The sequence below is a fragment of the Seriola dumerili genome, unplaced genomic scaffold (genome assembly GCF_002260705.1).
Source record: "Seriola dumerili isolate Sdu_G_001 unplaced genomic scaffold, Sdu_1.0 BDQW01000110.1, whole genome shotgun sequence".
NCBI lineage: Eukaryota > Metazoa > Chordata > Actinopteri > Carangiformes > Carangidae > Seriola > Seriola dumerili.
Window position 1 is genome coordinate 5,284,438 of NW_019174365.1, and position 71,868 is coordinate 5,356,305.

A 71,868-nucleotide genomic window follows, 5' to 3' on the forward strand; every position below is an offset into this window, starting at 1 on the left:
TAAACTCTTGGTTCTGGGGCTTTCCAGTCACTGCATATCACATTCCTGTTGTCACATTAGTTTCGTAGGATTGGATGAGTGGGAATTTGTTGCTGATTCAATTAAATCTTACCAGACCCGTGTCAAAATCTATTTCTTAATAATTCCTTATGTGCTATTTGGGGCATTTAGCAAATTAATTATAGTGAATAAAGACAATTCATTATATCCTATATCATCAGTAAATTGCCCATTGCCCAATTACACAAAATTATACTAAATTAACTTTCAAATACATAAATTCATGTGATTGTCAAAAGGTTGAGGTGCCTTTGCTCACATCCTGATACCTTTAATCTCAACTTTAAGCAAATTTCCATTTCATTTTGAGGCAAAGTTGCACCAATTTTAGCCCTGATTGAAAACCAAATACACACAGCAATAAATCTGAGTGATGGACTCCACAGTCCACTTAAAAAGAGTGGGTATACCACAGTTGTATCAGTGTTACTAAACTTACTCTGAATAGTAGGGAGACTGGAAACCCACTGATGTAAACAAGTTTGTCTCTGGTGCTAACCTAATCCAGGATGTAAACAAATGCTTAAGTGGTCAAGTGGGAGCTAGTGCGCAGGGCAACTGACAGGATTGGATCAGGGCCTTTGAGCCAACATTACCACACAGTACACAGGAAAGGCCACTCATCCCAGTGGCATACAGAGTCAACATAATGCTTTTAGACACTGAGGGTCTGAATCATAGGTCCAGTTTCTTCTTTTCCAACTCAAAAAGAATGACAAACATATCTCCCTCTCTGGATAGACAGGCATGGACAATTACAATAAGCACTGAAAAAAATAAAATTAAACAACATTTTGTTGGCCTAACCCAATTTTGAGTGAGTTGCCGTAAGTGTAATTCTTTTTTTCAATTGCAAAACATTCTCTGTACAAACAGAATCAGAATCTCAACAGAAGTTTCTCAGATGCACAAATATGTCACATGTCCCAATCTGTACTTCCTGTTCATTCCCAACTCTTCCACACTAGAGAGTTGAGCTGGCTGTGCCAAAGCAACACTGTTGATATCCAGAAGATCTGCATTTCCTACAACCCAGCACTCATCTCCCTCCATGCTGCATGTTTATTGGTTGAAGCAGAATGAATCACAGAATGGTCACAAAGAGGTGTCATGTGATTGGTTGAGATGATACTCCACAGAGAGCGAACTGTTGTCCAAGATGACAGTATCGTCATTTTTTTTTTTTAGTTTGAACATGATGCATTGTAGTTCCACTGTTCAGACCTCCCATCTCCAGCTGTCCAGTTGCCGTCCTCTATGCCCGCAGGTGGGGAGTGAGGGGTGTGAAAAGCAGGATGGAGTAGAGAACCTGTTTTTGTCCTTACAGTGAGAGAAAGAGAGAGAGAGAGAGAGAGAGAGAGAGAGAGAGAGAGAGAGAGAGAGAGTGAGAGAGTGAGGCAGAGAGAGAAAAAGAGAGTCCATCCATCCATCCATGTTTCTTCCCCCAACCCCCTTCCCACCAAAAACCTGGGGCTGCTGCAAAGCTGATTGGTGAGCAAGACGAGAGGAGGGGCGGGTTCAACTGATCAGGGATCAGTGGCCATCAGTCTATGTATTGATCAGTGATCAGGAGCAGTGAGTGGGTCCAGCCCCTCCTCTCCCCTACACCTACCCCAGTCCCCCCCAACCCCATTTCAGCCCATATCAGAGCAGCAGGACCTGTAGACAGAGGTGGCCCCCCCTGGCCCTCCACTGTCAGAGGATGATGCAGCAGCGGCACAGACGCTGGCCACCTCCATGTACAGAGGGAGGGGGTGTCACTGGGGCAAAGTAGGCGTGGACCTTGATCTCTGGAAGATGGGCCTGTGTAGGGAAGATGTGCGTTATTATAAGGGTACAAACAGGCAAAAAAAAAAAAGAAAACATCACAGTAAAAGGCCCACATATGTCTGGGATTTGCTTCGGTGTCCAGTTAACTGTTCTATTTTTTTCTTGAATGAATATTTCAACATTTTCTGAAATATGAGGCTATGGTCAGCAGCAAGTTAGCTTAGCTTAGCACAAACACTGGAAACAGGAGAAAAGAGCTAGCACTCACTCTGCCTGATGAAAGCTAATCTTAAAATCACAAATTAACATGTTAGATCTTGTTTTCTTGAAGCTGTACAAAAAACAAAGGATACAAATTATAATTTATGCCTTTATGATGAAGATTATTTCTTGTCACAGCACTGATGACACATTTCCAGGAAGATCCTGTTCACAGCAAAGAAAATAGTAATCTCCGTGAGACAGGGGTTATGTGTCCTTTTTATGCATTGATTTTTGTACGGATTAAAGAAACAAGATGTGTTGTGTTTATTAGTGAGCTTTAGAGGTGCAAGTTGTTGGATGGTGTTACCTTCAGACAGACCCAAGCTAGCTGTTTCCCCTTGTTTCCAATCTTTATGCTAAGCTAAGCTAACCGGCAGCTGGCTGAAGACTTACATTTAACGGCAAGTTGTACCCATCTCTTCATCTAAATCTCAGCAAGAAAAAAGGTATATTTCCCAAAATGTCAAACCATTACCTATAATGCATAATGACACAACATGATTTTTAGATACAATATTGTAGGGTAAAACTAAACAGAGAAGAGATGAAAAAGATCCTCGGATGCAATCATTCATAAGAGCACACTTTATTTCCCCATGATTTCCACTGACCCGGATGCGTTTGATGCCAGCCCTGGTGACTTGCTGACAGTCGTAGAGCTCAATGCGCTCCAGACGATGGCAGCTCTTCAGGTGCTCCAAGGTAACATCAGTGATGAGGGGGCAGTTGTCCAGCTCCACCACAGTGAGGCGCTCTTGGCCACAGGTACTGCTGCTCAGAGCTCTGATGCCATCATCTGTGATCAGCTCGCAGTGGGACAGGGACTGTGCGCAACACAGCAGACAGGGATGAAGACACAAAGATAGATGGATTAAAGCTCCATAAGCAATGCAGACAGGCTGAGGCAGAACCTGGCACAAAATCAGAACTGCAGGTGTAGATGTTTACCAGTGCTTGCAGGCGAGGGCAGTGGATAGACAGCTGAACCAGGGTGTTATCTGTCACCTGAGGAGAGGACAAACTTGATTAAAGTACTGTTCTCACATGTGTAGAGACAGCTGAGAGGCTCACTTCTCAGTCTTGGGAGGCATGTGTTGCATGTTCATGTCTACCTACAAAAAACTTTTTTCTTCTGTGTCACCTCTTCTCTGTCTCCCTCTCTGCTTTCTGTCACAAGTGATTTAAATACTAAGGTCATTAGACTGCCTACTCTCCCTCTTGGCAGAAAACAAACGCTACAATACACACAATCATGTCTGTCTTTTTCAAACCATGCAATATCTATCCAAACAGATAAAAGCTACCCTAAATAAATACCATGGAAAGGACAAATTCTCTTACCAAAATACATTCTTCTAAGTCCATTTTTTCAAGCTCATGACAATTCTGTGAAGATAAACAGATTGTTTTAGCTTTTTGTGTGAAAAGCATTTCATTTAACTCAGAGATATCGAGGTGAAATGGGCAGTTGACCCAACAAAGGGTTCTCAGATAAGCAAACAGGAAGAAGAGAGCAAAATGAAACTCACCCTGGCCAGCACAGTGAACCCTGCGTCCGTAACATGGGAGCATCGTGCAGCTTCAAGAATCCTGAAATCACACAGACACATGCAAGACTTGTGAAAACCGCTCGGAGTGGTGTGCAACTGGAAACACTGTAGGATTATTGTGACTCATTGTGTGTTTAATAATGTTTACAACAACAATAAATCATCAGCCTGTCAGTCTGAGGTGAATACTGAAGATCACTGTAGGACACAGTGGGCTGCATTGGGCAGTCACAGACTCTTCTTCAGGTCTAAGAAGTGATCCTGATGAAAAGCCAAAAATGTAGGACCTTTTAGTCATAATTTACATCGATCCCGTTCATTTTCTGAAGCTAAATGCACCTGCAGAACCATAAATGCATACAGTGGATCTAGTCCATTTTTTGGAAATGGTAGCAGCCACACAGCCTAAGACGGATATTTTGTAGATACCAAAGCAAGCTGTTGGTCTCCTCGAGAAGGATGGTGGGACAGGTGTCTTTGTGTATCTTTGTGTATATATGTGTATGTGTGTGTGTGTGTGTGTGTGTGTGTGTGTGTGTGTGTGTGTGTGTTTCTCACTTGAGTCGGGGACAGTTGAGTCCCAGTGCAGTGAGAGAGGCATCCGTGATGTTACTGCAGCCAGACACACAGAGGATCTGTAGCTTGTGGCATCCTCGGCACAGACTGACCAGGCCTTCATCTGTTATTTGCTGGAGGCAACAGAAGACAACACAAAACAAATGAAGAAAACACTGAGGCATAAAGACACAACCCTCATGCTTTTTTAAGAAAAAAATCAGTCTCTCCCTCCTCCAATCCCACAACAAAATGTTTGTCTTACTGTGCAAGACTGCATATTGATGGTGGTGAGTTCTGGGCAGTGTTTCTGAAGGTGTTTCAATGCTCCATCGTCCAGCTGGGTTGAAATTAAAAAAAAAAAAAAGAAAGCACAATACTGTCAAGACATATGTGACTGTGTTGATGTATATTCTATGGCTAAAAACCAGAAATCAGTGACTTGTGATGAATTACTTTTGAACAATTTCACCCTGTTCCCTGTTTTTCCATTAGTTGAATCAATAGTGATATTCACATGTGACTACTGACCAATGTGAGCACCCACTCATGGAGGTTTCATGCTTTTTCTCCAGGCAAGAAAAATAGACTAGACTTTGGTTGGAAAACAACTGAGCACAAAGCCTGAAGAAAAAAAGCAAAATCTGCTACAGCATAAAAAATAAAAAAAATAAAAAAATTTAGTATAAAGCACAGATACCATTGAAGTGAATTTTCAGTAGTGGTAAAGAAGTGTACTATATCTTATGATTTTGGTTTTTATGTTAAGAAATCTGAGACTTTACAGGTATTTGTTTTGAGTTTTCTGTGTTTTTACCATTTCTTTAAAAACATTTTTTTACAGTAAACTGTAGTCAACAGTGTCCTCAGCAGGAGGTAACACCAACAACATCTTGAAGATAAAAAACAGATGTGTTTTAACCAGTCTGCTCCTTTGAAACAATTCAGGTATTTTACAGTGAAACTTTGTATCAAGCACAAAAGGTTAGTTTTAACCATCGCCTTTTTGATCTTTATTTTTTTCTTTTATGCTACATGGGCTACATACGGAGCCACGAATCAAATGTTTAATCACCAATATGAGGTAAAAATGTATTTTAAAATGGAATTTAAAACAACAATGGAAAGAATCTAAATGCCTAGTAAAGTTTTTGAAGAAGGCATAATATTTCCTGCCCTGAGTGTCCGTATGTGTATGAAACACTGTACCTGTGTGCAGCCTCTGAGGAACAGTGCTCGTAAACCAGTGCAGCCTCTAGCCAGAGCCTCAATACCGTCACGTGTGATCTGGTCACACCATGACAGGTTCAACATCTCCAGCATTCTGCAGCCATCACTGAACACAGACAGCCACACAATTCACAATACACACACAGTTAGATACAGAGTTAGATACAGAGAGTGTTATGTGTGACTGTACAGTATGTTCTCAGGATGTAACAGGTGAGGGCTTTGTACTGACAACTGTTTCCACTTTAGTACTGACAGGGGATTTGTTATGTTAGGGTTTAATTAGTCAGGTTAGGGTTTAGTTGGGTACTACCTGAGAGCCTTGAGGGAGTGGTTGCTGATGGACACACAGGAGGTGAGATCTAGGTGTTTGAGTTTGGAGCAAAACTTGCTGAGGCTGAGGCAGGTGCTGTCTGTGATCTTGGTGCAGCCGTTCAGATTCAACACCTCGATGTTTCTGCAGTTCTGAGCAAATGTCCTGGGAAACAGTCGAACAGTGATGAGGGAGAAGGGAGATTACTCAAGAGTAGCTTCATTGAATAAATAAGCTGGGAGTTGCTCGGGAGCCAATTAACAGAGTCATCAGCAGGCCCAAGGGAGGTTGTTGTAACATCTACTGCATGTTTCTGTTTTTTTCATGTCGCTGTTATATGAAAGCCTCCAAAGAACAGCTTGTATTTCTTTAAATCAGTTGTTTATAGAGGTGTTAGAAATCTTCAAGTGAAGCCATGTAAATCTACAGATCAAGAGGTTCCATGTAAAAACAAAATTACATCACCAGTGGTCTTTCTTTGTTTTTGTTTTACTGTGTGTGTGTGTGTGTGTGTGTGTGTGTGTGTGTGTGTGTGTGTGTGTGTGTGTGTGTGTGTGTGTGTGCATAGTAAAGTGAGATGGAATCAACAAAAGAGTTTCTAGCACAGAGTCCCATGGGACTGAACGGGCACAAGCGGCTTTAACTTTAAACATTATCACACAGGGACAAAAAAACTAAGTAATCAAAGCAACAAAAGAATGGCTTTAAGTAAAAGCCAAATCAAAACCACACAATAATTAGTGGTCAGTGTATGTCAGAGAGACAATATAATCTCACTTCATGGAGGCATCTCCCACGCTCAGGCAGCCCCTGAGGCTCAGCTGCCTCAGGAAGCCTCCACAACGCTTCGAAATGTTCTCCACCACCCGCCCCTGAGAGACAGAGGGACACACAGAAAGAGGGAGAGAGAGAGTGATATGACTTGGACCACAGGACAGAGGATCAGCTGTGACGTCACAGTCACCACCAAAGCCTACTGACCCAGCACTAAGCCTTGGGCTGGATAATGCTACTCAACGAGCACACACGTTCACACACCCATGCAGCACATATAGGCAAGCACACACACACACACACACACACACACACACACACACACACACACACACACACTGTCCATTCAACCCCCTCACTCTTCACCCCTCACCTCTATGTCTGTCTGGAAGTTGAACAAGTCGATCTTCTGCCAGTTGCTGCCATCTAGGGCCAGGACATTCCACGCCTGGAAGGTGGCGGACAGGTTGTGGACAGAGATAGACAAGTGGGTCAGACAGAGGTGGAGGAAGGTGAAGCTGTTATCATAATATGTGGGAGAACCTCTACAGAATATCTGTAGGTTTATGTACACAGCAAACACTTTTTGTTTCTTTCTTCATGGAGCAAGTGCAGTAGCTGGTGTTTCCACTTCTTACACTGCTTCCTTCTAGAGCCTCTCAAATGTGAGGATTTTGCAGCTTTTCTTTATTTCGCCATTTTGATTGGACGAAACAAGACACTTGATTACATCACTTTGGGCTCTCTGAGATAATATGGGGATTTTTCACTGTTGCCTGATACTTTATAGTCAGAGCAACTGATTAGAAAATAATCAGAAGACCAATCATAGCAATGGCTGTAAATGTAGGTATAGAGTTTGCCTGCATGAAACTAGGCAGACTGGAAGTACACTACCCCAAAACAAGTAATGATGGAAAAAAAAAAAATCAAAACTGCACTTTGTGCTTTGTCACTGCGACATAATATTATACATTGGAGCTTTTGTAAGAGAAGCAGCCACCACAGCTCTGCATTCACAGTCCACGTGCCAAGCTCTTGTTATTATTCACAGATAGCTCATTCATAAATGGCTTTCAGCTGCAGTGCACTATGGCAAAGCAGCAGTCCACTTCCACATAACCAGCAGATGGCACTATATCATAGACATTTCCAGAGAATTCAACAATGGTAAACGGGTTTTAATTTAACCACCACCACCATTTATACAATAGTTTATAAAAATACATCAATGCATTCTTTTAAAATCATGAGTGTGTTAGTCTATATTGGGTGGCATGGAGGTGCAGAGAGGGAAGTGCTTACCTTGGATACTTGGGCACACCTACAGAGTGTTACCACATCTAGATAGGAGAATATTCTAGGTAGAGAGACAATAAAACAGGATGAGTTTGTCTCAGATGAATGAAGGCCATCAGATAAAGAATTCAGTTTCCAGTTAAACTTTTTATTTGGATATCTTTCCCTTTTGTGTAAGTGAATATATGTTTTTAAGTCTGTAGAAAACAGAACAATCCCCTGTGTTTGGTTGGTAGCAGGAGAGCCCCACAGACAGGCAGTGTTTGAGCTGTGGGCCGGTCATCCACAAAGGGCTGCATGCAGCAGGCTACTGGGTCAGCTCAATCCATTAATCTGCCAATGAGTAATCTCTGGAACTCAGACAGGCAAGGCCACAGACAGCCTGGGATAGATAGATAAACATATATACATATACAGGAGCATACACACATATATGACCCCCAATATCCTCTGAGTTCCTGGTGGTTAAATGGTCTGTTACTGCTCAGAGAAGTGCCTTAAGGGGGCAATCTATACAAAATTTGAGGTATTCAGAGAATTGTCATGGTGCCAAAGCTTTGAGTGCAGCTGGGGTCTGAATGTCCTTTTAACCCTAGGAAACAGGAGCTGGCCATTGTTTCCTTCATATAGACGCAGACAAAAGCCGTGTGTTTTGATGTGTGTTAGGCCGGGGCATGTTGGGACATGTCTGTATAATCTATACCCGAGTCTTGTGTCAGGGAGTACATGGATACAATCGACAAAGCAACGCAAAGACACCCACACACATGCACACACGTGACACACATGCACGCTCACACATCCAACATGTGGACACACACACACACACACACACACACACACACACACACACACACACACACACACACACACACACACACACACACACACACACACACACACACAACACACAGTCCTTGAAATGATTGCAGGCCACCAGAGAAGCTGACCAATCAAGTGGGTGCTCATCGATCTCCATTCTAATAACTGGTTAATGGCTGTGACGCTGATCATTGATTGACTGTCTGTTTTAATCAAACACTCTGACTTTCCATTATGTGCGAGGGAGGCCTTTTACCAACCAGAGAAGAATTCTGCTAATCATACTTACAGGGAAGCAATCAATCAATCTGATTTGATCAGATCAGCTCTGACTTTTTAGATGAAGAGAGGTTGCTGAATACAGACAGACTATAGAGTTTTTCATAAGAATGAGAAGGATAGACAACAGAAAGGGGAGTCAGTGACATAACAGAGCTAAAATCAGAGGTACAACATCATGAAGACTGTATGTTTTTCACTTTACTAAACACAAGGAAGCCCTAATGCTGCCTTTTGAACACAGGCAGAACAGAAAATAAGTTAATAGCCTTTGATTGTTCTGTCAGATCCTACCTGGGTATGCCCTTTTATTCTGACATGGCACATAATAGGATTTTAATGGAGCATAGTCCCATTTGTTGACAAAATGTACACCTGGCCCTTCAAGCATGGCTAGATAAGAGAGAGTGGAGCCTTCACCATGAGTCTGGGACTGGTTGCCATAGTAACTCCAGTCAGACATGAATTTGGGTGATGGCGGGGAGGGTGCTGAGTCAGTGCTTCTGGGTAAGAGGACCCTGAACCACTCTGAACTCTCTCCAAGGCTCGTCTGTCAGACAAGGTTCTTCTATATCACGGCACAGTTTTCACAGTTAATATCCATGCTGCACTGTCCTAGATAACAGCTGTTTACAATGCACCGGCTGAAAGGCAGACGAGCGCAAAAACAAGTCAGGTACTCAGGCTCGCTCACAGTGATACATTAAACATAAACACTAATGCTAATGAGAACACTAATTAGTCAGATTAACAGATTCATTAGCTACTATTCCTATGGCAACATACCTGCCAACACATACCACATGGGTGGTATCCATAAACTTATTGCTGCTTGCAGCTCCTCGACACAGGCCACTATATGTCTGAGTTGTGAGCAGTTTAACCAAAGGGTGGGTTTCTCCTCGAAGCTTCTTTCATTGTTTAATTTTAAAGCTGCAGCAATCAGTCAATTAATCAATAAGAAGTTCAACAGAAAACTGATTAGGAAATATTTTGATAATCAAATAATGATCAATTTAAGTCATATTCCAAGCAAAAGTACCAAACTCTAACAGGACGGTTTGTCTTTTCTTCAGTGTCTTTGGGTGTTGGATTGTTGGTAAAAATCAAACAAGCAATATTAATATTTTATCTTTGCAATGGAAATTTTCTATTTAACATATTACTCTAAAAGTGGTGTAAATTGAGGGCATAACATTTGTGATTCTTGAGGTCTACATACAGATCTTATTAATACTACTGGGACAAAACAATGTCCCTCACTGTGTATCATGGTGACAGGGCATAACCAAATTATAAATATAAAAAAGGCTCGAGTCAACCCACTTTCCATGGTTTATAAACAAGATTTACTGCCATCACAATGAGGCTTCCTCACAGCTGATGTTGTGTAAGTGTCTCAACATGACACATGTGACAGTAGGTCATGTGTTGTAGCCAGGAAGTGCATGTGAGTGCATGTTTTTTCTGTCCACCAGTGAGAGTGTGCTGGTGGTAATGGGTGTACTGGTAGTCTCCGTGGAGACACAGCTGGAGCAGCAGAAGAGCACAGCACTGCGGAATTCCCCACCAGCTAAGACAAGCTATTTATAGCATACATACACAGACATACAGTTTGCATAGACCCAGGGGTGTTTCACACATGCACACACACACACACACACACACACACACACACACACATAAACGCAATACCCAAGTGCAGAAAATAAACAGGCCACATCATGTGTCTGCAGAGAAACATGCAGGTGCATCCCTTTTAACACACATGCACACACACACACACACACACACACAAATCCATATATAAATCAATGTGGAGGACGAACACGAGTGAGTGCACGTGTGATGTCAGATTTATGGGTCATGCTCAGCTGCTGCTGTGAGACAAAATATTGGTCTGTAGGTCACACTGTTAACAGAGCCTCATTTCAGACTAGTGACCAACATACATCATACAACACACACACACACACACACACAGACAACTACAGTACACAACACACTCACACACACACACACGCACACAAAACAAGTGACAAAACAAATATACATACACACACTCCTACACAGTCCTACACACTGTTCAAGGCTGCTTCAGCTAATGAGTAACCCTGACCTAAGCCCTTGTCCCAGGGTATATTGTGTTTGCTTATTTGTGTGTGTGTGTGTGTGTGTGCGTGTGTGTGTGTGTGTGTGTGCGTGTGTGTGTGCGTGTGTGTGTGTGTGTATTATTAATCTTACCTAAGAAGAAGCTCTTTGGGGAGCTTCTTGTTAATGGGGGCTTCATCGCTGTTTGAGAACACCTGCCGAGACACAAGATAAACAATAACATTGAGTCAGTGTGTGTGCATGTGTGTGTGTCAATATGTGTGCGTTTGAGGTGGTCAAGAGCAATGAGACAGAAACAAGACACAAGCTGTTACAATCGCGACACAGATCAAAAGAGAAACTGGACAGCATCATTATCATCTTCAGCAAATCCACCACAAGAAGACTACAGCAAGTAGATCTAAACCAGTCTTATCTTATTTCACCAAATCAAATGTGTTTAATACAAATAGACCCTTGCACTATATTGGTATAATTGATAAATAAGCTATTATTTCCTTAAGCTTTACTAATATACAAGCTAGAGCTACATTTGGCTTTTCACATCCCCTCCTTACAAGCTTATAATTCTGTTAGCCTGGTCAGCCTGTTGGCATGCTTATCTCAATTAGTCTACTCGCTGGATGTCTGGCCATCTGCTGAATGGGACACACACACACACACACACACACACACACACACACACACACACACACACACACACACACACACACACACACACACACACACACTCGCAGGTGATTCAAGTCAGACCTCTCTATGTGAAGAACAGAGGCAGAACATTCTAGATCAGGTGGGCTGTATTCAGTCATGAATTTAAATTACGGCAAACACCCACATTTGCTGTGCCTCTGCAGACACACATCCTCCCGGTGATACACTTGTATCCTCAAAGACTCAGAAACTGTATCTAATGAAGGGGACTCCCTGCTGTTTCACGCGCAAACACAAACAGCGAAATGTGGAAAACACAAAGGGGAGCGAGGAAAAGCTCAGGAGGAGCAAAGGTTGATTCTGTGAATGTCTTGGCTCCAGATACCTCCATGACAGTCGCAAGCTCCTTGAAAGAGAAAGCAATAAAGGAAGATGGGAGAAACAGAGAGGAAGTGGGGAAGCAGAGGGAAGTAAGAGACAAAGAAATGGTGCTACAATCGGCGACTACTGGAAAAATATGTGCAAAAGTCAGTTGTTAAAATCAGAGAGAGAAAGGAGGTGGATGAGAGGGGAGAACGGCGAGGAGGGAGGAAGGAATGAAGGCTATTTAAAAGGAAGTGAGGTCAAAAAAGGACAGTTGGTCCAGTCAGGGTCCAGCAAAAGATTAACTCCACTGGTTTGAATTTTAACATCTATATTTAGGTAACAACACAGCAGACAAAGTGGTCTGAAACGCAGTTCTGAACCTATTGATTAACTATATCCAATAATAGCTCCAGGTTATAGTTAAAACCTTGTCGATCACTGGTCCCCATATGCCCCTGTTTTGAATGACACAATATCACAATCTTCCCATTAGTGTTAGGGGCAACTACCTCTATGGGAGGCTTAATAAAGGTTGAACAAGAGTTTGATACAAATGCTTTGGAATAAAGCCTTAATCATTACCATGTGACTCACTATCAGTTATATTCAGAACAGTGTCAACCGAGTGAACGGAAAGTAAATTGACCTTAACTGTACATTACTGTATGTACTGAATGTTAGGAAGAGAACTGTCAACACACAAGGCCTACAGTATATTAACTCAGTGTCTCTCTAAAGACAGAGGTGGCTTAGGATTTAGGACTAAATTTAGACTTAATTCCAAACCACCTCTGTAACACATCACTCACCTTTGACCTCTCCTTCAACAGACACATGGTTACAAACAATCTAGACAGGCTGGGATAGAACCTTATGGGTTTTATATAAGATAGCACTGAACATAGGCCACAGTCTTTACATGATGTGGTTTAAAGCAACAAACTGAAACATTTATTGCATAGTGGTATCTACTCTGGTACTGTCCAGACTAAGAAAGTTAATCACCAATTTTGATGTTTGAGTAATCATTTAAGTTATTTATCAGGGAAAAACACTAAACATTTGCCCCTATTCTTTATAGGATCTAGGATTATTTTCATTATCGATTAACCTGTTGATTATCTTCTTGATAAATCAACTAATCTGCTACATAAAAGATAATAAACCTGTGAGAAATGTTCAACACAGTTTCTCAAGCCCAAAGTGATGTTTGTTTTGATCAGCCAACTGTCCAAAAAACTAAGATATTCAGTTTACTATAGAACAGGAAACAAAAAGCACCAAACTCTCAGATTTGTGAGGCTGGAACCACAAACTATTTCATTAGTTGCTCATTAAATTTCTGTCGCCAAGCAACTAATTAACTAATCATTGCAGCTCTAATATCATTGTAAACTGAATATTTTGGGGTGTTGGACTGCTGGTCAGACAAAACAAGAAATTTTAACGAAGTAACCTTGAGTTATCAGAACTTATGATGGACGTCTTTCTGTATTATTTATGAACAAAACAATTAATCAACTGATCTAAGAAAATTACCTACAGATTAATCAATAATGATTAAGACCCATTTCCTATAAATTTCATTTGTGCGTCAGTGGAAAGAAAGTCAAAAAGTTGATCAACACAAAAAAGTTAGCATACAGCCTCTCTCTCTCTCTCCGTGTTGTGTAACCCAAGCCCCACGAAAGACGTTGCCAGATGCAGTGGCATGAACACAGTATTTGGTGTGTAATCTCAGCCGTAGATATGGCATCATGACAGCAAGGGTCAAAGCCATCTCTGGTACGCGTGCTCCATTAAAATTATCACCTCAGCATTCTGGTGCCCTCGTTCCCTGTGCCAGCAGAGCAGCATTCCCAAGCAGGGAGTTCCTCTCTGCAGTCATACTCCTATTCCTAGACAGTGTACAACAGGGTGAATATGCAAATCTGGGTTTTGAACTTGTGTGGCTCAGGTCTAGAGTTTCTTTGCCACAATAAAGCAGCTATGAGGAAATTAGATCTGTGTCATCTGCTGTGTTCAGTTTCAGGGCTGCAACTACAAGGGCTTTGCACCAGGTGTTCATTATAAAGCATCATCTCAGGTGTTAGGCTATTAGACAACCCTCCCATGTCCTACTCTATAACCCCCTACTCTTCAGTCCCTCTCTCTCTTACACACCAGCTTGTTTCCCACTGTATGCTGGTTTTCATCTAAGAAGCTTATAGCCCTGTTGAGAAATCCACTGATACGGCAACACACATCAGCACCACAACCGCCTTCTGTTCTCACTCACTCACATGTAGACACACATGTTGGTACATAAGCAGCCGAAACACCTGACGGACAAAGTCAAGTACCATCAAGTCAAAAAGAATCTCAACAATGCATGAATAATGTCAGAGATAAACAATGCTAACAGCTTACTGGACTCACAACCAGTTGGGTGGGAGCTGATTTAAGGCTTGTGGACAATTACAAGGAAAACGTTGACACAGCAAAACATGGTAATTATTATGCAACAGGTATTACAGATCAATCGAACTAAATTGATCTTCAAAACCATCTGTAAAACTGTGTGCAGACGAGTATGGCTGGAAAGTGACTTCACTCAAATACTAAATACTAAATAAGTAGGCATACAGTTTTGAGGTATTTGCTTTGTACTATGCTCTTTTATACTTTAACTACTTCTACTACATTTCAGAAACAAATATTGCACTTTTTACTCCACTGCATTTACTGTACTTGACAGCAGTGGTTGATGGTTACTTTGAAGATTTGGTTTTTATATAAAAACATGATTCCTGTGTAAAATATTACTTACTGTCATAGATTTAACAATGCAACATTATATGAAGTAGAAAAAAATTTAAAATTTAAAGTTTGACCAGCTACAACATAAAATGCTGCATACTCAGTGATCAGTAATAACCTCTAGTAATGTGACACTGACAGGGATCATCCTGCCTGCTTTATGAGTTTACTGTTGATACTTAGCTGCTAATAATTCTGTACTTGTACATGTAAATACAAGTAATATTTTGAATGGAGTTGCTTGACATTAAGTATTTTTTTTAACCTTGAGATATTGCCACTTTTACTTTAGATGAGAATACTTCTTTCATTACTGCAGTTGAGCACTGAGCTCTAATATTCATGAAAGGGTGTGTGTTTACCACTTTCCTGCAAAATCATCATTGAAATGTGGTAAGGTTGTGGGAGGATATAAGATCATTTATAGCACCTGTGTAACATACTATCTTATTACTGATTCTTAAACACAAAACTGTCTGTAGTGTGCCAGGGACTCTCAGAGAGCCACCCAAACCTCCTGTGGCACCTGTCATTCACAGGTATTAGAGGAGGTGTCACCTGCCAAACCCAAGTGATGACTAATTGAATGCTGCTACACTGCTTGTATTAACAACATTACTCTCCATCTGCAGCCCCCTCTCCTGAAAGCCTGTAACCTCAGGCGACAGTGCCAGCCAGCCTCGGCCCTGATATATTGACAATCCTCAGCCACAGCCCTCCTGTCCCGCAGTCCTGAGCTCCATGTTGTCGCTGTCTACTGGTGCGGCAGGACAATAACAGGATTTCGGATTACCCTTGACCAACAAAACGCCTCGGCTCCTGACTGAATGTAAAATTAGGAGCAAAGCACGGTGGACCACACACACACACACGCACACGCACTCACACACACACACACACACATTGCTTATACAAACCCACGACTCCCACGTCTACTAGAAACAAACAGTTTAACCGCTGGTGGTCCACTCCCTCTGTCATACCTCGAACCGGCCCTTGGTGATACCGTTCATGTCTGCGGCGGCACGTCCCTGCTACAAACCGCACAGATACCAGCCGAACCGTTTGACGACTGCCGTTATTGTTTTTGTCGCCGTTTTATTTTTGGTCGGTCGGAGTGTAGGAGCCGAGCTGGAGCTGGGTCCTCACACCCTCCCTCCCCTCCTCCTCCCCCCCAGCCGTCAGCGAGGCTCCTGTCTCCGGGTCAGCGAGGCGGTGGTGAGGGTGGTGGTGTCGGTTCCGGGGCGGCCTGCGGTAACGTTAACGGTCGTTGTCTCGGAGACCAACGGCTCCCCAGCCCGTCTCATCGCAAGGCTACCAAAATAACAATAATAACATGGACGGTCTGTCAAGTGACTTCACTTCCGCCTCTCCCTTCATCGCTCCAGCGCAGGTCAGCTGGCCCCAGGATTCACAAGTTTGCTAAAAACACACGGGAAACGTGAAGTCAACGTCCGCTTTCATCTCCCGCACCATATTTTCTCGCATCAAACACATGTACGGCGACTGGCACGACCGTTTTCTTCAATGTTTTCTGTTTACTTGCGGGGAAGGGGAGGGCCTACGTGACGTCATTGCTGCGGGAAAAGCACGCGTGGTCGATTTGTTTTGATTGTGGGGGGCTTGCAGAGGTTTTGGCGAATTACGACAAAGGATGTTCTTTTTTTGACCGCAATCACCGAGACAGTCACGGGAACAACAGCACCGAGACGTGACCTGACACGAGCCCGCTGGGTCTGATTAAGGGAAGGAAACACACACATCTGAGAACGCCAGCTCCAGGAGCCAAGATTTTCTCTCCAATAGAGATCTCCATCACTGTCACATTCAGCCTTCAACCTGCAGACACACACACCCTGAACAACTTGCACGAGTCATCTCTGCATTATATAAACTGCTTACATATATACAGCGGTGGAGGTCACACTGTAAAAAATACTCCACTACAAGTCCCGCATTCGGAATCTTACTGCAGTAAAAGCACAGAAGTATCAGCAACATGCATTTATAGTCACAAAAGTAACAGTACTACTCTAATGCCAAATGGCCCCTTTCATAGTGTTACATGACCCCTTTCATAACCTATAACCTATTATAGGATTTTCACCGGTATAGCAAATATTTTACACTTTATTATAAAGTATTGGGCAGTTTGATCTACAAAACCTAAGTCTTATAAAGACATTTGTGTCAGCCTGTTTTTGATGTAATCTGTGAAAAAATTATCTATAGGCTACATGACGGTTTGCATCTTGAAAAAAAAAAAGCAGCAGTAGAATTACTTTTTAAAAAGTTGGGGAAAAAAAGTTGGCTGGATGACTTGCATGGAAAACAGGTTGAAGTATTCCTACTACATTGGCACATTTGTTTTCACTTTTTATAATAAAAACAGTAACATCTTTAAGGATTAATTTCCATAATAAAATTACTTGATAAGATGAAGATGTTTTCACCAAACAAGGCCAGAAGTTAATCCTATGTTTTATATAAAAATAGTCTGCAAAATATGTAACTATAGTTGTCAAATAAATGTAGTGGAGTTAAATAAAATGGAATGGAAAAATCGAAATGCTCATGAGCCATAAGTACCTCAAAACTGTACTAGTATAGTATTTGTGTAACTCTACTTAGTTTTCATTCTGCCTCTGGCTATCAAACTGCAAAGTTCAAATAAGGCTGATACTTGATATCACAGAAAATACAGAGTCTGTAGGCAATATTATTATCATTCTGTGGGGGACTTTAACTAAGTACATTTACTTAAGTGTTAACAGTTCTGAGGTATTTGTGAGGTATGAGTACTTCCATTATGTGATAGTTTATACTTCCATGTGACTGCATATCAGAGTGCAATTTTTTTTGTTTAACTACTTTTGTCTTTTAGCTATAGGCCTAGTTACTTTTCGGGTTAATTTTCATTTAACAGTTATGATTAGTTTCTAGACATGATGCATTGCTTAAAGCATTTTATAAATTAATATTTCATTTTCCATTAGGAAATATGAATAAGACAGGTTTTTTTTTCTTATTTCAAGATACAGACCCTAATTTCTTGAACATATTTTAAACAAGTTGATTTAAATTAGAAACAGGTTGATTTTTACTGTGCAATAGATTTGTTTCACAAGTTGTTCAGAACATCATAAGCAGAAATTACTTTAAAAAGTTTTGCTCCTCTCTGGCAATTAACACAAAATTTTACTTTACATACTTTTGGTGATACTGTGATAATACAAGACTTTCCCTTGTAATGTATTATTTTTACATTGTTGCACTGACACTTTTACTTAAGTAAAGGAATCAAATACGTTTACCATCATTATTGCAGGTTTGTAGTCAGGGCTGCAGACAGACTATAGTGTGAGTTATAGATCCATAGTGAAATATCTTCACGCGTGTTCTCATAATCCACAGCTAGAGGGCACTCTATGCTACCACACTAATCTCAGTTCATCCTGTACTCTGACAAGGACAAAATCACTTCAGCACACAGGTTACTTTGGTTACTATGGTGTAACTACGTGGAAATAGGACAGGACCTTAAGGGGCAAAACGTACTGCACTTAAATACAATTTTGAATATGCTTGTATTTTAGTTGAATATTTCCATTAACTGTTATTTTCTACTACAACTCTGAGAGAAATGTTCTAGGCCCTATTTTTATTCCACTACTACATTTATCTTATTAGTTCTTTTGTAAATATGGGTTTTACTTTTCATTCCCTCAGTTCCAATATCTGTTTGAAGTGCCATTTTTGCATTTCATGTTTTAATGTAACTTCCCGTTTTCTCCTGCTATTTGAGACTATTTTTGTCTCAATATCCTATATAGTTATTATTTATTGTTGTATTTAGTACCTTGTGATTCGTTTTTTACAGCTCACTTGTATATAGCAGATGTTCATAATGTATATACAGTAGTATTATAGTATAGTCATCTTATGTACAAAAGACATAATGGATATAGGAAAACATACACTGTTATAGATTTATATAGAAACTGTCCAGCAGCATATAAAATGAGTTTTACCATGACCAGCTACGACATTAAATTTCTGCTTCCACACAAATGCATCAGCAATAACAATGCAGTTATGTAATATATATATGACATGGAACCACTCTCTATAATGACTTTTACTTTTGACAAATACTTTTACTAAATTTTGTTGATGATACGTTTGTACTTTTACTGAAGGAAGATTTTCAATGCAGCACTGTGACTTACACTGGAGTACTTTTACAATAGTTCTTCCACTGGGGGCAGCAGAATAGATATCCATTAGATACAGAAGCATGTTCTCTCAGGTCTTCCCAAGGCTACAACAATGGCTGGATTATCAACCGGGCAAAGCTGGCACCTGCCATGTGTCACAATGTGTGACAATAGCCTTTTGACACAATGGGGAAAGCACAATTGTAAACAATAAACTTAACGATGCTGAATTCAGTTTAGCAGCTTCACTTTAAGGAGCCTGGTATTGTTCATGCTGGATCACTGTCACACTGTCGTGACTTACTGGGCGGTTATAGAACAGAATCATCATCAATGTGATTAGTAACACCTGTGCTTTTCAAAATGTCTTCTGTGAAAAAGGCCTATCAGAAAAAAAAGTATAATTGTCCCACTCTAACAAGTTTAACAAGACTAACAGGAGAGTGAGACGGATGTCATTTAAGGACAGGCTGTACATGCCCACACTTTTCTGAGAAGAGGCCTAATCAGGGAACTAAGTGAAAACACCTGTGAGGGTGAACTACAGGTGTGTGGTGCATATTATATACAGAATAATAATAATGTGCTTCTCAGTGAATATGTCTTTGCCCTTAAAACCTTTCTCACGGCTGACATTTTGATTGTGTAACACAGGTGTATCTAATAACATTATTGGCTGAATTATATTCAGGTGTGCTGAGGCTCCCTGATGCTGTGTATGCTTGCTCACTCGCCGTACACTTAACATGACAGAGAGCCAGCCACCTGTGCCTGCTGTCCTGTGTTTAATCCTAACCATGAACCTAACCATAAGTTACATCATAATTATTTGATTGGTAGAGCTTGTCAGTGGAGCCACAGTTTTTGCACCAAAGAGTCAGGGGTTCCCAAAATTTCAAGGCCTCTAAGAGGATTTTCTTTTAGCCCTGCAACCTCTGATTAAAAGGATTTTGAGGATATTTATAAAGGTTTGTTAAGCTATTGTTAAAAACTGAGGGGTATTAGTGAAGAGAGAAATTTGAGCAGAAATGTCAGACTTCGTTCTGGGATTTATTTGGACTACCCAGTGCACAAGAAAAAAGCATGAAATGTAACCATTCCTTATTTTCTCACAGTGAGTATACACTGGATTACTGTGTAACATGTGGATGGAAGAGACATGACTCAGATTGCCTGTGTGTGCATGCTGACAGGAACACATACACTTCATGATGCTTTTGCTAAAATTTGGTCTTACATCTATGTGCTGCACGTTTTCAATCTTTTCGTCACCCCATCTCACTTCATTGCATGGTAATTAACAATCTCTCATCAAAAGTCAAATTAATTAACTCAGTTCTTTGAATAGCTCCGTGCCCTTCTCATCCTGATTCAGCTGTGGCTGGCAGCTCGGTGTTGAATGTGCCCTGACTATCACAGTGACTATATTAATGTCAAGCAAGGCCATCTCTGTTAAACACATCACGCTTCTACAGAGTCTTTCAAATGAAAAGTTTACCTCAGCCGTTGATACACTATGTTTAAGAAGTCAATAGGGGTTTGAATACAATTAATGTTTGTGGTTCAATCACAGTGTTTAAAGACGTATTTGTATAGACTGGTGTTTTTGCCAAAACCTTTATTTTTTGCCTCCTCTTATTTTGCATCCATCCTGTTTTCTTGTCTATTTGTCATGTTTTTTAATGTTTTCATTTACTTATTAGTTTGATTACAGGTTTCAGTAGTCACTACAGTAGTCTCTTTAATCTCATACTTTGTTAAACTGTGTTTTAATACAAATAAAGATTATTTTTCATGCTTTTAGCACTGTAGCGAAGCTCAAACACATGTACACACATAATATGTCACTGTCCAGTGAAAAATATGTATCCCCAAATTTGGTGATTTTCAAATGAAAGGTTGAAAAAAAGTGTTTTCCTTGCACATGAAAAGTTGATATTTTGGATATACATGGTTTTCACTGGACAGTGAACACACACACACACACACACACACACACACACACACACATCAATCATCCCTCTTAAAACCACATTTTCTCTCCATGTAGCCTTAATTCTTAGCTTTCAACGGTGCTCATGTTTTTTTTGGACCCCACCCCTCATGGAGGTTTAGGTTGCTGTTGCCATGGAGACAAAGCCAGTCTTCGCTCTGTCTCTGGGCTGCACCAGTATGACCGATGATTTCCTCTGAGTCAATCACACACCTGCACTACACCTCATTCTGACAGGACATGTCTCACATGGGAAGCCACTGGTCTCGCACATACTCAGAGTAATCTTGTGGTTGACGTGTGTGTGTGTTTACCTCCCCGGATTGTCTTATGGGTGTGTACTGAAGGTCCTGTGAGATCGCACACCTGTGTGATGTCTGGACGTGTGTCTGTCCCCTAACAGAGCCCCCACCCCTCCCCCAGACACCTGCAGCAAACATAATTCTCACCAGCCTTTCTGAGATGGTGCAGGTGTGAATCACTGTCTCTCTCCTCCTCGCCATCACTCTCCCTTTTCCTCTACAACCCCCACTTCTCCAGAAATAGCCCCCGTGCATGAGTCAGGATTCCACCCCACCTTTAAACTCCTCATCCAAACCCTCTGAACAGGACATCCATAGTGCGAAAGCATGAGAGGTGCATGAGTACAGGGTGAAAACATGTGACAGAGAAACAGAAGAGTGACTGCAACGGAAAAACATCAGTCAGGGATTTAAAGCCAGAATGCAGTAGCAGCCTGTGTGACTCTGCTGAGAGAGAGGGGACGCGGAAAAACATGAAAATGAAAAGGGTGGGATGTGGATAGAGATGAGTAAGTGAGAAATCTCAATGAAGGTGTCACTCCTTAGGGAATTTCTTTATTATTGTTTTTTTTTAATCTCATTCCAAAAATGATTCCTCCATTCAATCATCTGCACACACGCACATTGCTTCTGTCCCTGACTATCTGCAGTTTTCTCTCACAAGAAATCACACCCATCATCTCTCCTAATGCAGGGAGCAGGAAAACAAACCTTTCCCCAAAGTATCTTGCTTTTTTCCGCTGCTTCTTCATCTTCTCCACTTCTTTTCATCTTTGCTTTAAACAGAAAAAGAGGGTAGAAGAAGACCTGTCTCATTTTTGAAAAAAAAAGAAAATGGCCAAGAGCGGAGTGTGACGACAACATTTACTCAAGTACTGTACTTAAGTTTGTGTACCCTGTTTGAGCATTTCCTTTTAATGCCACTTTATGCTTTTATGCAACAATTCAGGGGTGAATATAACACTTTTTACTCCACAATAGTTAGGATTTAATATAGAAAACATATGATGAGCGTATCAGATATGATGCACTGCTACAGACTGGATTATCACAGTAAATAAAATTAAAACTGAAACAATTCTCAAACTCTCGAGCTTCTCGAATGTGAGGACTTGATGCTTTTCCTTGTTTTAATTTACACTAAACAGAATGATTTTGGTGTTTGCAGTGTCGGTTTGGAGAAAACACAGTTTCCATTTGGACTGAAAAATTTCTCTCTATTTTCTGATGCAAATCAAACAAATTATCACTGAACTTAGAAAATGATCAGACAATTAAGCTAATATACAAATAATTATTAGTTACAGGCCTGTATAAAATGATATAAACAGTAAAATGCATCAGTAATAATAATCTAATTATATGATATAATATTGCATTGAGTAATTTTACATAAATTTTGGCAATAATGCTTCCAGTACTTTTAAGTAAAGGATATGAGTACTTCTTCCACCACTCATTCTCAAACTCATCAAGATCCATTTAATAGATGTTCTGGAGCTTCTCAATCATATCACACGGTCTTCTTCATCAAGTAGAGTTGCCCGGTTGTCATGGAATTGTAAACTTCCATCTCTTCCTCATCGTGTTATGGACTTCTTGATCACGTTGGCTTAAGACTTGAGAAAACTTCAGAAGAGTTCTGGAAATGGAAATGTGTTCATCTATAAATCTGTGATTATTGGGCAAACATCATCTGCTGACAAAGATTGTTTGAAAGCTCCAGAACAGCTACTGAATGGATATGTTGATGAGATTACTGTTTCCAAGGTGAAGAATGAACTCTCAGTTTATAAATATTCTATTCTTGTTGCTTGTAGATGAGAAAATGCTGCAAATCTAACACTACCCTCATGCATGTGATGCTTACGGACATGCATCTATGTGCAAATGTGAAAGAGGGAGATTCTGTTGTTTGACAAGTGCATTTATTAAAAAGAAGCACAGGCTATGTGCACACTGTGATAACTTTTATTCTCTATGTGTAACATTTTTTATAGGTTGTAAAGTTGCTTTAGGTTTACTGGTGTGACTCTAGCATGTATGTGGGTTATCTTCACCAGCAGACTGACTGAAACAATGGCTGCACACTCCGAAATGATCTTTATGTGCTGTGGCCAGCCGTCTTTATCTCCTTCACCAAATGGGACACACACACACACACACATACACTCTCACACACACACAGAAAGAGAGAGAGAGAGAGCGAGAGAGAGAGAGAGAGAGAGAGAGAGAGAGCAAAGAGTAGTAGAGGGGACAATTCACCTTAATTAAGATTATTATGCTCAAAGGATCAGCTCAATTTGCCTGTGCTGAACCTGAGGTGCCTTTTTTAGCCACTGATGTTGAATTTTCTATAAATAGCAATAGCAATCCGGTGTCAATGTGTTATTCTTCAACACAAATACGTTCTTACTTTTTTATTCAGGCAAGCTCACAATGAGCAGGTAGAGCTTCTGTGTCTTGCTCAAGGACACTTCAGCAGCAGCTCTTATCCCCCCTCCTCTTCCTCTCTGTAAAGGAGCAGCCCGGCAGTCTATCTGACCGCCTTTTACCCACCCTGAAGATTTTGAGGCCGTGACGTATTTACTAACAGGGACACGCGAGTTTTCTCACCGGTGCTCCATCTGCTTGCGAGGGCGACTATTTGGGGAGATAAACTGCGCCTCGCTCTCGAGCCGCTCTGACCGTTTTCTTTCCGTTAACACCCGCATTTGTCAACAAGCTTACCTTCCCACTGCTCACTCCACCTCTGTCCACCGGGAGGGAAATAGCTGGAGTTTGCTCTCCACCGCCTCTTTTCTTCTCTGACCTGCAAGATTGTGAATACCTTTGGAAGTTTTTGGACACGTTTTCCGACTTAAAAAGTGAAATTTAGGTTACAGCCGAGGGCGCGAAAAAAAGATGCTGGATCGTGGTAACCCAACTGCTCTATCATTGGTCTTTGGATGCCTGGCCTGTCTTGTGGTGACCTCTGTTGTAAATGCAGACGGTAAGTTCACATTTTAAGCTATTGTAACAGAGGAAAACACCAAACACACAAATGTGACAAGAAAACCACAGACTTCATCACAAAGTCATTAAGACAAAGTTAGGGGTGGTGGCTGCGCACTAATGAAAGCGCGCGCTAACTAGTGGCACCTGCGTTGTTATCTCGTGCGTTTGGTAATCATCGCATTAGAATATTTTCCCTCTCGTCCCCATTAGTTTTTTTTTTTTTGCTCTAAAATAAACATTTAATCTGAAAAACACAGCTTTATGTGTCTAATAAAGATCTGCGTGATGGATATAAATACTGTTTGAGTGCGAAGCCATCTTCAAGCTTATGCAGCCTGGTTCGGTGTTTCCCTAGTTTTATCATTTGTAAAAATATAACACTTATTATTTTAAACATAATAGCACCCTTTCTTTAGTGTTACTGAACCCTGGCTAATGATGTGACAACGGGCTGATAATGAAGCTCCTGTGTTAATTGATGACACCTGTTGCCAATTAACCATCACAGGAGGAGGACAAGGCAAATACTTTTCTCCAGACACCGGCATGCAAGTGTAATGTTGTTGTTTAGAGTGATCATTGATACAAAACGTGTTATTTAACCTGCCCTTTAGCAGCTGGCGTCAAATATGATTTTCTGTTATGTTTTGAAATTTGATGGAAACTGGCAATTTATGTCATAATAAGCTGTTAGGACAAACATGTCTTGATTAATTAACGTTTTACACCTGCCTTTGTACTCTAATGAAAATAAATATTATTAGAAATAATGTAATGTGGCAGATACTATGATAGGTATATTTGCAAATTGCTACTCCAAAGTATATCCTCCAAATAAAACTGATTGCCTTCTTTAACATGGAGTTATAGCTATGTGGTTTTTCAGAAGCCATTCCAATTAATGGCCAAAATATTTAAAATTTCAGCGGTGCTCAAAAACTAATAGCATATGGGCTGCAAACATTAAAGCACAAATATAATATACTGTCAGAATATAGTCACTCTAATATCAATAACAGGCTTTTTAGTCTTCCCTGGTCATTTGTGATGTATTTATTCTTTTTCTTCATGTAGGAAGACAAAAAAGACGAGGATATTGTTTGGATTTTATTATAAGCCACACAACATTTTTGTCTAGTTTTACACAGCCATCCATTATCTAGAAGCTCACAGGTCGTTTTTCCTCCACCTACACTTGTCACTGTGATATACAAGAGGTTAATAACAGGTAATATGAAGGATGTTTTACTCCCTGTTCTTTCTCTTCTCAGGTCGAGTGTTTGTGTTGGACCGGAGGAACTCCTCCGACCTGCAGGGCTTCAGAGACGCTGAGCGCGCTTGTGCCTCACAACATGCCCGCTTGGCATCAGCAGAGGAGCTCCGTCATGCTGTGGTGGAGTGCTTCTTCTCCTCATGCACCCGTGGATGGCTCTATGGAGGCACAGTGGGGTAAGAAAAGCATAGAAAAGAGGTATTTGTCCTCATTGTTTTAAGGGACATGTAGGGAGACTGCTGATTTCTAGAGATGTCAAAGGTCATTTGTAGTGTGTGTGCTTCTGTGTGTGTGACGGAGGTTGGACGAATGGATGAAAGAGAAAGGAAGTAAAGGCAGCAGCGGCAGTTAAAGAGAGAGCGGGAAGATAGAAGAAGAGAGTGACACATTTCAAGGGGGAAAGAGAAAAAGCAGAGAGGAAGAGAGGGAGAAAGACTCCTCTGTTCCTTCCTGGAGGAGGAGGGAATTCAGAGCCGGGGTGTCATGTCGACAACTGACTCCATTTACACCTCTCATCTCCACGGTAACATGACACACAGCTTTCAGCACCCGGAGACAGGGACGGACACACGCACAAACACACAGACACAGAGCTGATTTGGGCCTGGAGGAAGTCAGGTACACTGATACAGTCAGGTGTCTGACGGACAACTTGTATCCTTAGCAGTAATTACAGTGGATAGAGAGAAAGTATTACAGTCGTCCTGTGGTTTCAAATATAGGCTGATAACAAGCCTGTACGGTACATGGTTTTCAGTATTACATGGATGGTGGTATGGCTTGTGCTTTTCAAAGTTGAACTGAATTACTATCCTGAATTCCTCAAAGACAACAGAGTACATAAGAACTTATTCCTCAAACATTTTCTTCCATAAAGCTAGCAGTACTAATGCTAACATGACTAATGGCTCCAGATATGTGATACTTACGCAACTCTCAGTCTCTGCAAATTCTTCTTCTGGTGCTCCTACAAGTTCCTTCAGTGCATTAAATGCTTAATAAGATATTGTAAGCTGATGAATTTATGGTAAATGGTTTTTCTAAATGTTTTTCCTAAACCATCACTCAGTGTGGAAATATTCAGTGTTACAAAACTGAACCTGCTTCAAAATGGTGGCTGCCTAAGAATGATGAACGTCTGGTTGGTGGAAAAGCTGACACACTTTTTTCTTTCTGTGCACTCCCCGCTCTCTACGTGTTGAACAGCGGACATCAGCTTTCACACCAGTTTACCATGTTTCACAGTGTATCATCCATCTTTGGCTCTGTCAGTCTGAGTTCATCTCCATCCCTCTTCATACCTCCCCCACCTGAACTTGCTTCATACTCTTCTGTGTTGGTGAAGAAAATTGAGGTTAATGTCACAATTGTCCAGAGGTTCTTCCTTTCCTGCTTGCTCCATGACCAGCTGCTTCTGGGTCTCCTGTTGTAGGTTCTCCTCGAGATCTTGTTCAGTGTCTCATACAGTCCGATCCGTTGAGTCATTTCATATTACCTCCTAGTTTATATGCAAGAAGTCAGAAGTTCCACACCACACTTCTCTGCACTGGCTTTAACTGAATTTCAGGCTATTTGTTAGTAGAAGTGTTAAGAAGTGGTTTATCACATAATGAGAAGTAATCATTTTAATTATTGGCTCATGTGCTGTTGTGTTTTATTGTGTAGAAAAATACCTGTATCAGGTTAAATTGTATGTAACAGGAGTGTCCTAATTGAGGATGTTAGAGACCAAGTTTGGCATTTCTTTTCTTTCTAGAATTTTTTATTTATGATGGTGACAGTGAAAGAGTTGAAAGGGAGAGAGAGATGGAGAGGGATGAACATCCTCTGTCAGACCTGACACTGGGATGTTGTGATTACATGGTCAGTGTCTTACACCCCTAAACCAGGATGTCCCAGTTTTTCTTACATTTCATCCATTCATGACTCTTCTCGATCAGAAATAGAAACATTCAAAAGGCCAGCAATTACCTGAAATTAACAAGTTAGGCTTAGAGTGCATACTGACACTCTAGGTATGTGTAGACATATACGGTGAAATGGACAGTACTGATTTCAATTTCAAATTATTTAAAAAGGCCCAAAACCAGCATCTGATTATATGATATTACTTTGCAAGGTTTCTAATCTACAGGGTTTTTTTGGAGGCTGGGGTGTGAGTAGGGAGCACACAGTCCATTTCTGTGGTTACATTTGTGCCGTGTTGACAGCTTTCCAGAAGGTTATGCTGTGGTGTGAATGCCAGTTGACCTATAGTCTACAGTGTTGCATTGACATAATTTTTGGGTCTGTTGCATAACAAGTTCTTCTCCGATCGACTCTCCTGTCTTAACATCTTCGTCTTACCTGTCAATCATAGATCTGCTGCCGTGGTAACCAAACACAATAATACCAGCAGACTGACTCTACACTCATACAAACACACACATCCTTGGGGTTTTCCTGTAGTTATGTCATGTAAGGTGAGCGTTTTGAGAAATGTTCAGCTCAAGTGTACACTGCCTCTGGTAGAGGTCAATCTTTTTACTGTTCCCCTTCTCACTGTCTGTCTCTCTCTCTCTGTCGCCACACACACACTTAAACACACAGATGCCTGCATGAGCTATAGTTTAATGTGAAAACAGTCTTTGTGATTTTTGTCTCTGTTTGAGTGTTTTCTTGGTTTTTTTCTGTCTTACTTCTCGTTTCTCTCTCTCAGACTTTTGTCCTTATAAGCAGAAGTTAGCGTGGCACAAGCATGCAGTATGACTCACACCGCTCTCTTCTCACAGTCTCACTGCACTGCCAGTCAAATTCTTTCCAATTACTGATGCTTTGATTAACTCAGTTATACAAGTTAGCGCGGACGCACACACGCGCACACACATGCAGGCTCACATAGACTCACACAGATATACAAGTCTGGGCCGATACCCTTTTCATTTAATGATGCCTGATGAATAATTTTACCGGTCAAACCTGTTATTAATGAAAAGTGTAATTTGACTTTTAATGACATTTTTGAGCTCAGTGAAACTTTGCTTTGAATTTTCTTTCCACATGGGGTTGAGTGTTGCTGGGAGCTGCTATGGGAACATGATTTGATTGGCCTGGGAAGTTTGAGTCAGTCTTATCTGGTGCTATTGGATGATAAATGGTCTAATGATGCTATAAACCTTGGTAATAACGAGGCAACAAAAATAGACTATTTACTCAGCATTTTTAGCCATTGCAGCTTCTGGGCGTTGTGGATTGACCACATTATTCATTTGGTCCATGTGGAATACGTATTATATTAAGTCCCCGATGTTTTGATTGTTCTATATGGAGCTGGCTGTACATGGGAACATCTATCCCTAATGTGCCATAGTGTGATAACATTATGCCACAGGCTACATCTGCTGATACTGCAGCATGTCTGAGCCATTATGTGTGTTCCTGGACTCTGATGTCATGCTGTAATAATATTTGAATAAGCAACAAATCTGATGATAACTGAGGCAGCAGCAAGTCCTGTATACAGTATATATGTCGTCATGTTACGCATTTACACATATAAACCAGAGCTGTGGTTGTACACGTGATACCGTTCAGCAGAAATCTCTCTCGTGTCGGGTTCATCAGTGGTGTAATTTGTGGTGGAAAAAAACAGATCAGATCTTTAATTCAGTAAAAGTACTACTACAGTGACGTAACGTGCTCACAATCCTGCATTAACAATTCTACTTAAGCAAGAAAATGTACTTCACAACTAAAAGTACTTGTTCTGCACAAATGCCTCTCTGACTGATTACATTGGTAGATTGTTGAGAGCTATGCCTCAGTGTTTAAGCAGCATTTTACTGTTGTAGCTGATCAAGGTGGAGCTAGTTTGAACTATACTGTTAGTCCAGGGGTTCCCAATCCAACCTTGTGACCCTTTGGACCCTCCTCCAAAGGGTCACAAGATAAATCTGAGGCGTGGTTGGATGATTAATGAGGGTAGAAAGATGAAAAAAAAAATATGGTCTGCTATACAATTTGTAATTCTCTAATCTTTGCTTTTTGTTAAATATTGTATAAATATTATGTTACCTCTTTAGGCCTCCAACAGCTATTTAAATGAAGGGGAAGGGGACCCAACTAGACACTGCTTATTTCTAAGAGGCCAGAAACCTAAAAAAGGTTGGGAACCACTGGTTTAATATTTAAGAACACATTGTATCTTATTATGTCTTTTTCAGTTAAATCTCAACCTGAAAAGAAACTAGTAACTAAAGCTGACAAATGAATATAGTGGAGTAAAAATCACTATACTGAAATATTGTGGAGTAGAAGGAAAGGGAAATGATAAAGTAACTCAAAACTGTACTTAACAGTACTAGAGTAAATGTTCAAGTTAACTTCCACCACAGGGTGTACAAGATGTGTAGCTTAGGGAGCGTGTTTCTGTGTATGTGTGAGGGTGTGTTACAAATAAACACACTGGGTTTAATTATGACCACCCTCAATGCTGGAGTCCCTTATGGGTGCTTAAGTGCTTCACTGTAAGCCATCTGCTCTTGTATCTTGTTGAAATTATTGGGTGTGTTTCTTACTGTCTGCCTGTGTGTGTATCTACTGATTTCTAGAACCACGGTGTGTAATAGTGCGGGCAGTGCACTGAAAGCAGTGGATGTGAGAGCAGAAAATACTACAGAGGACACTGCACACCTGGATGCCTTCTGTATCAAAGACAAAGGTCAGTAAAGACACAAACACAGATGTATGCAGTCATGATTTCTAAATGCGTACATTAAGCTGTGAGTGGCGATCGGGATATGAATGGACGAGCTTTGTGTGTACACTGTGTGTGTATCTGTGTGCAGTTCTCCTTCCTGAGATATTTACTGAGGTGTGAAAGAGGCTGTGTTCCTGCGTTCCTTCCATCTACACCTCTACTTTCAACACTCCATCCTGCAAATGTGTGTGTGTGTGTGTGTGTGTGTGTGTGTGTGTGTGTGTGTGTGTGTGTGTGTGTATGTGTGTGTGTGAGTGTTTGTGCTTACTACGTCTATGTTTTTACTCATATCTGTCATCATGTACCAATCTATCAGCCTTCTCACGAATATCTAAGTGTGTGATGTGATCCATGAATGTACTTAAAGCCCCGATGGAGCTGAAGCTACATTCCACACACCTATTCCACTGGCATGGATCTGACAGGGGAGGGGGCCAGTCAGTGGTTAGTTTTGGATCAGACTATTATTGGACGCCACCCAGAAGAGATCTCTATCCCTTCCTCATAAACAGTAGAGCTACTGTGGCTGTTTATATACCACACACCCCGAGGCTGGAACGAGCACTCTGCTGTGGGAAAAATGAACAGTACAGATCCACTTAACACAGGGGAAAGCAGTGACATAGCTTCACAGTCAGGGTTGTGGTTGTGGCTGCAGCTGTGGTTGTGTAGCTATGGTTATAGTTACAATGGTTACGATCGGAAGTGTGGAGGTATGCTAGCCTCCATTATCAGGGCAACACACAACTTTTATGTTACAGTAAATAAAGTTAATTCTGTTGACTAAAAGTTGGTTTGAAGGGCCATTCCAATGTATTTTTGCTATTTTAATTCCATTTTCTGTAAGCAAACAAAAACACATAGTTCTATGGTCTTTTTGTGTGTTTTTGTACTTTATAGGCACTGTTTTTACGCAAAATGATGAAAGCAAACTTTACATGTGGTAGCTATAATCAGTCACAGTGCATACTTTGATGCACCAAAATGGTTGGGAGTAATGTAAATGATAATGATTGGTACTAAATTGACCAAAACCAGCAAATATACTGGTTTTGTCTATTGTTTAAAGTGATGCTTCTGTAAGTTAAGTAGTTTACTTTAAATATACACAACCTTCATTATAGAAAGAAACTTCCAATGTTCATTGTTTAATGTTAGAATAAATCAACAGCTGAATGTATTATTAAAATGTGTTTATTTGGAAGCATAAATAAGATAACTTAGAGTGTGTTTCCTTAGTGTAATTACCATAAAAAATTAGACAAGAGTCAGCACAATACATAGCCCTTATCTCATCCCAGTGGCATTGTTAGTGGCTTTGTTTGTCGAAATTACATCCACATTTTCCCAAAACCCCATTGCTTCCTGTCCCTTGAGTTGTTCTTATCGCTTTCTGTTTACAAATGGGATGGTGATGCTGTAAAGCTGGATGATAATAATGAATCATGTTTCATTAACCAGCCTGTGTAATATTGAATAGGGATAGCATCATCTTTATCTAAGAATTCAGTACAGTCACTTCCCACTTTGTATGTTGACTGTCTTGTGCCTTTTTCTTTTTTTTCTTTTTTTTTTCTTTTTTTTCTTTTTTTTTACATTAAATGCATCTCTGTGCTTATTGACAGGTGTGCCGTGTGGAGACCCTCCATCCTTTCCCAATGCCCGTCTGCAGGGTCACACTGGGTTTGAGATGGGTGATGAGTTGCTGTACACCTGTGTGCCAGGTTATTTGATGCCCAGTGGCCACAGTGCCTTCAGCCTGCTGTGCGACAGCTGTGGAGAGTGGTATGGACTGGTGCAGATTTGTGTCAAAGGTCAGAAGGTGTTAAAACTGTTTATCTTGGAGAGCAGGGCAGAAATGGCAATAGGCAGAAAGAAAAAGGCCCCGTTTTGATCATCCTCTTCAAAGTTATGAGTTTTGACCTAGACAGGAAACCGCACTGAGGTCAACCTCCTCACTTCCTTGCTTATTATCTCCCAGTGTTGTTAGGTGAACGCTGCTTGATTTCTGGCTTTTGGGAAACAGAGTCTTAGTTGTGAGTTGGGAAGAAAATGGCTGCTATGACACATCAGCGTGACATGCCATAGTGTGGCCAGTTCATAGCCGAAGAAGAAAGAGTTTATGTAGACAAAATGCCAGGCCTGTGTCCACGCTAACAGAGACGGAGTCATGTTTGTGCTCTAAAGCGGTGGTTCCCAAACTGCTCCAAGATAAATCTGAGTAGTCACAAGATGATTTAAAGAGATAACAAAGGAAAAATATATATATTTTTTTTATACAAAATTATATTTACCTTCGTCTCACTTCATGCTAGATTTTTATTTACTAGTGATATACTGAATACTCTCACCTGGTCAAGACTCTTGATATCCTTCAAATGAACTGGCTATATCCTATGTTATGGGTCACAAGTAAACATTACTTTATTTTAAAGCACTAGTTCTCAACTCAACAGGGTCCAAGGCAGTAGCCAGTTAGCTTAGCTTAGCATAAAGACTGGTAACAGAGGGAACCAGCTAGCCAGGCCGTGTCCAAGTGTAACAAAATCCACCTACCAGCACCTCGAAAACTAACTAATTAAACAACAGCAAAAGTCTAAAAACAACATGTTGTGGTGTTACAGTGGCAGTTATGTGATGGACTATTTCTTGGCTGGAAGAAAAAAACTTCCTGATGGGATGGGTGATGAATGGACTTCACAAAGGCCAAGAAATAGTGAGCTTTAGAGATGCTGTTAGGTGGATTTTGGAACAGAGTCAGACTAGTTGTTTCTCCTTGTTTCCAGCCTTTGTGCTAAACTAAAGTAATCGGCTGCTGACGTATCTTCATATTTTTTTAACAGACATGAGGATGGTATTGATGATCTCATCTGACTCTTGGCAAGAAAGCAAATAAGCACATCTCTCAAAATTTCTTTAAGGGGTCCTTATTCAAAAGTCTAAATTACTCCCACATTGTCAGTCATGAAATGAAAGTTATCTTGTGTGTGTGTGTGTGTGTGTAATGAAGAGATCTGATGTGACTTTGTCAGCTGATCGAGCATGTTTCCTCGTCGTGTTTCCTCAGATGAGACTGAAAGTCATGTTGACTACGAGGACAAGTTCACAGATTCCTACGGAGAGGAAGAGCATCCCAGTGAGATACCACAGGAGGCTCATGGCGAAGTGTACGAGGAGGTGCATGGAGCTGCAGGAGCTGAGCTGAGTCAGGAGCAGCAAGAGACAAGCTTTGGTGTTGAAGTAGAGGAGGAGCATCAAGACCAGCATGGAGAAGGAGGAGGAAAGGTGATTGGTAGAAAATTTGAAGGTGCTATAGAAGGAGGTGAAAAAGACGAAGAAAGGGCTATTGAAGACTTTGTAGGCCATCCGAGGTGGGAGCAGGAGAGGAGAGAGGTGGTTAGGATAGATGCAGCTCCAGCCACAGAAGCATCTGTCTCTCTTCTCTCCCAGAAACACATGTTCTGGTTCCCTTCTGAGGCCTTTCAGGAGGAGGGACATCCTGTCTCCACCAATCCCATCACACAGACTACACAGAGAGCCTCAGGCGCTCAATCAGAGGAGAGCAGAGAACATGAGAGCCAAGAGAGGCACCACCACCCACATACTAGTGATGCTGACGACCATGATGATGACCACGAGCGAGAAAGCTACGATGATCATGATACAGATGCCCGAGATGATCATGACGACAGCCACCATGACGTCCATGAAAACAGCCGCCATGATGATCGAGATGACCTCAACAGTCACCAGGATGAAGATGATCACGATGATCATGTGACACATTACATTCCAGCTCAGCGTGATGATCTTGATCGACGGGACCGCCACGAAAAACACGGCGACGATCATGATGACCATTATGACATGGGTGAACATGAAGATGATCGGGTTCGCTACGGCAGCCAAGAGTACGATGATCGAGATGATACTTACGACGAACACGAGAGCTATGAGGATCATGAGGACGTGACTGACGATCATGATGATCGAGAGCATCTTGAAGCCTCTAAGGAACATCCAGACCCTGACGACCATGTTGATGGTGAGGACCATTATGACATGGAAGAGGATGGCAACGACCGCTACACCGATCACGATGATCATGACCCTGATGACCATGACAGCTATGATGATCACGATAGCCATGAAGATGACGGCAATGGTCATCAGCATGTAATCTTTTCTATAGCAACAGAAGAGCGTAAGAACGGCACTCAGAAGGGAGCAGGAGGAAAGACCACCACAGATCAAACCTGGCTAGACGGATACCCTGTCGTTCCAGAGGAGACAGAGAAGAGTGACTCCACAACAGAAAGGGTGGGACCAGAAGATAGAGAGAGGGGGACACTTGCCAGGACAACAGACAGACCCAATGAGGTGGAAATTCGTAGACCTGTCCCTTACACCAGCTCGCCAGAGGAGCATGAGTCTCCCACCATGGAACCTGAACAAGAGGGAGTGGAGGAGGTGTGGCCTGGATTCATTTCCACAGCTGCTCCTTCCCCTGATCATTTAGAGCCCTCAGACTCCCCCTCATACTCTGACACCCTTGACTACAACACACAACAAGCAGATCCCACTCGCTCCTGGCAGGGTGACCTCACTAAGCACCCCTTCCTCGATTACAGCCCAGCTCCTCCAGTGCATGACGGCGACATCCTCACCGGAGTGATGGAGGAGCACACTGTGCACAACCTGCCTGGTGAGACTGGTGAGAGGGCGGAGATAGAAGGGGAGATCGGGGAGACGATCTGTACAGGTGATGACTGCCCTCCACGTCCTCCAAGCTCCTCCGGCCACGGTCCCACGGTAGCTGCCATAATCGTGGCGGTGTGTGTGGTTGCTGCGGCGGTCATCATCGGGGTGTGGTGTTACCGACGGCAGCAGCAGAAGAGCTCAGTGTACGAGATGAATGGGAAAGGCCAAAGTCAGACCAGACAGGGCCAACAGATAGAGATGCAGCAAAAAGTGTAAGAGCAAGAGATGAGGAAAGAAGGACACTGACGGAGGGCAGAGACATTCAGGAGTGATGGGACGATTCAGATGAATATGAGAGGAGAGCACAACCCTTCATCTTACTAGAAACTCCTGCATCATTGAAGATTTTGGATAGGTATGAACAGATGAGTTGTGCTACAGCTCTGTATTAAACAGAAAAAATCTTACCTGTGGGATGCACAAAATTTAGTAAAGCAGTAAGAACTGATGAAACAATATGGTAGTAGTTCTCTTTCCCTCCCACTTATAAATTCAAAGGAAATTCACCCATCTTTATCATACCTATTCATTATTTTCAATGCTCTACCATTTAGCTGAGCAGTGGAGGGGCTGTGTCTGGACTGTACTCAGCTCCAGGAACAGAAAAAAGAGATTGTAAGGAAATGTAGGAAAACCAAAAGAAGGCATGCCTGCCTGCCTGGAAATATGAACTGAGACTTCAACCTCCAAAGCTCTTGGACATTGTGGTAAAGATTTTCTGTGTTACCTTGCTGTTGTTTTTGTTGACTTTATTGAGTGCTTGCTCTGTTGATGTGTATTGTTCTGGAATCTCAATCTTTTTTTCTGTTTTTATTGTCTATAAAAAAAACTGTATCCCACTTATTACTCTACGACGAGCGCTGAAGTTCAGAGCACTAAAGATCATGGCAGCAGATTTGGGCAGGTTGTCCTGAATGAACGACCCGGCTTCTGTCAGACCAGCATGAGAAAAAAAAAAGGATGATGATGATGGTTAGACCAGATGAGAGAGTGGGATGAGTGGTATGAAGAGAACTGAAAGGGGAAAGGAAAGGAAAAAGGGGCCAGGGGATGGTACGAGTACGAAGTATGACGGTAGAAACATTTGAAGACTTTACTGCCTCTGTTGGTTTTGACAGTCAGCTGGTGAGAAATACAGAGTGGGTGTCCAGACTGCAGACTCAACCCTATGTGTGTGTGTGACAGAGAGAGAGAGAGAGTGTGTGTGTGTGTGTGTGTGTGTGTGTGTGACAGTGATAGAGAGAGTATGTGTGTGTGTCTCAGGTTCGTGCAATCTGCCGCTCAGCGGTACATCGTGTTTGAAGTTTCCAACTGAGGATCCAGAGTGGATGCTGACGGCATTCAGACCAACCAGAGATCAAACATTGTGGTGCTGCCATGGAAACAGAGAGAAACTACCCCAAATGTTATAGTTAAAAGATTAGTAGTATTCTGAAATATTCTGACTGTTTTTTCATAAATGTTCATGAAAGAGTGGAGCTGGAGAGCCTGTGACTTTAGGTTAAAATTAGGGCTGGACCTCATGCTCTAAAAGGTGTATCATGATAAACATACATAGATGACATTTAGCTCTACAGTATAATGATAAATGTAATGCTAAATATTTAATTTTAACATCTGTGGATTATTTATATATATTTCTGCTATGTTCTGATTAATTACAGTATGAGCGGTTAAAGAGGCTCTTGAGCACAGAACTGTCAGATTATTGGTTGATCAAATTTATGGTAAGATATCACTGGTTGCTGAAGGAGTTGTCAATTCAAACAAATGTGAATTCATTTTTCAATTTGTTTATCAAAAAAATCTGATATAATTTATGTGAGAAATTAATAATGAGTGATTTGATTAATTTGGTTGTCCAGCCCTAGTTCAACAAAATGAAAGATTCAATTGTAGCACTGTGTTATTCTGTGATATTTACACTTTTGCTGTTTCCATATTGTGCCATGTACTTGGGAACAAGCTGAATTGCTAAATTTGAAAAGCTCATAAAAAGGTGCAAATGTAAATAAAGTAAAATAGTCATAAGAGGGTTTAAACTTAGATATTAGAGCTTGTAATTCTAGTGATGTATAAATGAACTATGTTACAATAACTTAATAGTGTTTTACTTGTGATAACTGTCAACAGTGGGTGGTGGTTGGTAGAAAAGACACTTTATTGTGTCATCAGTTATGAATGATGATTACATTTTTTCTCATATGTTTCTAACAACATCCAGTGTTTTCATCTGGTTTATAAGAAGTGTTTTTAATAATGTTATTCATCAATCTGGTTATGAAATAAGGAATTATTGGATTTTGATGGGTGAAGTGAATAAGAGCCAATTTCTTTCCCAGACTGATTTAATTCAGTCTTTTTCTTTATTGTGATGTCTGAAACTATATTGACACTATTCATGGGCGAGGGCATGGGGAATGAAGTACCTGTTGTCTATACGTTTCTGTAAATATAAATCTATGGCTGTGTTAACTTGCTGTACATACTGTTGCATAACTGGTGTCTAGAAAATCACCTCACCAAGACAGTCAAGGACATATAACGTAGAGATTTCCTCTTTATACACAGGGTCAACTCATTTCCACTCCTCAAAATCTCATCCAGTGCCTGTTACACGTACTATTCCACTCTGCTGTTGAAACACAAGTACTGTACACTGAAATAAAAACCACATTGTGGATAATCAAGGAAGGACCTGTTTGATTTCACACCAGATTTTCCACATGATCTGATGCCTCCAGACTGATAGTAATCATTATCAATGTTAAAACACTGAGGTTGAATGAGTCACTTGAGTTTTGTGCAAAAGCATGACGCTCATGAACACTGTTTTTTCATTGTTGTGTCTGATTCACATGATGCTTCAATGTGTCCATTTCGCCTCCATTTCAAACAGCCTGATGTGTGTGATGGCAGGATGAAGTGTGTAGTTCTTTTGTGTTCCCTAAGTCACAATAAACTCCTAAACATGTGACTAATGCAATCATTATTGTATTACATGTGGTTTTAACTCTTGATTTATATTTTATTTCCAACAGGGTCAAACTGATACATTTACTCATGGAGATAAGGATCTCAAATTGCATAGGCAATAGTGCATTGTTCACCATTCATTGTGTAAGTGTGACCTGTGACGTTGACCTGTGACCTTGACTCCTGACAATTAGCCTTTTATCTTAACTTTTATCCGAGCTCCTTTTACCAGCCATTGTCTTCTGCTTCTCTGACATGTCCCCAACATTTCGAAAAAGAAGAAAAGAGAGAAAGATGTAAGATACAGCATTGTTGAGGAAGAGGCAGTAAAAGAGACAGGTAAATATAGGCAAGAGAGGAACAAGAACGCAGAGCTGGAGACAGAGAGAGACACAGTCACACAGAGGGAATGTTCCCCTGTGGGTTTTTAACATCACTGTGTGACAAACTGCACAGAGACTCAATGTTCAAACATTATTAAACAACTCAGTGTTTTCTCTGGCCATGTCTGCGCAGCACAGCCCTGGGTTTCGTCTAAAGGACCCTTGCAAACAGCCTGCTTTTCACAGATTGAGGTCTTTTTCAAACATTCCCGAGTTCCCCTCTCTAAATTGTGATGTTTTGCTGTGACTCTAAAGTTTTGGATCTTAAGACATGAATTTAGGCTTTGTGAAATTGTAACAAGTATATTTCACTATTTTGTAACATTTCATAGACCAAAATCAGCAACTGTATTACGACAACACCGCAATGATTACTTGAGAGATCTCATGTTAGGAAAGTTATTTTATCATGAAAAGGACCATTTTTGAAAGACAACATCTATGATTCACAGTGGAGGAATGAATTCATAAAACAGTAAGTAAAAATATTTCTGTCTCTGTTATTTTCATTGACCTTAAATCATTCAGCTACTGTGCTTAATGTCGGTACCTCTGAGCTGCATATTTTATGTGGCAAAAATATTCAGGATGTGGAGCTGCAGGGTAAAAACACAGTGACCAATCAGAGCATCTTACAAAACCCAATAAATACAAACTGGTGCTTTTTTTGTTGTTTGTGTTTGTTTTTCAGTGTTTCAGCAGAGTTTCCAACGTGGACTATTCATTCTCTTCCAGGAACTCATCTATAAACTCCACCACCTCCCCCTGTGGACACACACACACACAAAAAAAGAATCAAGCAGAGACGATTCATGAGGGACTGTTTTGTTTCAAAGTGACATTTTGCACCGAGTGAATCAGCATAAATTCTCCCACGAGCAGTTCTATCTGTGATTTCTCATACCTGGCATTACTAAAGAGATTACAGTGAAGAAGTGAATGGTATTTGCCACATACAGCATGTAATCCTGGCTTATGTTGGGTTGCCCTCATGGCCACAGTCCTTGTGCTGCATCACAATAACTTAAAAAAATGCGGTGTCGTGCTGCCACCCCATGGCTGTCTGTGATATTGCAGCCTGATAAAGACAGGGCCCACATTGTACTGCAGGGCATCATGTGACCAGACAGAAGAATCCAGGGTTTTTCCATAAGTTACACAAGGACAAAGCCTATGAGAGCTGCAAACAACCTCATCCAAAATCTAGATGATTTCATGGGAATTGTGTCAGTCTATGTATAAACTGTATCTTCTGTTCCCTTCACTTTCCCAAAGATACTGTAACCTCTCGGCTGGAAGCATCCTGTGATGCACTAACACACAAAGAAATGTAAACACAGGTACGCACCTCATCATCGCTTACGAGATGCTGTCTGGAGAACTCCAGCATCTGTAGCTGCATGGTGGTCTGATTGTAGTACCGCACTGACTCCTGCAGCAAGCACACAACAAGACACGCAACAAGACAAAATAGTGTGTTATAGTAAAACAAAGACACAACACAGGGAAAGGGGGCAGAAGCCAAATGCCAGTTTCACATGTAATCAGTCCAGAAAACCTTACAGGAATAGTGTCTGAAAAATGAGCTTATGTGCTTATTTGTTTCATTGCTGAGAGTTAGATTCAGATTGATACCACTGAGCTGCTTACCAGCAGCAGGTTAGCTGAATGTAGCACAGAGACACAGCTAGTCTAGTTCTGTCACAAAAAAAAAAATGTAAAAAAGTTACTGCACCTTCCCAAGACATACACACAACCTCTATAAAAGCACAACTTGGCGTTTTCACACTTGGGTTTTTAGGTGGTTTAAACAAATGGGATATAAGGTTTTCATCAGTGAGTTTTGGAGGGGCTGGTAGGGGAATTTTGTTACCTTTAGGTCATTTGTTCAAGGCTCAAGGCTTTTTACAACAACTAGTGGTTTTACCAGCAGTTGTGAGTTGGACCATTTCTTGGGTGGGAGCAGTGACTTCCTGGAGTCTTGTCAACACTGTGAGGTTTTCAGGAAACCAGCAAAGACTCCTTCCAGTCTTTTAGGGACTTATGCTAAGCTAAGCAAACCAGCTGGTGGCTGTAGCTTCATATTTACCGCACAACATGAGAATTTTGAACTATAAGCAAAAAAGTGAGTAATCATGTTTCCCAAAATGTCAAAAACAACAAAAAAGAAAACATTCTGCCACTCTTAGGCAGAGAGAGAAGAGAAGTTTAAAACTTAAAAGCCTTTATTTAGCTAGTCAGGCATACTGGTGAAGTTGAATCTGTTTCAGACAAATAAATATGACATTTCTCCTTGAAAACCTTTTTTTCCCACCACACAGGGACAGGAACTGTTTATGCTTCAGTTCGAGTGTATAAGGTGTGTAATCATTAACATGTCTCACTGATCTGGGGAGGAAGTCCTCTTCTATCAGCCCCCACTGGCTTTTGTGAAACTTGTAATAAGCCACATTGTTCTTCATGACTTCATCACTGGGGTCAAACAGCATGTAGCTGACTGCACATGGTACTGCGTTCTTCAGGTCATTCACTGAAAACACAACAATTAACATTTCATCCAGGAATCTTTCTTGATTAAAGTCAGACAAATGCAATTGACTGTAGAAACTAATAATAAGAGTTCTCCAGTCAAAGGTGTGGGTAGGAGCAAAGAAAAATGTGGGTCAGGGATCACAAAATGCTACTCACATTTATAATAGGCAAACTGCAGGTAGTGGTACATGGTGGCCACAAACTTCTCAACAATAAATCCCCCTACAACAGGTGTCAGGTCATTTTCACACCTCACTTTCCTCTCAAGGACTTCTATGTAGTGATCTGCAGAGAAAAGAAATCAACAGAGACTGCTTGACTTTTCAGAGAGATGAAAAATGACATTAAAAAATTGGATGAAATTGAATAATAACATAAATGTATTGGAGAAAAACAGGCTGGAGGGGCCTATTCAGCTAGTGGAAAAAACTAAATGTAGAAATGTACTGACCGGCTATGGAGGGGTAGAATTCTTTAAAGTCTTTGACGTCCCTCGGACCCTCAGACGCAGCCAGACACTCGTCGTAGACCTTGAAGAAGTCCCTCAGAGCCAGCTCCATGTCTGACACTGAGGTACGGAAGTTGTCCCCATTATACGCCCTCACTGCACGCACAAACAACGTCTGGAGTACCATGTGACAAAAAACACCCACAAATACAACAATCAGTCAGTCAGTCACTAAATGGTAATTCATTCACTGATTGAGTTATTAAAACACTTGGTTAACATTCACTTCCTTATCAAAGACAATGATAAAATATATATATATAATATAATGGTATATTTAATTATCAGTATCACTATGTTTGCATCAGGGTAATAATACATTTTCTACATTGATGGCTCCTAAAAAGATCAATTTGTGATGACAGATCTCCCTTAGATAAGATTTGGCACAAGTCAAAAATGTTTAAGCAACAATTTTGCAGTTAAAATGATTTTTTATTTTTGCTGAAACAAATTGGCATTCAACATAATGCCCTAATAGTTGAGATGTAAACCATGTGGCTGCAGCATCCACAGTTCAGTTCTAGCTGAAGGCCTTTGCTGAATCCCATACCCTTCTCTCCCCATGTTTCCTGTCTGTATCTAAACACTGTTTACTATTTATTAAAGGCAAAATGCCAAGAAAGAAAGATCACCTTTTAAAAAAGATTGGTGAATGAAATTGTGTTTCTCTCAGGACCAGGACAAAATCCTTCATCCTCCTCATTTTGCTGGGGCCAACCACAGCCAGCTACCACATCAGCATACCCACAGAGCCAATAATAGGATTGTTTGCGTGTGTGCACTTATGAAGACATGTGGGTATGGGTGTGACCCCAGCATTCATACAGTCTTCTCGTATGTGTGTGTGTGTGTGTGTGTGTGTGTGTGTGTGTGTGTACCTCATAGGATTTGGTCTCCAGGTCTTTGAGGTGCTCTTCAGCCCCAGGCAGACTCTTGTAGTAGGCCATGTTCCTCTGCATCATATCATCATCTGGGTGTTTCAGCAGGAAGGTGTGGGCAGCAGACACCGCCTTGGCCAGGTTGTCAGACTGAGACAAACACATATTGTCAATACCTATTTTTTTTTTTCGCTAATGTATCATTTCCGAATAACTCTGAATGTTTAAAGCTTCTGTAAACAAGATTTTAAAAATAATGTAACGGCAAACAACTATGCAACTTTATAGTGGAGTAATGGCATCCTGGGGAGAGAAAGAAGCCACACCCCCTCTGAACGCCTTGTAATCAGTTTCTCTCTTGTCTCGTGTCAGTGCATGTAGGCGTGCGTGTTAGTGCATGTGAGTCCCTCCTGTTGATCCATTGGTCCTCCCCAAGTTTATGAAGACACACGGACAGCCTGCACATCAGCTGCCACAGTGCAATATGCAGAGTTCAGGTAGAATCCACTTCTCAGAATTCCCTCCATTGAAGAAACTACATTTCCGTCTAAAAAGGACTCCGGAAAAAGAAAAAGACATGACCAGAGCACAGATGGACTGGTCACGGGGAGTTTTCTTCTCCTGTGTGTGTAAGTACCTTAATGGCTACATAGTGCTAGATGTGTGTTTTCATTAGTGACCAGCTACAGCAGGCACGATAATGTTAGCTAACCTGCTGTTACCGACATTATGAATCTGTTTGGAAAATGTTGCTGTTGCTAGCTTGCTAACCGCTAGCTTTGCTGTGGAGCATATCACATCGATGCTAGTGTGACAGACTCTCCTGTATTTACTATGTGTTATGCTTTTTAAGGTTTGTCCATGGGTGTATTATAAGAACATGGGTGTGTGGATGTATTAAAAGTTCTTATAATATATCTATGGGTGTGTCCCCTGGGCATTACTGTACGGTTACCGTAAAGTGCTTGTTGTTGTCGGAAACTGCTTTGGGGTCATGTCTGGAGGCAGGAATAAAGAGAAGTGTGGCTACTGTCACTGACACGTTTTTTTTAATTTGATATTAAAATGCACAGTTAGCCGAACCCCAAACGCTCGGTTACATTGGTGTCTTTGTTGTTTGCGCTGTTTTCTTAGATTAGCTCCCTCAGTATAGCTAGGCGGCTGTTCTGTTTCAAGTATCGCGATAAGTTGGATCACGGAGACGGAGTATGATCAACAGTAGCCTCACCTCTTTAATTTATTTCTTTTGCTTAGTAATACTATCTGAAACCACACTCTTTTAAAACCATTACCTAAGACCATATCATATGATTTATTCATTTTCATACAAATCACGCCACTCAGTAGCCCCTCAAGTCCCTCAAGTCTCATGTTGGCTTTGGCTAAACTGTGGTTTAATTTTTACTCATAAATTACTTTGATTTATTATTTAATTGCCCATGAAAAGAGATCCGTTCCTGTCTAGTCTTGGCAGATGGAACGATCTCAATGACCAACAACTCATTCAGTGTTCACATTGCCATATTAGTTTTGATTTAAGTCATTGAGAAATCGTGAAGCCTAAGTGAACCTTTAATAATTTTTGTACTTAAAAAGGTAAAGTGGATTCAAACCACACCAGGAAAATGACCCCCGCCCACCCCCACCCCACCATTATCTTGCACTTGTTTAATAGATGTAGTACTTCCTACATAAATGAAGGTCTTGTATCGTGCCTCACTCACTCGTGCCTAAATGAACACCAGGTGCACCTGTGTGGAAGCATCTGCATTTGTTATGTTTCTCATTTCATTTACATTATTCGGGTTTTTCCTTTTGGCTTTGATTTGACACCTCAGTAAATGTATGTTTGTATGGGTTAAATAAACCTTAACCGTCACAACTACACATCCCTGAATGTAATCACAATTGCAATTTTTAACCTGAGCTCTTAACCCTAAATTAACTGTGATCCAAAAGCAAGCAGGGACTTTTTCTTGCAGAAATCCTTTTTAGACAAGCACGCACAGGATTTTATTAGTGTCTCTATCCTTGGAAAGATTTTTACGTCTTCATAATAACACAAGCAAGTACCAGTAGGAGTTCAGGTCTCCTGTTTTGCAGAACAGAGCCCCCCCCCTGTGCACCCGTGGCATGTACTGTAGGTGACGTCAGGAAAAATCACTGTCAGTGACATTAAAATAGAAACGGTGGGTGCATTGGTGTCCACAATGAAGAATAAGTAAAGCTATCAACTTATTAGGCTATTGATAGTCCCCATACAGTAGACAAACCTGTGATACCATATAAGTCCTGCTGGTTTGATTTTGATGGATTTGGGTCATTTCCAGCAGCCTGGCGGCCCCACATGATACAGATGTTTGCTTACCTTGAAGTAGGCGTACTGCAAGTATTTGTACGGCTCTCTCCTCTCAAATTCATCTATGGTGTCCCGGCTGGGCATGGTCTGTCTGAAAGCGGGCAGCCCCTGCTTGCAGCGCTTAAGGCACTGTGCCCTCTTCATAACGTTGCCGAACGCCCGCAGCTCGGGAAACTCCGCAAACTTCTGCTCGTCGTCCAACCTCACGGAGCTGCAGTTGAGGTTGCAGAAGGCCTCGCTGTCCCGCAGCAGCCGATAGAGCCGCAGAGACACCTCTATGTACTCCACCGTCTCCTTCCACTTCTCCCCGGTGTACTGGTCCAGTGCGTATTTGTAAGCGGACTCCAGAGGCATCAGCTCATGCCTGGGAAAACTCCTGAAGCTGTATTTTTCATACTGGGAGTTCACAGCACAGATGGAAAGGGCGATTAATAGCGCAGCAAAAAGTTGGGAAGAAGTGGAGGGTGCCATTTTTTAAAGTTTGGTCAATGGTGGAGAGGGGCTGGGTTGGATGATCCCGGACGGTCCGTGTGCGTGGGTCTCAAGGACCGCCTCAAGTTCCACCACGTATCCGGACAAAGCCTCCCCTCCCCCGGGTGCAGGGCAGGATCAGTCTCTCCGGCAAGTGGGGGCTGCTGGAGCTGCTCCTCCCACTAAATCACACAAGTAAATCAGAGCTGTTGCTCTGCCCATATACAGTACAAGTAAAAACCCGAGACCTTTTATAACACAGACCTTTTATAACGCAACATCATAACTAGCAATTTCTACACTTTATTTCGGTTGGTAATTTTGCAAAGAGTTGGGATTTACAAGCAAACTGGTTATTATTGCATAAAATACTTCTTTCTAAAGTGTAAACCTGTTTCCTCTCGGCTACTAATTAAACCCCTGGGGAGAGTGGATTGTCCCTCCTCCTCCCGCTGCCACGTAGAAACATTCCTGCTTGGTCTACCCCCCTACCCTCACCCCCTCACCCCCTCCAAGGACCTAAATCCCAACCAACACAACAGGATCCATGTCCACCATAATCTAAGAGCAGACTTTATGTGTTCTGCTAATAGTTAAAAATCTGAGTGCAAATCAGAGGCGTAGCCAGATGTTCGCATTATTCTTATTTAAATGGATCCAGAGGGATGTGACTGCAGCTGAGCGGAGACCCCTACGTTACCACGTTGACACATCTCAGAGGCTGCACTGCGCAGGACCAATACGTGGTGCCCAAACTACCCCATTCAATCTCAAAGAGCGTCAAGCTGGCTAGAAAGAGAGAGAATGGGACAGGAAATATTTCAAAATAAGAGTACCACTAACCACCCTAAACCTTGATGTTAATTTGTTTCTGCTTCACATAGACATCAGTGCATATATTTCCAACCTTGTTTAGTTGTGTTTAATTGCTAAAGCATGTAATGAGGTCATTATACGAGATTTTAATCTTGTAAAGTTGAACCGGATGTTGTGCGTTTTTATTTGACTTGACAAGTGCTCATTCCTGCGCTTGCAGCCTGGGCAGGACATCTATCCAAGTCGGAGTAGAGGAAAACTAAAGTAGGCTACCGGTGAGCAGGGAGGGCATACACATACAGGCCGAGCCCGCAGTGATCTTCATCGTGTAATCTTTCGTCGGCAGTGAAAATGATCCAGTGCGTCCAGGGGATGTTTTATTTGTCGGTTCTGGTGGCGTTCGCCGCTTGCAACGCTCCTCCGGTACCGTTAGACGACATCTTCATTGAGAAAACTTTCGTGCCAGAACAGTGCGTGCGCGCAGTCAAAGTAGGTGACTATGTAAGGTATCACTACAATGGCATGTTTCCGGATGGCAAGAAGTTCGACTCAAGGTGGGTGGTATCACGCAACAGAATCACTTTACTCTCAGTTTATTCTGCAGACCGGGTGCACGGTGCAAACAGCGTGCGCGATGCGTAAAAGTGCGCGTAGTTAGTGGTTCGTCCCTGTAAGCCACGCAGGCAAGCGAGCTGACTGAGCTCCAGATCCATGTAGCCTACACTTAATCCAGGGGCTCCAAAACCTTTTCATATCAACATCACCAACGGAGATTAAACTCCAGTGGTCAGATGGAGAGTTTGAAGCCTATTTTCAGCACCTCTGCACTCCACTTTAGTCATCAGTAGTGTACCTGGAAGGGTGAATCACCAACTGGACAAGGGGGGCCAGTTGTCCAAGGCCCCCAGACCTCCAAATGCCCAAGAAGCCCCAGTTTCACTGCATGCCCACTGTTTTTGATGATTTAATTAACTGCACCTTTTGTAACCTATTTCTAAAGTACCCTGCGGTGTTAGTTAATTTTGTGGCCCTGTGTTGAAGAGGGGCCTCATGCTCAGGTTGTACATATTTACATATAGTATTTTGCATATGACTGCGGTTACATGTTAATCTGTTACTGTACCTGTATGACCTCACATCATGAATAGCTTTGATTCAGGCACAAAATGACAAAAATAAAATCAAGCAGTCTGAAGAGATTTTGGTGCATTCACTCACTCTTTCTTTTTGACAAACATGACCCTGGACATTCTGATTTCTTACAAAAGTTTTGCCCAAATGCGATTTACTTCAATGAATTATCACATAAAGGATTTATTTGTTCCTCCCAAATTGTTGTTGAAAATCTGCACATGTGCTGTACAGATACTATTTTCTTAAGTCTCCACAACAAATGGAAAGAGGGTCACTGGTTAAAAACCTTGAGCCTTTTAGCAGGTCCCGAAGGTAACTCATATTTATGGCCGAAACTAGGGAATAAATGAGTGTGCTGCCATATATATATAATAATAATGTGTTTACCTGTTTCAGTTACGACCGTGGCAGCACCTACAACGTGTTTGTTGGTAAGAAGCAGCTGATCGAAGGGATGGATAAAGCTCTGGTGGGGATGTGTGTCAACGAGAGAAGACTGGTTAAGATCCCACCTCATCTCGCCTATGGAACGAAGGGATATGGTTAGTATGTTTGAGTGTGTGTTAACAACCCCCCCCCTTCATATCAGCACATCTCTATGTACCCATCATGCCTCAGCCTGATCATTTGGAGTCAGACTAAAACATGTTCTCTGCAAACTCTGTGGACAAGCTGGTGTATATTCCTGTAAGGAGTCATTATAAATCCACAGATGAGTGAGCACACAGCTGGCACTGCTCGCCATAACAATGAGAGAATTAGGTTTGGTCACTGGCAGAAACTTTAGGGACAAAAACTACAGTCTTTGAAGAAAGCACCAGTTTGCGTTGTAATAGAGGAAGAGAGAGAGAGGAAGTGGGCTGCTCCCAGGCGTCCATGCTGAATGATGTCACAGGGACATCACAGACCAGGAAGCAGGTCAGAGTAAGCTGCTCCGGAGCAAGATTTTCAGCTGTTAGTAAATGCACTGCAAATGCCAGAACACCAGCAGCAGGCAGATACACTTTCTAGATTGTGATCTGTGTGAACCAAAAAAGTGTGTGTTTGTGTCAGAAAATATTTGTATAGGATTGTAGTGATGCGAACAAGAATGTGGAGGCTCTGTTTACATGTAGAGACCAGTGTGTCAGTGTGTGTGAGAGTGTGTGTGTGTGTGTGTGTGTGCATGAAATATTTAGGTAATGGAACAAAGGCAAGAGAGGGGGGCATGTGTGGACAGGTAAAAGCTGAGTGTATCCTCTACTACCGGCCTGCACTCGAGGGAACATGAGAGAGAAAGAGGAAAACAGAGAGATGAGATTTTGGAAGAGGTAGAAAGAGATTTAAACCGGAAAGAGGATCTGTCAGCTCATCAGTCGTAAAGATTTAATGCCTGCCACCTACACAGTCCTTGCACCCCTCCTCCACCCACTCCCATCTCCTTCGTTTCACCTTCTGCTCTTTATCTACAGTCGGCTACACCTCCTGGGAGATAACAGGAGTTATACAGTGAGAGATAACTGTTTGAAACATTTTATACCCACAAATAATGTGGAGTGAAATCCGTGAACTGTGAATGGCATGCTCACATTTGCAAACACAGCTGGTCGAGATGTTGCACTCACCAAAATAAATGTAGGTGAGTCAGTGCAGCTTTGACTGATCAGTCATTTGCTGTTCAGGACAAGGCTGTAGCTTCCAGCGAGGAAACCAAAGGCATGTCCTCTGTGATATTTCTGTAAATCTGGACAAGAGTTCTTGCATATACACACTTACACACATGTTTAGTTCTTCAAGGCAGCATTCCTGCATATTTTAGATCTTAAGTGGACTTTTTTTAGGCAAGACAACTAAATAAATGAAAATAGAAAGAGTTAAGTATTCACCGGAATTACATAACTGACAGAGTAAAGAAAGGAATATATAATTTAACAGTTAAATGAATTATTAAAATGTGAAATTTGTAGGATTTTTGTTGAATACTCTTTCTTTTTACTATTTCCTAAAGAGTTTGGTTTGTGGTCTAAAAATTCTTAGGTGGGAGGGGTTCTGCTGGGGGGAATTTGGACTCATTTCAATTTCAATTTTATTAAATTCATTCGTCGGGGACCGTGTAAAAGAGAAAAGTAGAAATGTTTTTCTTTTAACTACTAGCTTCTGTCCATCCACAGTTCCTGAGTAAGTAAACAAGTGTTGCCATACCCAGTGCTAATATAGTAATCCTTACTAATAATTGAATGAACTGTCTGAGGAGTATTTCCACATAAATTCAATCTTTTTTTTTTTTTTTTAGTTGTAAGCTTGGATAAAGATGCAAATTAGATTGAGAGTTTCTGGCTCAATTTCACCTACTTGCAAGGTGCATCTTTTACTTTAATGCTTACATACTGGCACACAAATTCACAGGAGAACAGGGCAGACAGGTGAACAGGTTTAATATAATACAGCTCATGTGTTATCCGTAGAAAGAGACGCATACAAAGACAACATCATCAAATAAGGATCACCTCTTGTCCATATCTGTCTCAGTTAATCTAGTGCTCGAAGAAAATTAAAATGACTATTGTCTCATGACATTTATCTAACAAATATAACGATGAACGTGATGAGGAGGAGGAAATTATCTCTATCCACTCCACACATTTGTTTGCGGTTCCTTGTTCTTTGTCCTGAGTGTTAAATTCAGTTTGAATATTACCTAAATATATAGTGGTAAAATTATAATACATCTCAAAACCCAGTATTGATTTTATTTATGTTGTTATATCATATTCTTATTCATAACAATTACTGTGACTATCTCTAGCCAATAGGATTCTATTTCTGGACAATTCCAAAATATGTGAAACTGATCAGCTATTAAATTGTTAAAACATCTGCCCAGATTCTGGTCACATACAGTATTAAGAAAAACTTTATTATGTGATCAGTGAGTTTACTGCAGTCAACATACAACACTTTTAATACACATCAAAATAAATATTTAAGCCAAAAGCCTCAAATTAAAGTTGTTCTTACTACAAGCATCATTGGAGTTTTTCAGACTTTGTATAGTATATACTGTATGTACAATGTATTGGTGACACAGGATGGCATTTCATTATCATTTACGCTGTTGATTATTTTATTTTGATAAATGAAGGAAAGTTTTTTGTCTTTAAAATGCCAGAAAGTGATGAAAAATGAACATTTTCATCTCTCAGTCTTTATAATAGCTTGTTTAAGCAGTGAGTATTCAGTTTACTAACATGTATGTCAAAGAAGAACATCAACTGCTCACATTTAAACAGCTGGAACAAGGAATTATTTGGCATTTTTCCTTGAATTTGTCTCAAAGTGAAACTATTCATACTGGAATGAAGCCGGGCGATGATGTCAGTTGTAAAAGGAAGTGCCTGAAAACACTGTTTGACTTGCTTCTCTCGCCTCTCCAGGTGACATCATCCCTCCTGACTCCATCCTTCATTTTGACGTCCTGCTGCTCGACGTGTGGAACCCAGAGGACGGCGTCCAGAGCAACACTTACCACACGCCCTCGACCTGCTCCAGAAAGGTGGAGGTGTCCGACTACGTCCGCTACCACTACAATGGCACACTGCTGGATGGGACACTCTTTGATTCCAGGTTTGTTCTGTGTAATAATCCCTCCATCGCGAAAAAACACACCCACCCACCACAAATGTGTGATGACTCTCCTCCATCCGTTCTTCTCTGTAGTCACACCCGCATGCGCACATATGACACTTACGTCGGGATCGGCTGGCTGATCGCTGGTATGGATCAGGGGCTTCTGGGAATGTGTGTTGGAGAGAGACGCATCATCACTATGCCTCCTTCACTTGGATATGGAGAGAATGGAGATGGTGAGTTATTAACGTCTTTGTTATTATTAGTTCCATTGAGAAAACACTCGGAGTGACTCAAAAGCTTCCACTCCTTTGAAAGGTGATGTTGTTATAGATCACACACGGAGTACAGGAGTGTTTTATTGGACACACTGCACATGTTTTATTTATAGTAACAACAACTTTATGTATGTATCATGTAGAAACAAACTGAAAAAAACACCTGAAAGTGCAGATTTGGGGGATTTCACACAGAATCTCATTTACTTCTGTAGAACTTTGAATTATTTATTTTTTCAGTGATTTACAAGGGGATGTATAGACTAAATTAAAATGGCTCAAAAATGATGGGATAAGATTTACGGTTTATTATTTCCCTTGAGAATAATATTTTACAAAACAATTTTAAGCCTATTTTTTATGACTCACGGGGTTAAAGTGGGGGACTGCTCCTGGTCATGGTTGGAAGAAGAATAAAGAAAAATATTTCAGTGCTAGTCCTCAGTTCTCTGCTGTATCTCTGTGCCCATACCTGCCTCTCTTCTTGTCTTCAACCCTCCTCCTCCTCCTTCTCTCTCCAGGCAGCGACATCCCAGGACAGGCATCTCTGGTGTTCGATGTCGTACTCCTGGACCTCCACAACCCCAGAGATGGGATCGCAGTGACCAATCAGAAGGTGCCTGAGTCCTGCACGAGGAAGACCGTCGCTGGAGACTTTGTGCGCTACCACTACAACGGCAGCCTCCTCGATGGAACGTTTTTTGATTCCAGGTGTGTTTCCATGTTTAATATTCATCATATTAATCACACGGACAGGCGTGTTGTAAATCTTTGAGCTATAAGTAGAAATGAATGTTTCAATTCCAGTAGCTTCTCCCTGTTTAATGCCTGCTGTTCTTTAAGCAGCCACAGGATGGCAGCATCTCTCTCTGTGCTGAAGACGTATTGAATCAAAACCAATGATCAAAGCTCAAAAACCAACATTGGAAATGTCCTGTTTGCAAAACATAATACTGCATTGTCTGAATAGTTCTGCAATGTTTTTCTTCTTGTGCTGCCACTCTCAAATTAAACTATGAAAAGGAAGGTCTTTAAAAGTATTAAAAATATCATAAGTCCATGGTTTTTAAAAATCAAAATTTCTTATCATTGTATACAGCATGTCACCTACAGAGAGAATACACAACACTCTACTGTATAATATCCTAAATTAAGTTAAGGACTCTGGATTAGGATATACAGATACTTTAATGCAGGCAGAAACAAATATCACAAATGTAAATATGTCTTTTTTTTTTAAATATCAAACATGTAGTTCACTTTTTGAAGCAAAGGAAACTTTGCACCTGCCTTGATAATTAACATGTCAAGACGTTCTCCAAAGCTGCTGGACTCCGTGTCCTTTTCTAACCACAACAGTACGGCCTTGTATCATTTCTTGGTAGTTTGAAGAAACTCCCTTGCACATTCTGTACAGACGTCAAGGACCCGCTTTTTGCACACTGAGATCATTTTTCACAGAAAGTGATCATGTGTGCTTCCTGCCCCACACTTTTTCTATCGTCATGGGTATGTTGGTACCAGGAATCTGATGCTGTTGGTATACGAAAATCTCACCATAATGTGTGTTTGCATATACAAAAACCACAAATACATCCTCCAAGACACACTGTTCTGCAGCTCTGAATCTGGTTGTCATAACAGACTCATTTTGTATCCGGTTATCAGTAGGCGGCATGGGTATGGGTGGTTACTTAGCAAAATGCCATCGCTTTGGTATACGGTTATAAAAAGACAATTGTATCCCACTGGGCCGCCCCCCTTCACCTACTGCCTGTAGTTATTTCTTTTCAGTGAGTCAGGAGTCATTCATTTGTGCTCTTCTGTGAGCTGCCCAATACCCCCTTTAATATTTGAGTAAATGAAAACTAACTAAATACCGTGAGAATAAAAACACTGTATATTCAGTTTCCAGATCAACTTAATTTTTTTCCTCCATGGGTCAGTATAATAATACTTAATTAATATTTTCTGTTCCACAGCTACTCTCGTAATCGTACCTATGACACGTATGTGGGTCGAGGCTACGTGATCGCTGGCATGGACGAGGGTCTGATTGGAGTCTGTGTCGGAGAGAAACGAACCATCACCATCCCCCCGCATCTCGCCTATGGAGAAGAGGGTACAGGTGCGTGTGCAATGCTTGGATTGTTGCAGGGCAGAAGTCCAGGTCTGGACCAGAATCTGAGTCTGAACTTCTTCACCAACACTCAACTTACAACTCAGATGTACATATACTGGAGTCTCAAGAGGTTCAAATAAGTCACTGGAGGTGGTCAGACTTCAGTGCAATTGAGTTTATTCTTTCACAAGAGATAAACTTGAGCCCGATGATCAAACTGAAAACAGACTGCTCAGACATCATCTTTTATAGCCAGCAAACCCTCCTCTCTGGGTGGAATCCCCACACCATTTTTTCTAAAAAGAATCCATCATTGCCTCGGAAATAATGGTGTCCAGTCGTCCCTGGATTTCCCCCATTTTAGTGGTGTCAGGCGTTCAGAGGTCCCCCCCCCCCCACTCCTCCCTGCACCTGTTCTTCGGACACCATTATTTCTGGGGACTATCCCACTTTTTTTTTCTTTCTTTTTTTTTAGCCTTTTCAGGCTACATCAATCTCTTTTCAGATTACATCATCCTGTTACAGGTTACATGTCTCAGCAAGTCTCCTTCAGCAAAGGCTGGCTCTCATGCAGGCCTAATTTCTTACATTACTAATACATTGAGTCTATAAGTTCAGCATTTAGTGTGGTTATAATACTGAGTTACACATTCTGTGAAAGTTTACTACAACACTTTCCCCAGCCTGGGCCCTGCCAGGAAATGTTCTTCTGACACCGCTATTTCCAGGAACTTTTCAACCATTAAAAAAAAAAAAAAAAAGAAAAAGAAAAAAGAAAAACTTTATTCCTTCCTTCCAGGCTACATACTTTAACAAACTTCCTTCAGCAAAGGCTGGTTCACATGCAGAACTAACTTCAGTTGTGGTTATAGCTGACACATTGAGTTTATAGGATTTAACACATAGTATATTATAAGGGAGAGTACATTTTAATGAAAGTTCATTACAACAGGATACATTGATCTGTATCAAAACAACAACAAAAAAAAAATCACAGTTGAGACTCTTTTATCTAAAGCTTTTAATGTTGGATTCTTTCTTTATTTTTCTTACCATGTTTCCCTCAGGCACTAAGATCCCTGGCTCAGCTGTCCTGGTGTTTGACATTCACATCATCGATTTCCACAACCCTTCAGACAGCGCTGAGGTCACAGTCACTTACAAGCCGGAGGAGTGTGATAAGCAAACAAAGAAAGGAGACTTTATCAAATATCACTACAATGCCTCTCTGATGGACGGCACATCCATCGACTCCACGTGAGTAAACTTCTGTGAGACCCGTTAAGGCCTCCTGGGAAAGCAAAACATCTTATATGAAATATGTATAAAGTGGGGTCCAAAAGTGTGATGTCAAGACATTTGTATAAATAAGGTGAAAAGTTGGACCTGCTATTGGTGCTAGAGGAAAATCAGGGGATCACAGACGTCTTCATCCTCATTGGACCATTGTACAAAATTCACTTAAATACATCTTGACATCGTGCACAGGAAGCACAGCAGATGATGATGATGATTAATATGAAGAGGTTTAAGAGGAAGTTGAGCATTTATTTCCTTTCCTGCTGTTAGTCTTAACACCACATTTTAATTCCGCTGTAGGTGCACTCTGCCGTTGTATACAGATTTTCTTTCCTCATGAAAATAGTTTTCATTTCCCCCTTTATTAGTGAAGCATCAAAAGTCAAATTTTATTGCCATTATAACAAAAGTTATAAGAAAGTTGCCGTAGTGCAAGCAGGACAGACAGCACAGCATCCAACACAGCATCCAACACAGGATACTAATAAAACCACGATATAAATATAAACATATGAAACTAGACAATGAATATGAAAGTTAAGCTAATCTTTCAAGAATGTCTTGAGCTGTCCTTGACACCAGTCTCATCCTTAACCATTAGCTCACATTTGGCCTCTCACCAACCAAAACACTGATAAACAATAACCTCTTACATTTGCGCACAGTAAATCCTGTGGAATAAGATGGAAGGTTTTCTGAAATTATCATCTGATGTACATACACACAAAATCTGTGAAAAAAAGGTACAGTACAGTTATTCACTCTGACTCAATTTGTTTCAGGTATAATTATGCAAAGACATACAACATTGTCCTGGGAGCCAACCAGGTAGTCCCAGGGATGGAGGATGGACTGATGGACATGTGTGTGGGAGAGAAAAGGCACCTTGTTATCCCCCCTCACCTGGGCTATGGAGAGAGAGGAGTTAGTAAGTCTCAAACTCAAACTCACACACACACACACACACACACAACACAAACACTACCCAACACACACACACAACACACACACACACACACACACACACATCAGTTTGTCTTTTGCTGCTGGATGACTGATATGCACTTACCAGTAAGTTACTGAGGCCCTTGTGTGTGTGTGTGTGTGTGTGTGTGTGTGTGTGTGTGTGTGTGTGTGTGTGTGTGTGCGTGCAGCTGATGAAGTCCCAGGTAGTGCTGTGCTGGTGTTTGACGTCGAGCTGGTAGACATGGAGGAAGGACTTCCTGAAGGCTACATGTTCATCTGGAACGAAGATGTGTCACCTGACCTCTTCACGGAGATGGACAAAGACGACGACAAGCTGGTGGAGCCCTCTGAGGTACATGATGTACCTGTTGTTCCTGTAATGTTTTTAACACAGTGAGGAAATAAAATCCTTCAACTGTGAAGTCAGTGCGAAGACAAAAACATATCATAATCACAACGTCCTCACATTATCTTTAATTTACCCTCTCTGATCTCTTCTTTGTCTCCACAGTTTACTGACTACATCATGCGGCAGGTGAGCGAGGGTAAAGGCCGCCTGGCTCCCGGCTTTGATCCCTACCGCATCATTGACAACATGTTCTCCAACCAGGACAGAAATGGAGACGGAAAAATCACAGTGGCAGAGTTCAAGCTTAAAGCAGATGAAGCCGCCGCCCATGATGAGCTATGACGGGACTGAGTGTAAAACTCAGATCAAGGGTTTGGGTGAAGGGTCAGACAGTTGGGAAAATGTGGGTGGTACAGTAGAAGAAGATGGGCTTGTAAGTGAAGGTGGAGTGGGGGACATGCTGAAAGAGATTTTGTGTTTTTATATTGAGGACTGAGAAGATGGTAAAAGGGTGTTTTGTCCTTTAAGAAACAAATGAGTCTGAAAACTAAAAGTTGGAAAGAAAACATTTAATATGAGGACTATGATGACAGTGAATAATTTTTTTGTTACCTCTTTTCCCATCCAGTTCTTTACATTTTGTTTCATGTGATTTTTATTTTATTTTGAAGGGTATAAAAGCACTCCTGTGTGAGAGAACAAATCAAGGCCTCATTCCACAATCTCTACATTCAACACTCCTCCCTGACTTTTATTGTTGTTAACTTTTTGTGGTTGTGTGTGAAATTTTCTTTTCTTTTCACTGGGTATCAGCTTCTTCTTCTAAAATACCTGGCAGTCTTCCCGGAGCAAGGAGTCGGTCATCACTCACTGTGATATACTGTGACGGAGGAAAGTTACATTTGTTTCTGAGAGTTACGGCTCATCTACAGGTGAAAATAAGTGATCATTTAAGTTAGAATAAGGTTATATTTAGATAGTTTACAGCTGTTTTTACTTTCAAATGTCAGGATGCCTTCTGTGTTTTCTGCTGTTAAAATGACCCCTGTAGGGCGTCAGTTGTCTTCCAGGATAACACTGAAAAGTCCAAACTCCCAAATGTTTTTGCCAGCTTCCCAGTGTTTTAACCATTGTTGGTCAACTGGTTGTTCCGTCTCCCGTTTTTGTCTCCATCCACATGTCAACTGCAATTTAGGACTTTGTGTGTTTGTGAGTGAGTGTGTTTGTGAGTGAGTGTGTTTGTGTGCGTGTTTGTGAGTGAGTGAATGAGTGAACTTTATGTTTTACTTTTTCATTCAGGTTAAAACTGAGGCGATGATTTGATGATTTGAATGTCAGCACAAACTTAAATTTGATTAAATGACCTGACCTAAAAAAAATGCTTAGATTGTGTAAGTCCATTTGTTTACACGACTGTCTCATTTTGCTTTAGACACTTTCAGACTGATCACTGTAGATGTCATCAGTGTAGAGGCAATTTTGCTCTAAGGTGAGGAAAGCAGTCTATCGAGATTCAAAGATTTATTACCGAACACTATGTCAAATTAGAATGAACAACCAGCAATCAACACAATGTTCATAAGCAGAGGCAAAGATCAACACATCACTATTTGGCCAAATAGGGTGCAGCCTCTCTCAACCACAATGGTGTCAAGAGTCTGGACACCCTCCAATCTCAAACTTATTTCTTTTATACAGTGACTATCACATACACATGTTTAAGCAGACAGTTCACCTTTCATCCAGGGTACAAAGTATGTTTATCTTGCTTAATCATTAAGTATACATTATTTGTGGAGATCAATTCATACGGTTTGTTCATACATTAAAAGAGAACGTTACATGAAATGGAGGAAAACAGTTTTTTCCCATTACAATCAGTATTTAATTTTCATCAATGGTCAACTGTCAGAAAAATTATCAAATAAACTCAGGAATACGTCTGAAGTTCATAAGAGTAGGATCTTTTATTCTTGCTGCAAAGGAGCAAGTTACACACGAAAAGTTGGTAGTGCAGCTGCTCAAAGAGTACATAGTTCACACAGTTTATATACACATAAGGCACATCCTATAGAGACTCTCTTCATTGCCAAATAAGGAGATGTCAGTAGTCACATCAAATGCACATGAAGAAGTACATATTCTGATAGTTTCATAAGACAGATTCATAAGGCATAGTTCCACAACACAACAAGAAGTTCACAAGTTATTTTCGGGATACATGCAGTTCCTCATGTGACAACATGTCTGTATCACAATTTTTCCAACATCAACTTATCGTCATTTTGTTTGTTGATGATTGTTCTGATAATGATAAGAATATCTTTAGAAAGGGAAGAAGGAAGCTCAGGTCTGTGTGCTCTGTGATGCTGAAAAGAGAGTGAAGAGAAAAACCATAAACATAATTTACATAACTAGTGAATTTTGGTTGCTGTGATGCAAGAATGTCAATGAGGCAGCAATGTTTTCTTACGCGATGTTCTTGCCAGAGACAGGCACCCTGGTGCATGCTGCAGTTGTGAGCTCTACCCTTTGTTTCTACCCTTTGTGACACAAACTCCCTCCAATGACCTGCCTTTTTCAATAGCTCAGGATCGGGCCCCTAGCTGTGCTTTCCCACACAAGATCAGTCTTCACACCTCTCAGACTCCAAGACAGCCCCCTCCCCCCTGCCTTAGCTGGGTATGGTCCTGTCATTTCCAACACTATTCTCTCTTTAAGGGGTTAAAAATAAGCAAATCTGACTAATTAGAGATTTGTTAGAAAGCAAGAGGCCTTGGGTAAATGACGTGACAGGACCAAAGGGATGAAAAGGATTCTGTCATTCAATACATCAGAACGATCTACTCGCTTCACTCACAACTACTGAGCAGCAACCGCTAGCAGTGTGTTATCCCAGGCTTCAACAGCACATCACACATATGCAACATTTAAACAACAGACTACTCAAACGGCCTTTCAGTCTGTGGATTAAACCAGTCATTCTTTTCTTTTCTCACAGCCATTGCCACTGATATTTTGGACATTAACGGTGTATTGGTTTGGTAAAACTCTTAGCTGCTCTGTGAGTTATGGATAGGAGTGTTTTTAGGAGGAGACTCTAGGTGTAAGGTCAGGTGCCAGAAGAGGGTGAGCACCCCTTCCGTTCCTGTCTCCAAAACATTCCTAAAGCTGACATTTGTTTTACATAACAGAGTTTATGGTATCTTTTATCTTCATATAGAATGACCATGTTTGGGCATAAATGTTGGCTCTGTGCCTCTATAGGTTATTAGGAATCAGCTATGTCATGAATATTGTTGAAGTCGTCCTACAGACTTCCCCGAGTTGGTTGATGCGAGAAGAAATAGACTTGAGAAGAGTAAAAGTCATACTGCAGTTTATTTATCAAAGATCTTTGGAGAACACAACATACAGAGAATCTGCTCTCGAGCTAAGCGCCCTGTGTTCTGAGGCTTGCCTTCAGAGTCTATATCGTATATTCTTCTGAGCCCTTCCCATTTTCCAGATTACTCTACAGATTATTCTACCCACCCTGATTGGTCCATTCTGTTATCTGTTCCATATTTGAAGTGGTCCTGTTATTCATGTCAGACATGTTTTGAGGAATTTACCCCTTGCCCTTTAAGAACTTTTCCTATTTTTGAGGCTCCCCGGCATGCAGACTCTCAGAACACAGTGTATTTTCCCCACTTCTCTTATTTGTATCTGTTACATGTTCATATAAAATTACATACTGCAATAGATGCAAGCAAAGGTTATATATTACTTCATTTTCAATATAAGGTACAAAAGTATAGAACATTGATCCTTCCTCCCTGATTTTATGATGCCACAATATGTATTGTGGGACTAACCTAGCTATTGATGCAGACAGGCTTTGCAAAACATGTTAAATACATAGGGATAGGGTATATGATTAAGAGGAACACAGACAATGTATAATTACATAGTTTTGTGGTATCTTGAGGTGCTGATGTGAAGTGATCACCGCTGACACGTCTTTACTTGCAATCAAAAAGAAGTTTATTTACAAGAAAGAAACAGTGTCAAAAAATGCCGAATCCTGGAGCATCTCTGCCAATGTGAGATCTCTCCTTTAACGTTTCCAAAACCCTCTATTTATCTGTCTTATCCCACCCTTGGAATGTGCACATCTTCCTATAAGAAGAAGCCTTCACCTAGATGGTAAATAAGATCTAGTTTATGGTCTCTGGTCCCTGGCCTTTGACTTTTTAGGCTATAAAGACCCCTGACACGTCCTCGCCATATTAAACAGAAAAACAATGTTTAACCAGTTTTGACCCCTAATACACATTTCTCAAACTCAACTTACAACGTGTGGTTCAAGGTAACCTTCGACAAGGCCTTAGTTGACAATCTCCTAGAACTTTAGAGTAAAACATACATAAAAGAAAAACATACAGCAATTTAGTATGTTGAAATAAAGGAAATGAAGTGGATAATACACTACAGTTTCTTTCTTGTAAATAAACTTCTTTTTGATTGCAAGTAAAGACGTGTCAGCGGTGATCACTTCTTCACATCAGCACCTCAAGATTCCACAATTTATTTTACTTAAATTATGTCAAAGGTGATACATAAATCTGTGCATATAATGAATTAAACACAGTGACATCATCCTACTAATTGGGCCACAAATGTGCTGACAAGGCAGTATTCGGGGTAGTGTAGGCCTGTCTCACAGCCCCCACATTCTTCCAGGCCTATGCTGCCCTTTGTCAGAGAAAAGGGGAACATGGTACTTTCCACCATGATGAACTGTACTCTGAAAACTAATGGTGTGTACATTACTCAGTAGTTGATATGTTCACTGGAGATGAACATCAAATGGATTCTGGTACCACTTGATTGCATACACCATGTTATGTAGCAAAAAAAAAAAGAAAGAAAGGTTGATTTTCATCATTTTGATCATTTGTATATTTGATAGGAACAAATTAGTCAAAATATACACACAATGTACACACACACACACACACACACACACACACACACACACACACAGCTCGTGTGCACCATGCTTGCTCCAGGCTGAGCTGAGAGGGGGGTGGGGCCAGAGAGTCGCGCTCTTTAAAACAACCTCAGCTGCAGAGGGAAGCCGCAGTTTTGAAGACTCACAGGACAATTAGTCGCTTCGTCTGAATTCGGACTCAAGCTCGACGTCGACAGCAGACGCGTTTGACTTTTATTTTTCTTGCAGGCACATGTGATTTGAAGTTTCCACACTTCTGCGAATGACAACTTTGTATAAGTGTTCCTGTCCGGAGAAAGGAGTTTTAGTTTGCTCACGGCTGCAGTGACTTGTGACCATGGAGCACAATAGCCTGTGCTGTCAGGTGGGTGGATATGTCCGTGTTTAAATGTGTAGGAGACCGCGCCTTATCTTCGCTCGGAGGCTGTAGCAATCGAGATATTGGATGGAAAGAAAAGCTCAAATCAGGAGATTGAGTGGAAATATTGAATCAGACCTGATCTGTTTGTGTTTTTTCAGGGGGTGTGTGTGACGCTTTCGTTGGTTTTGTGGTTTGCCGCTTCAATTCAGTTTGTCAGTCACCACTAAGATAACAGTTTCTGCTCTGGCAGCGCCATGAGGTTTGGTTTGCCAGTCAGCAGAATTACGCAGAAAAGTATTGAATTAATTTGCACCAAACTTGCACGTGAAATAGGGCATTTTCGACATTTTCGTGAGGAAATGGGGTATGAATAGTGATCTGTGAACACTTGGACATTTTTGGTGTTGAGATCTATGACTTTGTTTAATTTGGTGCAGATCCAAATATTAATCCTACACAGACGTGTAGGATTGAGGTAGTGTCCACCACACTGAAGCAAAGCTATGGCGGTGGGATGGTGGACATCAGGCTGCCTGTCAAAAAAGGAGACTATAGCCCTGCAGCTGTGAGTCTGTATTTAGACACAGTGGTACTTTAAACTTAACGCTAAAACTAGCATGCTAACTTGTAGACCGCTGTACCAACCGGAAATGGTCAGAGTCCAATGCAAAAGAATTTAATCTTTTACAAGAATAAAAGCAAGGTCAGACCCGGATCCGAACTGAAGACAGAGTGCCTGTGCACCACTTAATATAGTTAGTTATCCCTCCTCCTTAGGTGAACTCTCCACCTATTTTTCTAAAAAAAAAAAAAAAAAAAACCTATCATCGCCCTGGAAATAATGGTGTCCAGTCTACCTTGGATTTCCCCGAACCCAGCTACCAGAACATCTTAATGGGGCCAGATTAAAAATGGTCCCTGCCAGTACATACTCTGCTGACACTATTATTTCCAGGAGCTTTTTTTAATTTAAAAAAAGGCTGAACATACAATCTCACTTCAGGTATGGCTATATCTTATACATTGTGTTTATATGTTTAACATTTAGCATATCTATAATGCAGAGTATATGTTGATAATGTTGAGTATATGTTAATGCAAGTTTACTAAAACAATAGCATAGCATATATTTGGTTTTGATATATGGCCTTTTGAGGTGAAGTGACAGGCTTTGTGTCCAGGTAACCATATGCACAACTAGTCATATGAAAATGCTTGTTTGGTACAAGGCCCAACAAAAATCACATTACCGTTTTTATATTTCTTCAGTGAAAATGTAATGCAACAATGACCATTCCAACTGATATCGCAATATCTGCCAAAATAATCATGATATGATTGTTTTTTGCATATCATGCATTACAGGATGAGCAGACTCCCCTTGAAGACATTTCCTCTTGTCCTGTTTTTTTGGCCCAACATGGCTCTCCCTAACCACAACAACTGCTGAACACTCTTATTACTCAATACTTTTTGACTGTTCAAAAGTTCTGTTCACTTCCCACAGCCCAATTCTGGAAAAACTAGACAACTGTCTGGATAAAAGGCAAGATATAATTCCCCCCCCTCTCAAGATATACGGAGTCACAACAGGAGTACTAGAGTATACATGTATGATGGCTAGGAGTACTAAAGTATACATGTATGATGGCTAATGAAATACAAACAGTACAACTTAAGGTTGGTCAAAACATTGCAGAATATGCAGTTTTTGTGGCAGTGATATGCCTAGGTTTATGCAAGCGATAACTCTTAATCATGTTTTGGGCTACACAGTAAAGTCCACAAAATCAGTTTGCAGTCCATTTGTTTTTGTTTTTTTAAAGATGATATTATATAGTCCACCTTCTGTCAAAAAAGTTGATGGATGACCTTTCTCCCCCCAAGCCCCGCCCCCTACGCCGCCCCTTAAATGGGTTATTGTCTAGAGTTAATCGAGGTCATAATAAGAGGGGGGTGTGGGAAAATGTAATGTTGTAGACTTTCCGAGGGGAAGATGTTAAAGATGCGCACTGAGGTGTGAGTGGGACGTGTATAATATTTTAATGGAAACAGCAGTTTTAAACTAATAGGACATCTTGCATCTGTATTCACAAGCAACAAGTCTTGATTACTACGTGTGAGAAAAGTATGTTCTTAAAGCATAAAGCCCTTTGTGAAACAGCAGTTTTAAACTAATAGGACATCATGCATCTGTATTCACAAGCAACAAGTGTGCTTGATGCATGCAGGAGAACAGGTATTTTATACCCTGCTAAATTGTTAAACTTTTTTTTTTTTTTTTTTTTTTTTACAAAAAGGGTTTTTATTTTTTAAGGAAAAAAAGTTTCAAGACTTGTTGCTTGAAAATACTGTTGTGGCAAGAAGTGGTGGATTGAAAAGGAATCAGACAGTCGAGACACAGGTGTCAGAGTGGGGAGTGTGGTTTCTTCCTTGGCAATGATGTGATGATGATGAAGGAATCTCTGCTGACACCGGCTCAGTTGTATATAAAAAGGTTTATTACAAAAAGGCGCAGCATCGTTGAACAAGCATCAAAACAGCCTGTGAGAGGACCCAAAGCCAAAAAGGATATTCTCCCGTTTTTCCCCAAAACCATACAATTGATAGGCTGAATAACCTCTTGATACATATTCATAACATAGCTAAATCCTAGTAACCTATAGAGACACAGAGCCAACATTTATGTCCATACATGGTCATTCTATATGCAGTAAGAAGATATCATAAATCTTGGTAGGTTAAACAAAAGTCAGCTTCTAGGAATGTTTTGGAGAGTAGAGCGGAGGGGGTGCCGCCTTTACCCCTAGAGTCTTCTCCTATACATTTCTATCCTCGACTCACAAATCAGCTAAGACACCACAGGAGTCTCTTTATTCACAGCTGCCCTACTCGCAGCCATAGACGGAGGCAAAAAAAACCCTCAACACAGAACATGACATGTCCTTTTATACCTCAGATGGCTATGTGTTTGTATGTGCATCCTGTTTTCCAATTATTTTGGCTTCGTCGTTCTTCTCGTGCCTAACTATTAACCAACTATGTTTCTCCTGGCGCACATCCAGGTCACTGTTTTCTTACTGGCAATGCGCCTTGACATAATGTTTATTCCTATTTCCCAATCTCCTATTTTCCAGATGTTTTCCTAAACAGTCAAAGTGTCTTGACCCACTCTGTTTGCCCCAAACCATATCCTGGCTCTCACGCTACTGTGAGCGGCCGACAGGGTGATGTCAGGTCATACATTTGTTATTCTCCTACACTGGCTCTTGCACTCCTGTTGGTGTCCAACCAGGTGATATGAGGTCATACACCTCGGGCCTTATTATTCTCCTACAATACGGATGCATGATGCATCAGGCAGAGAAAAGATGGAATCGTGTCGCATCTCACCATAATTGCGCAGTATGTAACTTCTGATGCTAGGGGTCTCTCAGTGTCAATCATTCAGGAGGTTTTTACCAAGAACCAAATGATCTGCAGAGCTCTTCTCTCAAGAACAAACAAACCAGGTGATGAAATCCAGTAAAAGCAGTTGTTGAATGAATGGAAGTTTATGCATTTGTTGTTATTATTTGCCGATGTTAGATTATCTGTAGTTACTTATTACAGTCCCTAGTAGCTGGAAGGACAGCGGTAGAAGAAGTTTGTCTGATAAGAATGGTACAAGTCTTGAGCTGTTTTATTAGAAAACAATGATAAAAAGACCAAAAACAAAGATAGGAGGACTTCTCCATAAGAAAAGTACCGACAAGAATATTGTCAGACAGAACAGCAGGGTCAACTTACTTGTACTTACATTTATTTACATATGCATTATACCCCTCATTTATTCTTTTTTTCTTTATTTTCTTCTTTTCTATGAAAGGATGTGGGTCTCCATCTGAAATGTTTAAGAAGCTTACTTTGTGTATAAGATGGTCTTAAGAATGTTGGAAATGCCAAATCATATAATCATTCCTATCGTTTGTATTTTACTCATTTATATTTTATTCATTCATTTTATAATCATTTAATCTTGATCATTTAATCATATACTTATCTAATCTGTCCATCATTATCATTGTTATCATTACTGTCATTTACCAATGTCATTCATTCATTTATTATTCAAGTATGTTATCTGCTTAGTAAGATAAGTTTCCTTTTTGTGGTTATAACTGGCTATGTTTGGACATACATGAGATGGCTGACAAATGTGACTCTGAGGTGGCTTGAAGTGGCTGACAAGAACAACTGCTGTCGCTGTGATCTCAATAAGGAATGTGAACTCTAAGTTAAATCTTAGTTCAACCAATCAGGCAAGAGTTGACTGGTTTCCTGTGTGCTGGGGACCTAAATGCAGGTTTGTCCTGTGTACATGTGAGTACATAAGGCAATATGCAGTCACATGTAATATGCAGTCTCTCTTGGAGACTCACACCACAGGGCGCTTGGACGGTTAAACTTTTGCAACCTTTTCAAATTTTATTATTTGTGACGGTGAATAAGTATCGCCAGGGCATGCCTTTGGGAGTCTCAGCGATGTCCACACAGGCCAGTGGGTAGAATCACGTAAGAGGGCCCTCCTCCGCCCCTCTACCCTTCCTGCGTCCACACGCCTCAGTATCATACATTGCTTCAAGTCAGGGACGAAGCCAGTGAGCTTGGGTGGCCACGTAGGGGCCCATGGTAGCAACCGGACAAGGACAGGGAAACTAGCCGTATCTTTCCCCTGAGGGCTACGGGCTCGCTATCATAGACCAACGATCTGTGAGTGCTACAGGCGGCAGATTAATGAACGTGCCATCGCCGGCGGGAAAGTCCCGGCTATGACACTTCTGAGGGCAGCTTGCTTCAAAAAGCCTGCCTCTTGCTTCACAGTTGCACGTTAAAAATCATTGAGGATGGGCTGCGAGCCAAGCTGGCAGACAGCCACAACACTGATGCACGCACAAACGGGATAAGACACCATTATCAGACAACCAAATGAAATGGACCATTACCTTGATAAAATGACGTATTTTTGCAAATCCATGAATCAATGAATGGTTCATCATTTCTATGTAGAATAAGCAATTGTAATTTTTGTGGCATTTTCCTTAAAGGGTACTCCAGCAATTTAGTATTGTACTTCCATGAAGTGGAAGATTCACGAGTAATGGTAAAAATTGTTTGAGTTCACAGCAGCAGAATCTATATTATTGGTCAAGCTCCAGAAACGCTCTCACTCGAGCCAACAATTCCCATAGTGTCTTTATTTAAGCCTGATGACGTCAAAAAGGGTTTAATAAAGATGCCAAAATTCTTTTTAGAAAACCCCTCCAGATTCACACAACACACCGTCTGAGTAGTAAAAACCATGACAAGTAAACTGAATTTTATGTATAAAATTGTTGGAGTACCCCCTTTTAATGGCTGTTTGTTCTCTTGATATTTTCAGGATTATGTCATGCAAATATTTCTTTTTGTTGCTGTGTATTTGATTTTGTTTTTACTCTGCCGCCATCTGTTGCCCACTGAGAGCATCCTGACGTCTTCGATTGGTGCATGGTATGTATGGTGTAGCCATGGGTCTCTGCCAACAGGAAGCCTGCTACGAAGTAAAGTGAAAACCGCCAAAAGCTTCACTGGTATCTGCCTACCCACCATGACGGACATCTGCACAGAAAGATTTCACAGCTGCAGAGCAATATCATGAAAGATCCAATCCACCATGCTCGCAGACTGTTTCATTTCCATCAAGGAGCATCCACGCCAAGACGACCAGATTCAAGACCAGGTTCTACAAACAAGATGTCAGCTGCCCCTTTCCTCCATGATGACCCGTAAAGCAGCTGCCCAGCAGCTTCTGGACACATTGAGACACTTTTGTCGCCACTGATTGATTTTATTGACTATTCATTGATTTTTTTTTCTGCATGTTAACAATGTGAACACAGATGATGTATTTTTAAATTTTTATTTTTCTTTGGATTCTATTTTGTTGTCCTTTGCACAAGTCTATCTCGATTCTTGATCTCTTCTCCAGTGGCCACCCTAGAAGTGACACCACTGATGCCGAACTTGTCCAGGTCCTGGCTGCTGGAAGTGGTGGAGGAGCGCTGTGGCGCAGTCATAGATAGCTGTCTTATGTATAGTTGAACAAATGCACAAGACCAGTGTCTATCAGAGAGCAAGCCCTTTGCATGGGAGACCAAGTGGACTCCCCTCTGCTGCCTGCAAACAGGCGGACAAAGCATTGCGTTTAGAATTGAACCTTAGTCTTTTGACGGCAGGATATGTTGTACAGAGGTACATCTCGCCAGATGCCCAGAGCTGACTAAAACTCTCATACATTCAGTATTGATGTCAGTGAATGGAAGTGTATGTGGATACTTGCGCAGATATGGAAAAGTATAATGGTGTCATAATTATAGAGTTTATTTCGGTCCCACGCTACTTCATGTCACCAAATGCCATCTTTGTTATTGTTTCGATTGAGAGACTCCTAGCAACAGAAGTTGGATACAGTACATTTAAAACATGTCAGACGTCTTCTCCAGTACAGCATGTTGAATTAAAGCACTGTGTAGTGGAGAATAAATGTGTCTACAGTTTTAATTTTACAACATTAATAGCATGACATTGCTTGGCGTCATTGGTAGATAGGAGTGTGCTTGTTTGTGCAGGGAGATGCTTGAGTTGACATGAACTAAGTACGTGTCATTGGACATGTCATGACAGGTGGACTTAAGTGTGGCCTAGGGGAGGTTAACTCCTGTTTCTCTTGAGGGATGATTTCTGATATTGGATGTGAAAAGCCTTATGATTGTTTACTGGCTCACGGTGACTCTTCAGCCCCTTTTACACTGGTCAAAGAACCTGCTTACATTGGGCTTTTGTTGGAAATGGAAAACTTAACAATCGGCATTCACAACCGGATCAAATGACACTGCAGTAGACTAGGCTGTTTACTGGCTCTGGCTCCGCTCGGCATTGATAGAAACGCAACACCTTTCAGAGCACAAACACTTTAAACACACCTGTCACCTGCCCAGCACAGTGCTGTTGAGCTAGAAGCACCACTGCTACACTGTGACTGGGGATGAAAGAGCGAGCCCAGCCCCAAAATAAGTTTCAGAAACACACAATCATCGATCAAAGCATCTCACACCAAGGCTAAGACACTTACAGGAGCACCAACGGATGTATTTTACACAGCGGCTAGTGGCTTACTCTTTCACCCGTGTGTGTGTGTGTGTGTGTGTATATGTGTGCTCTATAAGTGCATGTGATGACATTGCTCCCTGCAGTTCGAACTGAAAGGCAAACTGGACTGGCAGTGTAAAAGGAGTTAATCACCATTTTTTAACAGGTTCCCCTGTGTATAAGAAACTCGCCTACATCTGCTAATTTTGGTGTAAAAAAAGTGTTGGCGTTCAGGTGGGGGATTGTTGCAAAATGGCTGCAATCTTTTGTTACAGTATGCAAGTTGAGATCAAACTGGCAAACTAAAGTAAGAATCTAGACTACCTGCCTTCCATCAGCTTCAGTTCCACCACAGTATATTCTAAATATTGGCTATACTGTTGGGGGTTTCCTGATGTAGGCAGTAGCATCAATGAACACACCTCTGCTCACTTGTAGTCAGGACTGGAACAAGATTTGTGGATAGATACTATCCACAAATCTTGGCTCGTGTAAACAAATATCCCTTGTCTATTCTATTTCTGCATTGCTGATGTACCTCTCTCTTCTTGTAGGTCTGTGTCACAAAATTTAACAGGGTGTCTGATTTCAAGAAACATGTGCACTCACAGGCACATCGACAGGTGGGCAATAATCCTAATTTACACTTGTACTATTCTGAGTATTGTCAGGAATTGGCAAAAACAATATCCCCTCTGAACCATTCATCAACCATAACAAAAACAAGGGTTTGGGAAATATAGTAGTATTCCTTTTGGCTATTGTAAACCCTTCAATTGGTGATATGCATATTAGATATGGCATATGCACTGCATGTCTTTGGACCATGTGGATACATGTAGAACACACTTTCTACATAAAAATGAGCCTGGGAAGAGAATCAACCCAGGGCCATTTTTTGTAAGATAGTAGTGATAACCACCTGATTGCAAGTTTCTCAAAAGTGCATTAATGACTACTTGAAAGCATTTATGTGTCTCATGGACAGCATTAAAAGTAAGCTGGGAAACTGTGCTGAGTAAACCTAAAAGCCTTGGACCATTTAAAGTGATAAAGACCAGCCCTGTGGTTGACTCTGCACTTTTCCAGTAAACTAATCCTGTATCATGACAGTTCCTATATTCCTTTTGCTACATTTGCCATGGCATTAATACACCGCTTCTGCATGTTTCCCTTGTTCTTTACTAACAGAAAATGGGAGAAGTCTTCCAGAAAGGTAATGGGTATTTTTTTACCAATACCTTTTTGTGTACATCTAATTTTGTGTTTCCTCCACAAAGAAATATGTCAACCAGAGTTTATGTCCAGGTCATTAATCATATTTTTTTTCCTGTTTGCCACTTTTTAGATAAGTTCAGGAATCCTGGTAAGCTGCGTTTTCTCCTTCTTTTTAGTGTTAAAGATACTTGAAAACACTGTTCCTGTTAAATTTCTATGTTACCAAAATGTATTGTGTGTCTCCTTGAAGCCTGTTGTGGAAACTGAAAATAAGTTCTTGTCTGGTGCAAATGAGAGTTGGTAGTCAAATACCACATGACCCAATATTCAAATTATCATATCAGCCATTATACCCATCATATCAACCTGCTATTTATAAATGAGCTGACCAGACTTCATTGCAAAATCTGTGCCTCTCAAACTCAAGAAATTCAAAACATGAATGGATAGTCAATACACTGGGAGGAAAGAAATACAAGGCAAAATAGTTTTATGCTGCTTCATGGTACTTGAGACAATTAAGTACTATTCACGTTGTAGACTGCAGCTATCATTGATTAAAGTCCATGAGAACTATCTGTAATATATTGTAAGCTGAATGGATCCAGCCTCTCTGAATGATAGAAGCAAAATTAACTATACAACATTTATTCTGTTAACAGAGTTAAACTACATGGTGCAAAATCAGAATAAAATCAGAAGTCTCTCCATACCAGGAGTTGCTTGGCATCCCAGAGAATAAGTCCCATTTATTGTGTACTCTCCTGATTACCCTAGACTGTTTTATATCCTCTGTCAGTTTCTTTTGAGCTTCCCATTAATTTTGTGGATGTATATTACATATACATATATATAGCCTACGTTACATCTGGCTAAACGTAAATAACCTTATTTATGTGCAGATCAGTAAGGTCCCACAACCCTCACTTGGAAGAGTGATGGGTTCACAACGCAGCAGAATAAACAGACAACGGTGCAGAGACTGAGTGCTGTTCAATTCACTCAGGTTTACTTGCACCAATACAGTACCAGTATCTCAAGTACAAGTCACTAACAGAAGTGTATACCAGATATATTTGTACCCCGGTTCTGGACAGTGGCAGATCCTTTCAGAACAATCCCTCAATACAGATGTCTTTGGAGGATCCTATTTTAAGACGATATTCATCCTGTTCCGCACAAACAATTCTTCCTTAAAAAATCTGGGAGGTCACCATGACCTGGCAGTTAGTTTTGTTTTTATAGCAGATACCACCTGTGAGATTACACCAATATCATTCCCAACATTAGGAAATGGCAGTTTATTACTTCACACCAAGTTTTTTCAGTCTGCAAACTTTTGCCTCCTCCCAGTTCCCAGGCACTGATACATTTTCATTTGGTGAGTCATGTTGTGACGCCAAAAATTGTGGTATCTTGAGGTGCTGATGTGAAGAAGTGATCACCGCTGACACGTTTTTACTTGCAATCAAAAATAAGTTTATTTACAAGAAAGAAACAGTGTCAAAAAATGCAGAATCCTGGAGCATCTCTGCCAATGTGAGATCTCTCCTCTACCATCTCACAAACCCCTCTATTTATCTGTCTTATCCCACCTTTGGAATGTACACTTCTTCCTATAAGAAGAAGCCTTCACCCAAATGGTAGATAAGATCTAGTTTATGGCCTCTGGTCCCTGGCCTTGACCTTTTAGGCTATAAAGACCCCAACATGTCTGAATTTCCTTTGGGATTTACCCCTCTTTCAATAGGGGAGCCTTCACCCAGAGATTAACCACATCTGGACTGGGACTCTTAGTCTTTGACCTTGTTGGTTTTATAATACCCTTGGATATAACCCTGGAGTGTCAACCAGAGATGATTGTCTATTTGGCATCAATAGATGACATTGGATCAATGAAGCGTTAGTTAACGCCAGGTCTGAACAGGGCCAATGGTCCTGTAACATCAGGGCTGACGTGTGTTTATGATGTGTTAGTGATAACGTGTCTCAGTTGGGTCTTTACTTCCTTTAACCCTCTTACTAGTGCACATTCACTAACCGTTAAGGAGTGAACCGGCTGTGATGTCACTATCAGAGTGCTTCACAATCAGTGGAAATTAACACAGGATGTTCCTGCAGCGATATGCATATCACGCGGGGAGGTGTATAGCGTTACCATTAGACAGGATGCTGTGGTAAAGTGAGGGTCCTGTCCTGTCCTGTCCTGAGTAGTTCAGATGTAATATTTTTTTCTTTCACTGTTGCTTTTTTCTCCATAGGCTTCATTCCCTCCATTATTGTTATGGACCCACTTGCCAAACCTGAAATGAAAC

The 71,868-nt window shown here is 41.0% G+C and overlaps 5 protein-coding genes across 5 annotated transcripts in view; 3 read left to right on the forward strand and 2 right to left on the reverse strand.

Annotated features, from left to right (window-relative positions):
• Window positions 1–1,665: 1,665 nt before the first annotated feature.
• Window positions 1,666–16,440, reverse strand: fbxl2 (F-box and leucine rich repeat protein 2). The gene is made up of 14 exons (XM_022747194.1): window positions 15,831–16,440; window positions 11,161–11,222; window positions 7,822–7,876; window positions 6,890–6,964; window positions 6,520–6,614; window positions 5,743–5,907; window positions 5,409–5,535; window positions 4,465–4,539; window positions 4,203–4,333; window positions 3,624–3,684; window positions 3,436–3,480; window positions 3,043–3,099; window positions 2,706–2,918; window positions 1,666–1,863 (listed from the first exon to the last, which is right to left on the reverse strand). The coding sequence occupies exons 1-14, from the start codon at window positions 15,858–15,860 to the stop codon at window positions 1,756–1,758; spliced, it is 1,299 nt and encodes a 432-aa protein (XP_022602915.1). The 5' UTR covers window positions 15,861–16,440; the 3' UTR covers window positions 1,666–1,755.
• Window positions 16,441–24,263: 7,823 nt separating this feature from the next.
• Window positions 24,264–35,546, forward strand: susd5 (sushi domain containing 5). Its single transcript, XM_022747608.1, has 6 exons — window positions 24,264–24,351; window positions 25,628–25,805; window positions 30,219–30,328; window positions 31,993–32,181; window positions 33,435–34,069; window positions 34,121–35,546. Exons 1-6 carry the CDS (start codon window positions 24,264–24,266, stop codon window positions 35,342–35,344), a joined length of 2,424 nt encoding a protein of 807 aa, XP_022603329.1. The 3' UTR covers window positions 35,345–35,546.
• Window positions 35,547–38,877: 3,331 nt separating this feature from the next.
• On the reverse strand, window positions 38,878–45,390 carry crtap (cartilage associated protein). The gene is made up of 7 exons (XM_022747713.1): window positions 44,777–45,390; window positions 42,409–42,558; window positions 41,471–41,642; window positions 41,176–41,304; window positions 40,872–41,017; window positions 39,836–39,919; window positions 38,878–39,252 (listed from the first exon to the last, which is right to left on the reverse strand). The coding sequence occupies exons 1-7, from the start codon at window positions 45,236–45,238 to the stop codon at window positions 39,205–39,207; spliced, it is 1,191 nt and encodes a 396-aa protein (XP_022603434.1). The 5' UTR covers window positions 45,239–45,390; the 3' UTR covers window positions 38,878–39,204.
• An 881-nt stretch (window positions 45,391–46,271) lies between these two features.
• Window positions 46,272–57,077, forward strand: LOC111223166 (peptidyl-prolyl cis-trans isomerase FKBP9-like). The gene is made up of 10 exons (XM_022747203.1): window positions 46,272–46,608; window positions 47,585–47,730; window positions 50,602–50,791; window positions 50,885–51,030; window positions 51,594–51,783; window positions 53,055–53,200; window positions 54,262–54,451; window positions 55,276–55,421; window positions 55,648–55,811; window positions 55,971–57,077. The coding sequence occupies exons 1-10, from the start codon at window positions 46,406–46,408 to the stop codon at window positions 56,148–56,150; spliced, it is 1,701 nt and encodes a 566-aa protein (XP_022602924.1). The 5' UTR covers window positions 46,272–46,405; the 3' UTR covers window positions 56,151–57,077.
• Window positions 57,078–68,939: 11,862 nt separating this feature from the next.
• Window positions 68,940–71,868, forward strand: part of LOC111223109 — a 9,262-nt gene continuing 6,333 nt past the window's right edge. Inside the window, exons 1-4 of the mRNA XM_022747138.1 lie at window positions 68,940–68,958; window positions 69,527–69,551; window positions 69,684–69,701; window positions 71,815–71,868. The exon at window positions 71,815–71,868 is cut by the window's right edge and continues 12 nt beyond it. The gene's annotated coding sequence lies outside the window, so the exon portion shown is untranslated. The remainder of the gene's footprint in view (window positions 68,959–69,526; window positions 69,552–69,683; window positions 69,702–71,814) is intronic.

Coding starts and splice junctions, on each gene's coding strand:
- LOC111223166 (XM_022747203.1), top strand. CDS start 46,406: ATGATCCAGTGCGTCCAGGGGATGTTTTATTTGTCGGTTCTGGTGGCG. Junction 55,422..55,647: donor CTATGGAGAGAGAGGAGTTA/GTAAGTCTCAAA, acceptor GTGTGCGTGCAG/CTGATGAAGTCCCAGGTAGT. Junction 55,812..55,970: donor AGCTGGTGGAGCCCTCTGAG/GTACATGATGTA, acceptor TTGTCTCCACAG/TTTACTGACTACATCATGCG.
- fbxl2 (XM_022747194.1), bottom strand. CDS start 15,860: ATGAACGGTATCACCAAGGGCCGGTTCGAG. Junction 4,540..5,408: donor TCCTCAGAGGCTGCACACAG/GTACAGTGTTTC, acceptor ATTTCAACCCAG/CTGGACGATGGAGCATTGAA. Junction 3,100..3,435: donor ACTTAGAAGAATGTATTTTG/GTAAGAGAATTT, acceptor TCCTCTCCTCAG/GTGACAGATAACACCCTGGT.
- susd5 (XM_022747608.1), top strand. CDS start 24,264: ATGCTGGATCGTGGTAACCCAACTGCTCTATCATTGGTCTTTGGATGC. Junction 32,182..33,434: donor GGTGCAGATTTGTGTCAAAG/GTCAGAAGGTGT, acceptor GTGTTTCCTCAG/ATGAGACTGAAAGTCATGTT. Junction 34,070..34,120: donor ATGACGACAGCCACCATGAC/GTCCATGAAAAC, acceptor AACAGTCACCAG/GATGAAGATGATCACGATGA.
- crtap (XM_022747713.1), bottom strand. CDS start 45,238: ATGGCACCCTCCACTTCTTCCCAACTTTTTGCTGCGCTATTAATCGCC. Junction 41,018..41,175: donor GCAGTTTGCCTATTATAAAT/GTGAGTAGCATT, acceptor TTGTGTTTTCAG/TGAATGACCTGAAGAACGCA. Junction 39,253..39,835: donor ATCTCGTAAGCGATGATGAG/GTGCGTACCTGT, acceptor GTGTGTCCACAG/GGGGAGGTGGTGGAGTTTAT.